Raw genomic sequence first — 72,089 nt, 5'->3', positions numbered from 1 at the left:
TACTGCTAGACTGTGTAATGATATAAATTCATTTGTCTTAATACATGAGCATAAAACTTTAGATGAGGCCATTAAGGTGGCTCAATTACGTGAGTAAAGAATAGCTGCTGAAAAAAGGTTGTCCTGACATGTTTTTCTTAAAACCCAACCTTTGTTGCCCACCACCACCTCATCACCGTCGGCTTTCTCTTCCACCTTAATTCTCGCTCCACCCTTTTGGCCCTCTCAACTCCAAAACCACATACAAACCCCAGTTATCTCCCTCTTAAACGCCTATCCCCGGCCGAAATTCAAAATCATTGTGCGAACAACCTTTGTTGTTATTGTAACGAGAAGTATTTTGCTTCTCATAAAGGCAAATATCTCCTTCAATTATTTTTTTGGTTGATGAGAACAAAGGGGAAACTTTAATAGTGGAACCCCATTGATGAAGCCTTGGTAGAGGATCTCCAATGTTTAGAGGTTCTGGAACATTTATTTATTTCTTATTATGTATTGGCTGGAGGGCGTGCTTCCCATACTATTCACTTCACTAGCCATGTCAATGGTTCTCCAGTTTAGGTTTTGCTTGATAGGGAAAGTACACATAATTTTATCTAGGTCCGTGTTGCTAAAATATTGCAGTTTCCAATTGAACCAACTCTGAATATCTCAGATGTTGAGCTGAGCACGTATTATATTTTGATGATTAACAAACCTGGCATATTTATGTTGAGAGAACCAAGTTTTATGAATAGGTTGCTATGCTTCTGGACTAATGTGTAGACGTGATGAGGGTAATGTAAGAATCGGGTCGTAGCAGACGAGTGTAGAGTGTTGATCAGACACAGAAATTCATAATACTTGTGCAAGTTGGATCCCTTAAATATATTTGTTCATGATCTACAAGGAAAGCATTAATTGGAGAAGTTTGCGTCAAAAAGGATTTTGTGAATAAGGAAAAACTTGAATAGAAATAAAATATTGAAAAGTTGGAAACAAATAATGGAACCAAATCAAAATAAGAGAGGTTTTCCTTAACCGAACTATTCTAGGTTTTGGAGCTTTAATTGAAGAAGATATTCAGCCAACTTTACAACTACAAAAAGAATCTTTTTGTTTCTATTCAAGACTAATTCTATTCGTACGAAAAGGCATGAAATTTATTAAAGGATAGCAATTATCAGTAGAAAGGTTCTCTTGGAGAATGAAGCTGCTCAACCTAAGAACATGTTCCTGAATTCGAAGTTGTTGAAGTTCTTTAGTTGTTTATGTTAAGTCAAGTATTCTAAATTGTAACTTATTTGCTTTTAATAAGTGTAATCATAGGTTAGTCCAAAAACTTTGATTTTTTGTTAGCTTCCTAGACTAGGGTTAGTTTAGGAAGGGGTAGCTATAATTGAGTTCATTGTCGGGGTTAGGGTACTAAAGTTAGTCCCCTTGATTATAGAGTTATAACATAAAATTGCTCATTGAAGTTAAGAGAAGTTTGAGGCAAATACGATTGGGATAGGTCCGTGTTTTTACTCCCTTAAGCAAGGAGGTTTTCTACATAAAACTTTTTGTGTTGTTTAATTTATGCACTTTATTTCTGTTTGTGTCCATCTGTTTAGTTCAAAGAACCAGGTTCTTTGATATCATGAAAATTGGGTAAGACACAATTCAACCCTCCCTTTTTATGTCTAATTCAACTCTTAAATAACAATTGGTATCGGTACAGGTTCTTTCATAAGGGGCTAACACCTTAAAAGAATCTACAATAGTTGTACCATTAGACGCTCAAAAAGGACAATCAACTGTTAGGTCACCCTTGTTTAACGAAAAATACTATAGTTGGTTAAAGGAAAGGATGCAAGACTTCCTGGGAAGAGAAGACCTGGAACTTTGGCATATTGTTGAAAAAGGATCAAAGATCCCATGTTGGTTGATGACTAAAGTATCACAAGACCAAAACCAAGAGAAAATCATTCTAAAGAAAATGTCCAATGAGTTCAAAAGAATGTTAAAGCCAAAAATATTTTAATTTGTGGTATTGGTCCAGTTGAATATAATATAATCTTAGTGTTTAGAGATGCAAAATCCATATGGGATGTCTTGCCATGTGCACATGAAGGTACGTCTCAAGTTAAACAGTTAATGATCGACATATTGACTAGGCAATATGAACTATTTAATATGAAAGTGGGGAAATAATTCTGGAGATGCATACAAGGCTTACATCAATAATCAAGATGGAGAAATTATCCCATGAAACAAAATTGTAAGAAAAATACTGAGCGTACTGCCACCTCATAAGATAGCAAGGTTAATGCAATCACTGAAGCAAGAAATCTGAATGCAATGACTCTTTATGATCTTATTGGTAACCTAGAGACATATGAGTTAAAGCTAAATCAAGATCATCTAGATCGAAGGTCTGTTGAACCCTGCAAGCCCAATAACTTGTTTCTTAAGACTACTCAGAAGCAGGATTGAAGAAAATAATATGGCACTGCTTACTAGACATTTTCACTGAGTAATCAGGAAGGGCAATTTTCTAAAAAAGGTAGTTCATCCATACCTAAGGTTACAAAGAAAAATAATATTGATGGATGTTATAAGTGTGAAAAAAAGATCACTTTATCAAGGATTTCCGATTATGAAAAACTGGGTAAAATAGGAACAAAAAAGAGACCTGGTTCCTAGACATAGGATGACAATAAGGATATAGACAAAATTATAAAAAGGGTTATGGCTACTACGTAATCTCAACTGATGAGTCTGATGATGATGAAGAAAGTGATAAAGATGGTCAGTCATTGATGGCCAAAGAAGACAGTGATTTAGAACCTGAAGATCTCCTGGCATTAATGGTAAACTTAGACTCTGATGTTGATGATGAAAAAGAACCTAAGGTAAGCTTTCTTGACATCAAAGACAAAATTCATACTTACTCTAAAGAGAAATTGATTTTTTTGTCTAGTTGATTGATACATATTGTTTACCGTGAAAATGGTAACAATAATTAAATTTGTAAATGGGATTCTAAAAATACGTGATCTATTCCCGAGCTAGTTGTTAGAGCAGTTGATGCTAATAATATGGAGTTTAAAGATTAAATACAAGCTAAAACGGGATGATAATTGAACCGCAGGGCCTGCTGCCCGGACGTAGGTCTGATCGATGAAGGACCTCGGGGTCGAGCTCGAGCTATTGGTGATAGTCGGGGATGGTATAACAGTTGAAGATATAATTAAACAAGGCTCTTTATGGCCAATACTAAGTTATATGACAAAGAACAAGTAAGAAAGCGATGAATCTCGAGGTGGCTTCAGGTCAATATCACGTGACAAACAAAGAATAGACAAGAAGATAGCAAATCTAAATGACTTCGAGCCAGTGAGGACAAGCGAATTAGAGAGAAGAAGGAGAGAGAGAAGATATTATTGCACTTTTGTAGAATAGTTGGAGCTCTGCCTTTACAGGGTGTTAGTAACTCCATTTTTATAGAAAAAAGGGGTAGTCCAATCTTAGTACAAGATACATTGCGTGATGCAGGAAATAGGATGGGACAATCGACTAACTCTGTGATATGTGTGTGGGCTGATACCGAGCTGCTTGAATAATCCTGATTGACCCCGGGTGCATTCTTTGAGAGATACCTACATTCTTTGAGGCTTTGGCAAACATTATCCTTGGCGAAGTGTCGCTCGATCTTGTAGTAAGTGACCGGCCCGAGATCCCGGGCTCCCAGGATCACCCTTCGAAGTGTTCAGCCGAGGAGAAATTAGTCTCCCAGATTTCACAGTGTATAGATAGTCTTCGCGTTTCTTAGAGGGAAGTGATAAGAAATGATTTTGACACCCCATTTTTCAATCCCGATAACGACATCGCAATGACGGTGCATCCTTCCCTCTTCTTATAGTGTCGAGGCATTCTGCCTTCCCGCTTCTCTAGGATTACCCAAAATGTTGTGATTCTTTGATCTTTTGTTGATATCGGTTTAGCTTCTATGGACGCATTAATTGCGCCTTTCGAGGGCGGTAATAGCGTCGTCGGTTACTTTTCTCTCCCTATAAATGGGGCTTTTCATGGTTGGCCTTTTATCCAAATTTCCTTTGGTATCCATCTTTCCTTCCTTTCCCGCTATCTTGAATTTCTGCCATCTTGTCGTATCTGGAGCCTGTGGCCTCAAGATATTGTGCTATGTATATCGTGGCCCAACCCTCAGTTCTCTTTCGATAGGGCAAAGTTGTGCCGATGCGATGCCGTTGTTTTTATTGTTGTTGTTGTTGTGATTGGCCCGGGGTGATGAGGTAGAGGGTCTATTTCCTCTACCCCTGGGGGTACTTTGGATTATGCACTGCTGCTTAAGAGGGGACTCGAATTATACACCGTTGCTCACCCTCCTCCCCTGGCTTGGCGTGTTACACCCCTTTTGGATTCCGGGAGGGTGTCGGCAGTCTCTGCCAGCTGTTGCCTTCCGAGCCAAGGCAACGTCTCAGGAAGTGGCTTCAAAACGACAGTACTGGCGGAGCTCGTACTAGCCAAACTTTTCACCCAGCCACTTCTCGCATTCTTCCGGCTTTTCCTTCGTCATTTTGCTCTTCTCCGCTGCCTTCCTTTTAAAGATGCCATTCCGGGAGGCTTGGGATGTGGTCCTCGAGGGGGTCGGCCTTTTGGAAGATATTGTCTTTGAGTTCATATGCCTAAGAGGATGACGACGGAGATGCAGCATGAATAGGCTAGATCCTTAGGCTCCTGCTATATGTGTATCATTTGTACTTCTTCACTTTTTCTTAAGGATTTTCTGCGAGCTTTTGTAATCATATGTAATGTAACTATATGTAAGGACCCCTCGAGGGTCGTTGTAAGCAAATACTTGTATAAATACAAAGATATTTTCTTGATTTCTTCCTTCGATACTTGTTGTATTTCTTTATATTTTTGGCGGCTTTGAGTGCATGATCATGTTTCGTCGTCTGTGACATTGGCTTTGAGTATTTTCTCCAGTCTTTGATGAAATGGCTTCTTATAGGGTCTTTTGTGATTTCTCGAACTGAACCTGAATTAGGCCAATAACCTTGGGCCGCCGGACCTTTTCCCTTCGTGAAGGCGTGGATAACATCTTCGGGCCCCATAATGGCCTTTGAGGAGAGGCTTTCCTAAGGATTCACGATCTTGGGACGCTGGTGACTTTCTGGAAGTAATCTCTGAATGGAGGCCTGGCCGTGTCTCGGGCCGCCCTGGTCATTACCCAAAATCTGTTTTGCCCGAGTGTTTGTTAGGGACACCCATCTCTTCGTAAACTGGCCTTCTTTAGCAGAGGCTTCTTGAGGCTGAACGCCAATTTGGTAAAGGCATTTTTGGTCTGCTAGGGTGCTGCTTTGCTATGGCGGAGGTCTTCGGGGTTGAGCATTACCTCAAAACCGGAGGCGGTGCTGATGACCGGTGTCTTTGATTGGCGTTGACTCATTCCGGCCTTTTCCGTATGCAGTCGCAAGGTTGCTTCTGCTTCCCAAGGGTCCTCGGGGTTCGCTGATGTTGTGATGTTGGCAGGTCATGCCCTTAGCAGCCGCTTATTTGGGGGATGGCAAAGATCGGGCATAGCGGTAGATGAGAAGTGTGCTTCGCAATCATGAAGGAGCTTTTATCAGGGCGAGACGGGCCCGAGCTTCTGAGGAGAGTGCATCATTCGAGCCTGGTGTTTCTGAAGTCTTTAGTTCCAGAGCGGCAGTTCCTTTGGCCAACAAGGGTTGGGCTATCAGGAGGATGTTCGATCATCGAGTAGGTTTGCCGGCCGGCTTCACTTTGTGGTAGGTTTCAGCATGATCCCTCCGTACCTCGGGTCTTTAAGCTGCTCCGTCAAGGGGCTATACTTTGGGAGGCCCTGAAGTACCAAAATGCAGGCTTCGAGCTTTGATCTGAATGGATATAATTGTGAAGTTGTAGCTTGATTTCTCAAAAGTCTGGATTGGGAATAACCGACGCCTGGACTGGCATAGTACTGAACTTGGACATAGGATGATGAAGGAGTGGCGACTTATTGCCGATGATTGAGTTGGGTCGAAGCGGACTTTCGAGGAATACGTTCGTCGTAGATCTTTGGGACAGGCATTTGGAGAGACCCATGCACAGGGTTCCGTACTTCTAGAAGGATTTGGTTGAGTGAAGGTAGTCGGGCGCGATACCAAGTTTTATTGTCGATGCCACGAAGAACGAGGCTGGGGTTGGTAGGCTGTAACCCTTTTGGGGTGGAGCATAGATTTTGCCACTTTGTATTTTGCTGTTTATAGAGCATGCTTGTAGATGGAGAGCGCACCTTTCATGCATATATAAAATGAGAGAAATCTTGAAGTTTTACCTCCTTTGTATCTCTTCTAGTATCTCTTCCAGTCTTGCCTTTGATCCGGCAGGCTGGCTTCCGCGTTTTGGCCGGATCTTTGTGGGTTCGGAATCGATCAGGCAGGCCCAGGGGCATCCAAGCGCGATCCTTACTATGAGCAGGTGTTGAGAATTCTACATGTTTCCCAGCTATTTTAGGCTCGGTCTCTGAGTCAGGCCTTTATCTCAGCTTGCCTGCACTTTATTCTTTTGTGCCCATGTGGGCGGATGGTGATTGTCTTCACTTTTTTCCCTCGGGTATTTCATTGTTTCAGCTGAAAGACAAGGTGGATGAGCTGGAACAACTCTGAGGCAATTTTGGCAAAACCAAACGTGAATTTATCAAGCCGCAGGCGTATGTGATGCCCATTCTGAGGCAAAAGAGGGGGCTCAGGCCAGGGCTTCTACTCTTGGGCGCAAATTTAGGCTGCCCGTACGAATGATTCTGCTCGGGCGAAGATGAAAATTTAGGCTGCCCGTACGAATGATTCTGCTCGGGCAAAGATGATTGGGATACTCTCATCCGAGCTTTCAAGGGCAAAAACCGCGGTAGTGATTGTTCGGGCCGAGGTGGTGATTAATAATACCAGGGCGGAGACAGAAAATGGTGGTTTATTCGAGAAGTGCTGACATTGCTAAAGCTGAATTGCAGAAGACCCTCGATCATGTCAATAACGGCAAGGAGTATGTGTGTAGATCCCAGAGGAAAATCCTTGAGAAGATTCACGCTAGGGACTTTGATCTCTCGGGGGAGATCGAGCGAGCTAGAGGAGAAGGGTACAATTCCAAGTTCCTACTTTACGATGTGGAGGACGATGCGGAGGAGACCGCCCGATTATAACTGCCGAAAAAAAGCGAAATGATCATTCCCTGCCTTCTTTGTTGTGTATATACATAGCTTTCATTATATGACGCAGGCTGAGGTTGCGCTTCGTCGTTATTATGTATCAATAAGAGGGTAAACCCCGCAACTTGTATCTTCTGTATTTCTGCTCGTTGGAGTTTCAAATTGGGTCGATTTGATCCCGGATTTGCTCTTAGGCTTGCGTGCTATAACCGTCTTAGGGTTCAGTCTCCGAGTCAGGACCCGACTCGAGCTTAATTTACCTTTGAGTTTTGTGTTTGTTTGAGCTGGCGATGGTGGCTGGCATTTATGTCGTGTCCTTAGGCATATTGTAGTTTAGCCATTTCGGGTCCAGTCTCCGAGTCGCATTGCGATTTGTGCTTCAATTGACCTTTAGCTCTTTCCTGCCTGCATGGGCGGATGGTGATGGCCTTTCGTGCTTCGGGTCGAAGCGAACTTCCAGGTGGGTGGCCCGGAGGCTCACTCGACTGGCGATAGTGGCATTTATGCCATGCCCTTAGGCATATTGTAATTGTAGCCATTTCGGGTACAGTCTCCGAGTCGCGTTGCGATTCGAGCTTTAATTGACCCTTAAGTTCTCTTCCACCTGCATGGGCGGATGGCGATGGCCTTTTGTGCCTTCTTTTTGGTCGTCGAGACCTTTCCATATGTGGCCCGGAGGCTCACTCGGTAGGTTGACAGTGGCATTTATGTCGTGCCTTTAGCCATTTTGGGTCCAGTCTCCGAGTTGCATTGTGATTCGAGCTTTAATTGACCCTTAAGTTGTCAATTTTTTAGCTGGCGACGATGGCTCTTACGTTGTTTGGTCATTGAGACCTTTTAATATGTGGCCCGTAGGCTTGCTTAGCTGGAGACAATGGATCTTACGCTGTTTTGGTTGTTGAGACCTTTTAATATGTGGCTCGGAAGCTTGCATAGTTAACTATTTTGGATCCTGTCTCTGAATCGGGTTATGATTCGAGATCACTTTAATCCTCAAGTTGTCAATATTTTAGGTGGCGGCGATGGCTCTTATGATGTTTGGTCATTGAGACCTTTTAATATGTGGCCCGTAGGCTTGCTTAGCTGGTGACAATGGCTCTTACGCTGTTTTTGCCCATGGGCTTTTTGTAGGCTTTGTTTTCCGCTCATTAAGGTCTTTTGAAAGATTTTTGCCTGACCCGTCGTCTGTTCCGGAGAACCTCGATTTCAAGTAGTTATCGGCGATATTTGAGTACCTAGGAAGGTTCATAGCTCGTAGGCTGAGTAGGTCGAAGCCTTTGTGATTTGGAGCTGACATGGTTGAAGCTCGTTTTTGTCAGTTGAGGGAAGCCTATTTTAATCGGTTTTTTCCGAAATATATTCCAAGTAGTGGCCTGCGGTTTTTGTTTAGCGACGGCCGGGCATCCCCGAGTCGCGTTAGTATGGTTGTATCAACCGCTTTGACCGTAGTCATATGTGTTTGGCCGGAGTCATTTTTGATCCCGAGTGACAGTTCAGACGTCTACACCGAGGGTATGCCCTTTCGGGATTCTTACAAATGTGACGTATAGCCTGAACTTCGGGATTTTTCATGCTTGTTGAGGTCTTATAGTTTGTCATGCCTATTGAGGTCTTACAGTTTGTTATGCCTATTGAGGTCTTACAATTTTTGTAATGTAGAATAGATCTGGTTACGCCGAGTCTGCCCTCTTGGGGTCTTACAGTTTCGGGTTTCCCAGCGCATGGCAATTGGCGATGAATGACAGTCTCCGAGTGATCGAATTTGTTTAAGCGTGAAGACCGCTTTTCGTGAGCTCGGAGTTGCCTTGTAGGGGCTTTGTAAGCGCGGAGTTCTGACCCTGGGGTCACGCGGGTGCTGACGCTAAGTCTCCGAGTATCTCAGGATGCGTTTGGTGGAGAGGCCCCTGTCGGGAATATACTTAAGATTTCCTTTTTCGGAGAATAAGGTGTTGAATAGATACCTTTTTATCGCTTGGTGTAGACATACATCGTCGTGATATAATTTGTTGTGATGAGTTGACCTATATCGGGTCAAAGCCGATCTCTTGGAGGTTTGTCGTACCTGAAATTTTTTGTGATTTCAGAGCCTTGAGCCGGAGGTCGTTAGGGGCGTTTGAACTGCTAGCATCCTTTCCCAAGTTCTTCAGGGCATTTCTGGCAAAAGGATTTGTTGCCCTGTTCGGAGAAGGATTTCCCTTCCCCTTTTCTTTTTTGATAAAAGGCATTTTTTGATTGCTCGATAGAATAGTACATGTTTTTGCCGATGGGGCCTGACTATATCGGTCGTCTGGTCCGACACATCATTTTCCCACAGGAAACCTCATTTGGCGGTTTTCAGAACTCCGTCAAGCCGGCAGTTTTTCGGGGGGAATGCCCCTCGCCTATTCAAAAGTCGGCCGCTGGGATAATCTTGAATATTTTTGCGGAGTTCCCCTGAAGCGGCTTGCAGACGTTGCCTCGTTAAAAACCTTGCCGGTAAAAATCCTTCTTCTGGGATAAAAATTCGATCGAAGGAAAAGAGTGCAACGGGTGAGCCTTTGGGGCCTCGAGGTCGTGCAATAGCACTATTATCTCGGTAGCTCTGATCGGGTGCCTGCACGAAGGTTAATTCTGAATAATAATAATAAAAAGAAGAATGGTTGTACCTTGAAATGAGGTATGTCGGCGATGCCTTGGGATCGATCTATTATAACTGCCTGGGGGCGGAGATGCGGCACGAATCTTTACTCTGTTTTGTCAAGTTCGACTAGGGGCGAGACCCGGTTTGCTTGTTGTTTCATTCGGGGGTGGAGGAATGAGCGTTGGTACTGCGTCGTGTATAGCGAACATTTCCCTTGCTGCGTGTTATTCCCCGTAGATGGTTTTGACCCCATCCTTTGTCGGGAATTTTATCGCCTGGTGGAGGGTGGATGGTACTGCTCTCATGCAGTGTATCCAAGATCATCCAAACAAGGTGTTATACCTCATATCCCCCTCAATGACATGGAATTTGGTGTCTTGGGTTGTGCCAGCCACGGTAACCGGAAGGACGATTTCACCTTTCGTCGTTTCGCTCGCCATGTTGAATCTATTGAGGACCCGGGTGGCGGGCACGATTTGTTCGAGCAGTTCGAGTTGTTATATCACCCTCGACCTGATGATATTGGCCGAGCTACCTGGATCCACGAGTACACGTTTTATCTGAAAAGAATTTACAAGAAAGGAGATTACCAGGGCGTCGTTGTGGGGTTGAGACAGGGCCTCGATGTCCTCTTCGCTGAACGTGAGGGCGTCTTTGAGGATATATCCCCGAGTCTATTTTTCTATGGTGATGGATATTTTTGTCCTTCTTATTACGGGTTCCTGCGGGGTATCGATGCCCCCCATGATCATGTGGATGACGTGTTGTGGCTTGTTTGCCTTGTTTTTCTTGGTTGCTTCCCTCTCGGAATTGATTTTTGGCCCGATCGCTGAGGAATTCTCAGAAGTGCCCTTTGTTGAGCAATTAAGCCACTTCCTCCCGTAGCTGATGGCAATCCTCGGTCATGTGACCGTGCGTGTTATGGAATTCGCATACTAAGTTGTAATTTCTCTGCGAAGGGTCTGACTATATTGGTTTGGGCCACTTGGCATCTCTGATCTTGCTGATGGCGAACACGATGTCTGAAACGTCGACACAGAAGTTGTATTCCGATAAGTGGGGCGCGTTTGTGCAATGAAACTAGCAAGAAGATAATCACTATTATTTTTAGCCCCACGGTGGGCGCCAAACTGTTTACCGTGAAAATGGTAACAACAATTAAATTTGTAAATGGGATTCTAAAAATATGTGATCTATTCCCGAGCTAGTTGTTAGAGCAGTTGATGCTAATAAAATGGAGTTTAAAGATTAAATACAAGCTAAAATGAGATGATAATCGAACCGCAGGGCCTGCTGCTTGGACGTAGGACTGATCGATGAAGGACCTCGGGGTCGACATCGGGGTCGAGCTCGAGCTATCGGGGATAGTCGGGGATGGGATAACAGTTGAAGATATAATTAAACAAGGCTCTTTATGGCCAATACTAAGTTATATGACGAAGAACAAGTAAGAATCGATGAATCTCGAGGTGGCTTCGGGTCAATATCATGTGACAAACAAAGAATAAACAAGAAGATAGCAAAGCTAAATGACTTCGAGCCAGTGAGGACAAGCGAATTAGAGAGGAGAAGGAGAGAGAAAATATTATTGCACTTTTGTAGAATAGTTGGAGCTCTGCCTTTACAGGGTGTTAGTGACTCCCCTTTTATAGAAAAAAAGGGGGGAGTCCAATCTTAGTACAAGATACGTTGCGTGATGCATGAAATAGTATGGGACAACTAACTAACTCCGCGATGTGTGCGTGGGCTGATACCGAGCTACTTAAATAATCCTTATCGACCCCGGGTGCATTCTTTGAGAGATACCTGCATTCGCTGAGGCTTTGGCCGACATTATGCTTGGCAGAGTGCCACTCGATCTTGCAGAAAGTGACCGGCCCAAGATCCCTGGCTCCCAGGATCACCCTTCGAAGTGTTCAGTCGAGGAGAAATCAGTCTCCCAGATTTCACCGTGTACACATATCAAAAGATTTCTGCTGAAAAGGAATGACTAATGAATGATTATGCATCATTTAGGTTTGATAATAATGACCTAGAACTAAGTAAGGAGAACCTGAAAATTTTCGTTACTGGTCTAAAGAACCAGGTTGTTATACTTGAAGATGAGAAAGCAGCCGTAGAAATTGAGAATAAAAAATTATTTGATGCGCCCACCAAGGATAAGGACATAGCCACAAATATTCAGGAAAAACTAGAAAGTGAACTAACGAGAGTTAACACCAATTTTCAAGCTGAATCTAAAAAGGCTAGAGTGTTTCAAGAGAATTTGGATAAGACTAAGTTTGAATTAGAAAGAAATTACAAATAGACCAGGTCTTCACATATAATATTTAAGTTGCATGAAAACCACAATAGCAATATCTGGATCAACTCATTGGCGTCCAACACCGGTAGAAGTACCTGGATCTGCACAAAAATATGTAGAAACGTAACATGAGTACACCACAACAGTACTCAGTAAGTATCAAGCCTAACCTCAGTGGTGTAGTGACGAGGCCAGGTCATAACACCTACTAGACATAGAAACCTGTGCAAAATATTAATATAGTCTAATAACAAGAAGCAAAGAAATAAATGACAACCAAACAGTACGATGATATAAAGCTAACAACGGAAATTAAGGCAATAAAAGCAACAAAGAGTGAACATATGATAAGAACAACAAGTGATCAAATACAATAAGAATATAAGTAAAACAAATAAAGGAAAAACAATAACCTTTCAAATCAACGAGCCTTTTCAACATAAAATGTACAACAAAAATCACAACTGAGGTACCACACTTCATATTCACATGTCACAAGTCACAAACATAATCTTTCTTATGTCTCCACGTGAGCCTTGCATTTATTTTAAAAATATTTTTTTCGAAATAGCTACACGCGCTTTAGCTCCCTTATCTCACCACATGACTTCAAATAACTCCCTTACTAGCAATACGCGTATAAATCCCACCTTATCTCTCCGCATGCGCATCAACTCCTACCCTTATACCACCGCATGTGCATCAATATCACAATACAATAAGCAACTTGTACTGCACGTGCCCATATGCCATAATATTTCCAAAATCAACAATAGCAATATTACTACAACACATATCATGCGGATCAACCACAATGTGTGCAAAGATCTCAATAACAAAAAATGAACGAGAAATAATTCAACAAGGAAAGGTATCCCAATAACCAACAATTTCACCCACAACCGTGTTAATAGCTTTCAACAACTACAATTTCTAAAACTCAACAATGAAAGTATTTCCATGAAATAGCATCTTCTAGTTCTAATGCATAACATAAGCTTAACAATAAAAGAGATAGAATGAAAGAGAAACTACGACTAAATACATGAGTATAACACACCAATGAAAAGAATAGCATGTAACAACAACTACTAATAAATGGATATAAGGAAAACCTTGACAATAGAAAGTAGAAAATGTAATAAAAACTTCAATTAAAGCATGTAAGAATAAAATTGACAACGAAATATAGAAAAATGAATAACAACTTCAATTAAATACTTATAAGTAACCTAAGAATCTAAACCGGTAAATTTATACATATAAGCCGGTGTACATACTCGTCACCTCATATACACGTCTTTTACATAGTTCAAAAAGCACAATCAACTCAAATCCTAAGGGGAAGTTCCCCCACACAAAGTTAGACAAGACACTTATCTTAAACATGCCAAGTCAATCCACTAATAAGCCCTTCCCGTGTAAATCCAACTCCAGACGGCTCGAATCTAGCAAAAATAACTTAATATCATAAATAAAATCTATAGGAAGCAATTATGGATAATAAAGATTCGATTTTTAATAAAATTCAAAAAGTCAACCCCGAGCTCGCACCTCGGAACCTGACCAAACTCACAAATCCCGAACCTTCATTCCGATATGAGTCCAACCATACCGAAATTATACAATTCCGACCTCAAATCGACCTTCAAATCCTCAAATCATGGTTTAGAAATGTTTTTGCAAAAATCCTCAATTTCTCCAATTCAAATCACCAATTAAATGATAAAAACAAGGATGAAATCATGAATAATGGACAAATCCGAGTTAAAACACTTACCTCGATCCAAATCTTTAAAATCCCCTGTAAAATCACCCAAACCAAGTTCTCTAACTCAAAATGTCATAAATGAAATAAAACCCTCGTGCGAGATATAATCTACCCAGGCTTTTCGCTTCTGCGGTCCAGCAGTCGCATCTGTGAAAAATGTATCGTAGATGTGGCCTCCACTCAAGACCCAGCAATTCCACTTTTGCAGAACTAAAAGCGCACCTATGCTTCCGCTTCTGCGAAAAAAGAACTGCACCTGTGGTCCCTCGCCAACCAGCCCAAAATTTGCTTCTGCGGAGTATTTCCGCTTCTGCAGTTGCGCACCTATGCATCCTTGTCTGAACCTATGGACCCGACTCCCCTATCCCAAACTGGCATCTATGGCCAATCAGCCGCTTTTTCTGCACAGCACCTTCGGCCTAAACATCGCAGGTATGAAAGCACCATATCTCTGCAGATGAATTCCTCTAAGTCTCCAAACATGCCAAAGCCAATCCGAAACACACCCAAGGCCCCAATGACCCCGTCCAAGCATACCATCAAGTCCCAAAACATAACACGAACCTACTCAAGGCCTTAAATCACACCAAAAAACATCAAAACTACGAATCGCACTCCAATACAAGTTTAATGAACATTTCCAAATTCAAAACTTGCACCGAACAAGCCTAATCAGCTCAGAATGACCTCAAATTTTGCATGCAATTCCATGATCCACGAACATATACCAACTCCCAAGGTCAAAATCAGAGCCTGATATCAATAAGTCAACCCTCAGTCAAATCTATCAATATTCTAAAACTTCAGCTTTTCAACTTTCGCCAAAATGCGCTACGGACCTCCAAATTCACATCCGGACATACTCCTAATTTAAAATCCATCATACGAAGATACTGGATACATAAAAATACCATTCTGGAGTCATCTACATAAAAGTCAAACTCCGGTAAACTCTTACAACTAAGACTTTCAATCACGGGACTTAGTGTCCCAAATCTCACCCGAAAACAAACCAATCACCCCGACAAGTCGCGTAACCACAAATACACATATGCAAAATATCAAATAGGGGAATCAGGGATAAAATACTCAAAACGATCGATCAAGTCGTCACAGCATAGCCTACGTTACAATGGCCTAGTGCGTCAGGTTTCTCTTAGTGTTCAAAGATGTGAGCTTTGCCTTGATTTTTATGTCCTCGCACTACACTGAGCTAATATGGTTCTAGGAGCTTCTTGGATTGCTACATTAGGTCCAATGGTCAAAGATTATTCTACTCGCATATTTTAGTTTTCTTTCCAAAGAACAAGTTATTGTTGGCAACAAGAATCACCTACGAGGGTCCAACTAGTTCAACTACACATTTTACGCCGTCTAACAGCTCTTGATGCCATATCGTCCTTTTTTTGGAGTTGGTGCAAGAGGACACAGTGACCTTTGAAACACACTGGTTGACCTTAAGGAAATACTCAATTCATTTGATGATGTCTTTCAGAAACCTCAAGTTCTGCCTCCATAATGATCCCAAGATTATGCTATTCACTTACAACCACATATAGGTCCTGTTAATGTCAAACTATATCTGTATTTTTATTTTTAAAAGCAGGTAATGGAGCAGCTAGCCAGTGCTACTAGTTCACAAGAAGGATGGAACATGGCAATTCTGCGTAGATTATCATGCCCTCAATGCCCTGATTGTGCTTGATCGCTTCTTAATTCCTACGATAGATGAGTTTTTGATGAATTACATGGGGCTCTTTACTTCTCTAAGCTGGAATTACTTTATGAGTACCATAAGATACGTGTTCGAACAGAAGATATTGAGAAAACAACATTTAGGACTCATGATGGCTATTGTGATTTTTCGGCTATGCAATTTGGGTTATCCAATTCTCCCTCAACATTTCAATCCACCATCAATAACATCTTTCGACATTATTTAAGATGTTTCATGTTGGTTTTATTTGATGATATACTCGTCTATAGTCCTGACTGGATTGCTCATTTAGACCACTTCAATTGGTTCTACAGCTACTCTGACATCACCACTTAGTGGCCAAAATGAGAAAATGTTTATTCGACCAACAAACCATCGATTATCTTGGTTACATACTCTCTCATCAATGTTTGGCAGTCGATCTGACTAAAATTATTGCCATCGAACAATGGCCACCTCCTACTATTGTGAAGGATTTTTGTACTTTTTGGGGCTTGCTGGACATTATCGGAGATTCATCTATCATTATACTTCTATTGCAGCTCCTTTGACCACCCTACTGCGTAAAGATGCCTTTCAATGGAAAGAGCAACCATATGAAGCATTCGAAACTTGAGAAGTGTCTAAGTTCGACTCATGTTCTTGCACTTCCTAATCTCAGTCAGGAATTTCAGCTAGAAATTAATGCGTCTGGTGTATGGATAGGCATAATCCTATATCAGAGGGGCCATCATGTGGCTTTTTTAGCCAAAAGTTAAACTCCTGTATGCATTAAGCTTCTACTTACCACCGAGAGATGTTTGCTATCAGCTAGGCAGTTGATTAATGGAGGCAATATTTACTTGGACGCAAATTTACAAGACTTATTGACCAACATGAACAAGACTCAGAATTTCATGCTTCTACAGTTAGTGGACATGCTGGGGTTGCTAGGACCTATCATCGTGTGGCCTCTAATTTTTACTAGAGAAACATGAAGAAAGATGTGCAGTCTTTTGTGTCCATTTGTTAGATCTTCCAGCAAAATGAAAGACATTCATCATCACCCCGCATGTCTCTTACAACTTCTACCAATCCCGGATATGGTATTTGAGGATATAACGATGGACTTTGTTACTTTCTTACTTAGTTCCAAGGAAAATAACCACCATAATGACAGTGGTTTGATCGACCCATAAAGTTTAATCATATTATACCCTTACCATCCCTTTTTTCTGCTCGTACAGTTCCTAGGGATTTTGTAGTTGGTGTTATCATATTACATGGTCCTCCGAGAACTATAGTGATTGATCTTGATCCTCAATTCATCCATTATTTTTGGAAAGAGGCTAGCAAAATACAAGGTACCACTATTGTTATGAGTACAGCTTATCACCTGCAAACTGATGGACAATCGATGTGTTGTGGAAGATAATCCTTCAGAATGGGTGTCCATGTTGCCATGGGCTGAGAACTGGTACAATACGTCACTTCAAAAATCAGCTGTCAAGACCCATTTTCGAGCTCTTTATGGAAGAGAACCACCAATAATTGCTAGATATTTTTTGGGCAGAAATTGTAGTGATCTTGTGGAACAATTTTTGCTCCAAAAGGATGAGGTGTTTGGATATATAAACAAAATGTGGCTAAAGCTCAGCGAATAATGAAGGACCTAGTAGATAAACAAAGAACTTGTGAGAAAGCACCGGAGAAAAATATATTATTGCTATGATCAATTATAAAACAATGAGCCTTATTTATACAACACATATTCTACTCTTATTTTATGTGGGACTAGAACCAATTCATATTATTTACATAACTATCTAAGACTCCCCCTCAAACCGATGCATACAAATCATATGTACCGAGCTTGTTATATATGTAAATGATATGAGGATTAGTAAGGGACTAGTTAAAAATATTTGCAAGCTGATCATTCGACTTCACAAACTTTGTAGCAATATCTCCTAAGAGTATCTTTTCTATGATGAAGTGACAATCAATATCAATGTGTTTAGCTCTCTCATGGAACACAGGATTTGATGCAATATGAAGGGCAGCTTGATTATCACACACAAGTTCTATCTTGCTAACCTCACCAAATTTCATCTCCTTGAGCAACTGTTTGATCCAAACTAGCTCACATGTTGATATAGCAATTGCTCGATATTCTGCTTCTGCACTAGACCGAGCAACCACATTCTGTTTCTTGCACTTCTAAGATATCAAATTACCTCCTACTAAAATACAATATCCAGACATAGAACATCTATCAGAAGATGATCCTTCCTAATCAGCATCTGAGTATCCAACGATCTGCTAATGGCCTCGATTCTTAAACAATAATCATTTGCCTGGAGCTAATCTTACATACCAAACAATGCGGACAACTACATCCTGATAACTATCACAAGGAGAATCCATATACTGACTGACAATACTCGTAGGAAAGAAACTATCAGCTCTAGTCACTGTAAGGTACTCCCTACGTTTCATATTAAATGAGGTACTTTCCTTTTTAGTATGTTCCAAAACAAATGACACATTTCTAAATTTGGAAATAATTCAACTTTAAACTATTCATTTTACCCATTTACCCTTAATGAGAAGCTTTTATAGCCACACAAATATCATGACCCCACAAACCTTTTACACATTAAGCTTTTAAGACCATAAGTTTCAAAAGTATTCTTCTTTTTTCTTAAACTCCATGTCGAGTCAAATTACCTCATTTAATATGAAACGAAGGGAGTAATTTTATTCACCAATCAGCTGCCTATATCTTGCAGGATGATAAGCGGCTCCCCGATCCTGGAAGAAGTTTAGGAGTTGATTCCATAGGAGTGTCAACAAGTCTACAACCTATCATTCCTGTCTCCTCAAGAATGTCCAAGGCATACTTTCGTTGTGAGATCTCAGTTCCTAAGCTAGACTGAACAACCTCAATACCTAGAAAAATATTTTAATATGCTTAGATCCTTAGTCTGAAAGTGCTAAAAGAGATGTTGCTTCAACTTAGTAATACTATTATGATAATTGTCGGTAGTAATGATATTGTCAACATAAACCACCAGATAAATACAGAGATTTAACACAGAATGCTGATAAAATATAGAGTGATCATCTTCACTATGAGTCATACCAAACTCTTGAATAATTGTGTTGAACTTACCAAATCAGGATCGAGGAGACTACTTTAGACCATAGAGGGACCAACGCAACTGACATACAAGGCCACTAAGCTTTTCTTGAGCAATAAAATCAGGTGATTGCTCTATATAAACTTCATCCTCAAGGTCACCAGGAATAAAAGTATTCTTATTGTCCACCTAATAGAGAGGCCAATGGCGAACATCAGCCATGGTGCTATTTTATCCACAGGAGAGAAAGTGTCACTGTAGTCGAGCCCAAATATCTGAATATATCCTTTGGCAACAAGATGAGCCTTAAGTTGATCAATCTGGCTATCTATATCAACTTTGATTGCATGTACCCAACGACAATCAACAGTAGATTTACCTAAAGGAAGAGCAACAAGATCCCAAGTACCACTCATATGTAAAGCAGACATCTCGTCAATCATAACATGTTGCCATATTGGATGAGACAATGTTTCACCTGTAGACTTAGGGATGGAAACAAATTACAAAGATGATAGAAACGCATAATGAAGTGACGAAAAATGATGACAACCTAAACCTACATAATGAGGATTATGATTAAGTGTCGACCGTATACCTTTCCAAAGTTCAATCAAAAGACTAGGATGAGACAAGTCCGAAGTAGAAGCAGGGTCAAGTGCAGGACATGAATCATCTGAGCCTAATAATGGGCGTTTACGACGATGATACGTGAAGAGTGGTATTCCTATTGCTGGGAATCTAATAGGAGCATTCCTCAACGGTTAAAACTTATGTGATTGAGGTTGTAGGAGGAGCTATAGGTGGTAAAGCTGGAGCTAGGGTTGGGGTTGTAGGTAATGGAGCAGCGGAGGAAGGTGAAAGGGAAATATTGACTGAATCTCCAAAAGATAGAACTGGTAGCACCTCAAAAATCTTTAAGTGACCACCTAGGCCTGTGAAGTATGGTTGAGTTTCAAAGAAGATAACATCAGCAGAAATAAGGCATTGCTGGAGGTTAAGTGAGTATCATCGATACCCCTTTTGTGTTGTCGAGTAACCTAAAAATACACACTTAAGAGCACGGGGAGCTAACTTATCTTATCTTTTTATGAAGTAAGGTTATGAACAAAGCATGTGCTCCCAAAGACATGAGGTGTAAGATAGAAAAAGGGTGAGTGAGGAAACAACACGGAGAATACAACATGATTCTGAATAGCTAAGGATGGCATACAACTAATAATATATCAAGATGTGACAACTGCATCTCCCCAAAAACGTAACGGAACATGAGATTATATGAGTAGGGTAAAAGAAATCTCAATGAGATTGACCCATCCTAGCCCGACCTAGATCCATCTACACAGGATTCTCCTGCTAGCCAATCTGAGGAGCTATGCCTTTGTTACACCTCACAATATTATGTCGATGTTACACCCCGTAGTATTGTACGTTGGATTTGTCATAAGATAATTGACATCATTTCAAGGACAAGATTATTTTGAGGTTATAAATATTATGCTATTTATAGTAAGTGATAAGTTAAGCCATGAAGGTCAGAGGGTAAACGAGTTGAAGAAAATGAGTTTCGTCAAAATTTGACATTTTGAGATAAAATACGGCGGACTATAATACTCGTATTTATGGACTAGTACTGTACTACATGACCATGATAGTAAGGTGAATAAAGTAGGTTAAAGTGATTAGTATTTTAATTAAATTAGGATATTACCTAATTATGTTGGTAATGGGTTAATTATTGATTTAAGTGGGAAGTGAACAAATCAATAGAAATTGGTGGATAATTATTTGGTAGAAACATCACCCTCAACGTGGAAGCAAGGGGTACTATTTGTCAAGACCAAACAATGACTCTTTGGTTTATGTACTAGGTGGCATATTTAGGGAATTTGTTGGCTAAGTCATCACCCAAAGTAGGGCCCACTCACTATGATAAAAATTACCTCTATACATCATTAAAGGGAAATATATATATGCTTGCTAGTAACATATGGGAATTCTCAAAAGGAATTCATATGAACCCCTATAATGTTATTGTAGCGTGAATTGCAAATTCTAAGGGAGTACGGTACAATCTTTCTCAAGAATATCATACGGATTTTCCCCTACTTCAATCTCACAATTACATGTTTTGTCTCGATTGATGTGTGTTAGAGTGATTGTCAAGAGAATCGGCTCAGGTATATTAAGGCTATCCCGTCTTTCCTTTTGGCATGATCCATATGATACACACGAAACAAGCAAACACACAACTTTCACAGATAACTTTATTCTTAAAAGTACTAGGGGTTCCTATGTTCTTGATTACCCATGTGTCTTATTATTCTATCATCTGTTCATGGGTCTCAAAAAATATGTAAGTTGATAAAGTTTATTTCATGATATTAATCAAAGGCATAATGACCTTATGACATTCCAAGCTAAGAGATCTTATTTATGTGCATTCATTTATACATGTACATTGACCCATAACTATATGGCTTTTATATACGCGTATATTATATGTATATGGGGTATGGGGAAAGGTTATGGCGTTATATATGCATCACCACCTGATCAGCTGGTAGACGTTGATGATTTTGCCCACAGTAGCCGAGATGATATGATGGATGCCCTCAGGGGATTGATGATGTTATGTACGCATATACCTATGCATGGTATGACATTTATACACATATGCATGACATTATAAATGTTTCATAATTCACAGAGCTATTCAGACTTACAGGTTGAGTCCTTTAATCCATGTTTCTTTTATTTCTTTTATGTACTAATTTTCATGTCTTACATACTCGATACATTATTCGTATTGATGACCTTATTTTCCAGAGCCTGCATTTCATGCACGTGGGTGCTGGTAGATAGGCTGACGGTACCCCTTTTTAGGATCCTTGATCAGTGAGAGTTGGTGTGCTCCACTTGATTCGGAGTTGTTATTAGTTTTGGTGTCACGCCCTGAGCCCGAGGGCGAGACCAGCACCTAGTGCCTCATCTATCCTTGTGTACCACTTGCGACTAAGAGACTCTGAACATGTAATGACATACTTTGGCTATGGGCCACATTACAAGATAATGTGAGATACAAAATATAAAACTAAATATAGACTAACGCTGACTAATGTCAACATAAAGCTGGGCCGGGAAGGCCGTCATAATTACTACAACTTACAAGCCAACAAAATATACGTACAGGGCCTACAAACCCAACATACTGCACTAACCGACAGGATATGTCTACAAGCCTATACTGATAGATGTACTGTGATCGGAACAGGGCCCCGATCTACCCATAACCTATCTACATATATACACAAGATATACACCACACTGCTAGACTCGGCAACTCCGAAAGAAGGGGAGCTTACCGATAAAGCTGAACTCGGACAACACCTACTGAGGAGGTCTACCCGTCTGTCTGTCTGAACCTGCACACATGAAATGCAGCACCCCAAGAAAGGGACGTCAGTACGAAATAATGTACCGAGTATGTAAGGCAATATACTGAAGTTGAAACTGAACTGATAATATAATAACTGAAACAACTGGGAGTCAAAGAAAATCTGAAGATATGCTCATCTGCTGATACTAACTCAATTCTCTCAATATAGTAAGTAAAATAGTTGTCCGGCCCTATAAGGCTCGGTATATATATATATATATATATATATATATATATATATATATATAACTGCTCTGTCATAGTAGGCTCGCTCATAGGCGCTCGGCCATACTAGACTCTATATCTCGACCAGCTGGGCTCGGTCATAGGTGCTCGGCCACAGCAGGCTCGGCATATAACTTACCATCTGATCAGAGGTTGCCCTATAGAGGCCTGCCCATCGAATATAGCTCGATGGTAATGAAAATACTTTTAATATATATATATATAAAAATACTTTTAATACTGTATATATATAAACTCTCTGCTCTTTTGACCAGAAGAAGGAAATACTCAACTGAATATGCAGTCCCGATAAGAAGAATATGGTTACTTACAAAACTAGGAAAATATATGTAATTTGCGAGACTAGCAAAATATACGTAAATTTTGGAATACGAATTTCTCTTTATGCCTCGTTATCAAACTTGTGTAATTACGATATCATGCTAAAATGAAGGAAAAGCTTAGCCTTAACATACCTGTTTCTGCGAAATATGAACGAAATTACACTTGAATTCCTTGAAATCTTGGGCGAATTTGTTATGCTTTGAACGTTCTTGAACTGAAGAATGGATTTAAACATAAAACTTGTTCCAACGTTTCTTGGTTTGAAATTTTAAGAAGAAAAACTTTCCTGATTCTTGAAGAATCATTTGGGTTTGAAATTGGAATTGTCTACTTGAAGTTTCTTTAAATCTCATAAATGAAATTGCTTGCTTTTGTATAACTTTGAAATGTTAGTTTCCAAGTTCTTGATTTCAAGATATGACTTGAAGCTAGGAACAGATTGTCTAATTAGATAAGATCCTGCAAGTCTTAGTCACTTTAAGCATAAGCCATATTTGGTTATTAGATAGACACCTACACTTATGTGTAGTGAGTCACCTTCCTCAATTAGTGGCCTTATGCCACGTTTTTGGGGTGAGGGGGGTTAATTTTATTAATTTTTTTATCCACTTATTAGTTAACTGGGTAATGTTATGTTACCTGGTAATTAATCAATTACCCGCATAATTTAAAAATTATCACAAATTACTTAAAATTCTACTTATTTTTAATATACTTTATATATACTTTATACATTATACTACCATGGTCATATGGTACCTCGCATGGTACTAGTTTATAAGTATCGGGTATTATTACTTGATCCATATTTTATCCCAAATTAGCCATTTTCAACGAAAGTCGTTTTCTCTAATTCGTGCATCCTTTATCTTTCATGATACTTATTTATCGCTTGATATAAATAACATAAATATGCTAACCTCCAAATAATATCATCCCGAGTTTACGTCAATTTACTAAAGACGAAACTTTAACGTACGAAAAAAAATGCGAGATGTAACATTTTGTACGCTATTTTTGTATGTAGATATGGGTACGACGGGGCCCAGTCCCATCCTTTATATAGTTGTACACTCTGTTAGAGGCTATAGATAGTCATGTAAAGTTGGATAGTATGTGTCCTTGTCGGCTTTCAGTTTTGGATATATAGTTGTTTATAGCAGCCTTGTCGGCTCGCTCTACCATTTTCCACATGTATATGTATACATGTCTTTTGGACATGTTTTCCTCATATATGTTATTCACGTGATTCAGCAGTTTATTGATAGATGTTATTCATGAACTACCCTTAATTCATATTTATATCTTAGACGTATGCTTAGGGGTGTTCGACAGATAGGACTCGGACACTCGTCATGGCCCAAGGGTTTGGGTTGTGACAAATGTGGTATCAGAGTAGTTCTGTCCTAGGGAGTCTACAAGTCGTGTCTAGTAGATTGTTGTTTATGGGTGTGTTGTGTACCCCACTTATATGCAGGAAGCTATAGGGCATTTAGGATTATCACATTTTCTTCTTACTCTAGATCGTGTGGTAGAGCTTAGTTGTAGAAATTCAAATTCCTAAATTCTATTCTATTTGTAATATAACAATACCTACATCCAAAAAGACAGTTGGTAAGAGATTGAATGTGGTTGTGGAAGAGTTGAGTCAGAGGAACTCAATTTTGCATCATGCTTATGATGAGTAAATGTGAGGTCTTCAGCAGATCATGTGTGTACTAAGACGTGTAAGCTTCTTGATAAGGATCCTTAAGGCAAGAATATCTATCTACCCATATGGTGAAAAGAAATGAGAGATTCAGAAGGTAGATACAAGTTTCAACAAGTAAGAGAAGCAAGGTGAAGAAGGGTACGAGACACCCAGTTAATGAAGATTATCAGTATTTATAATTCAGGCAGAGAAATATAAGCATTTTGAGTTACCTTCAACAGTAACAGATGCATGTACAATCGGCCACACCCGTCTTAGTTATGCCCTAAGGGGGCTAACAGGTGTAGTTTAAGAGAAGGACGGGATATCAGGATCCTGTTGGAGTTAGAGTAACCCAAAATGGTGAATGGATTGTTTGCGTTAGTTGATATTTTCAAAAGATATTAAAAAGTGTTAATAGATCTCATTGTGAGATACCCAGATGGTGCACTCTAGAATAGTACAGCTAGATATAAATACTAGAATGTTCAAAAAATATTTACAAAGATAGGAACTAGAATCCTGGAAAGGATAAATATTACCTTAGTATGGCTCACGTCCCTAGTAGAGAGAGAATGTTAGGCAACCTGAAGAGCCAGTAGATGGAGCAAGGGGAGCTAAAAGCAAAAGAATCTCTTGTTGAAGTTTTCATAATAACGTGATAGATAGAAATATTAGCAGGGAAATAAGAAGAGAGTTAATGAAGTATTTTGAAAAAGATGTGATATATGGATGACAATGGTAGATAGAAACAAATGATAGTATTACAGAGTCTATAGTCAAGTGAAGGAAAAGATGAGAGGTGACAGGACTTGAGACAACAAAAAAGTATAGGCCATAAAATCATATCCTCATTTCAAGAAATAAGTTTGTGACTCCAACGTGATTACCGAAAAGAAAAAGTTAGACCCCAGAGTAATAGAAATTAGTATGGACTGGTGAACAAGATAAATTAAACATGAATTAAGGACTTAGTGATCTGATAGTATTGGGCATCGTGAGAATTTCGGAGATCACATTTTGGCAATAAAAGGATGGACAATGGAAGAATAACCTTTAAAGGTCATTCAGAAAGATGTTTCCCTAAAGCAAGCAATGTGAGCAAAGTTAAGCTTAAAGGACTATGTGTGCCAGTTACAATAGGTGTCACCCTCGTGAGTAAGGAATTTTGTTAGACTTGGTGCAAAAGATTACCGCAAGGCGAGTAAGGGTCATCAACAATGTGAAAAGATGCCAAAGATGAAGAGGTAAAATACCTATAGGTAGATCGTCGTAGCACTAAATCCTAGTACTCCCCTAAATGGGGAAATATGGTGTGATGTGGCATTAAGTCAGAGTTAAGTGGTTCTAGTAACTATGGAATGGTAAAGGAAGAATGCGATAAAAATGAGAAAGGGATGATATTGCACTTATTCAAATCCTACAGATATGTTACGACTCTAGAACACTATGCAAGCACAACGTCAGGGAGATGAAGTAAGGGTTTTCCCCAGATTGTTATTGATAAATAAGTGTGAATGAACACTTGATACATAAGGAGCTAGTGAGAGAGGTAAGTTAAGACAAAGGAAATAACCCAAGAGAAATTACTTGGAATATAGATATGAGAATGGACCAACGAGCAGTTAGTAGTTGATTCAGGAAGAGACTAGTTATGGCTAGACAAGAGGTTACAGATAAATCAATAGATCATGCAAGATAAACGTAATGAACCCCAACATGGGGAATTTAGTCTCGCAGATATGACATCGTGATCCTTAAGAAATTTTCAGATAAGAGTGGGGTAGTTAAAGGTGCCTTATAAGTGTTAGGGAAATAAAAGAGAGTGTCACTGGGAAACAGTCAAAAATTTTAGTTCAGAAGCAACCCTACAAGCACAAGGGCGCGGAGGTAAGTAACTAGGGATAATTATAGACGAGCACGAACATTACAAAAATCTGTCAAGTATATGATGTAATTAACTTGAAACTTTACTAGATCTAGAAGGTATCCCTAAGTACTACAACAAAAGACTAGCTGAGGAAATAAGGAAGAAGGCTTTAACCTAAGCATAGTAACTTGAAGAAGAAATGGTCTTATAATAGCAATCTCACTACAACACTGTATGCACTCCATAAGAAAGTGGAACCTATCGTGGCTAATGAGCGAGAAGTGAAGCCAAAAGCAATATTCGAGATCATATGAGTTGCAAAAAATTCCAGCATGCTTGAGAACTAAGATAAAGCCAGTTAGAAGATAACCTGCCTCATAAGAAGTCAGTATGGAGCTCCCACCAGATTGTGTATGCACTAGAGGTGCAAGTATTATAAGAGAGATTCAAGTTGTGGATGTGAATTATACATCTGTGGAAGGGGGGTTATGAAAGATATAGAAGATACGATGTGCGATTTTAAGGTAAGTAAGGTAAAGGTGAACAATGTACATGATACTCAGGTGCAAAAGGTTGTGAATAATCCATACTTTGGATAGAGATCTAGAAGCACTAGGATTCAGTATCCAGGAATGATAGCGGTGTTATTAGTGGCATATCTTCCGGTCTATAGTTTCTAGGTACGGAAAGGTCTAGTTAAGAGAGTAAAGAAAAGTTAGAGACAATGTAATGTCTCGCTTGATGTTTCAGAATATTATAAGGAAATCTATGGTGCAAGAAAGTTGAAGGAAGGTTGCGAGTAGTATAAATAGATATGTGTAGGTCGCAAGATAAAGTATGGTAGAGCGACAAGGTTTTAGGAAGACATGAGTAAGGATAAGAAAAGGCAAGTGAGAAGGTGATGAGAATGGATAAGTCCTCGGGATTAAGCCCATGAAAATAAGAGAGTTGATTGTTTCTCTAAGTTATAGATAGATATCCTGAATGAACTCAAAGCAGTCTAAGACTAGCAGCATTTAGAAAAGACGGAATGCTGCCCTAGTAATAGAATGAGGGTGTAATTGTGATAGATAAAGGATGATGTTTGAGCCTTCGATTGAGTAATTATTTGAAGAGAAAAAGGGATTTCATGAAGTGTACAGGATTAAAATACCCACATAAGGTGAATCACATTGGGATGCTATGAAATATGGTTATAGAAGTATAGTATCGCCCCTAGGTGGATCAATCTAATCACTTCAGATGTTTCCCGATGAGACGTGAGCCCTAGCGGCAGTGTTACATAAGAGGTCAAGTTATGGTAGATGATAGATCAACATTAAGGTGAATCAACAATAGATGGATAAAAGTTCAATAGTATGAGATGAGATCAGGCTGTCATTCTTAAGATGAACAGTAATGAGGAAGCATTAAAGGACTTAGATTTATAGATATATGATAAGCAGCGAGAGAATAACCTGGAGTTGGGTAGTAGACCTCGGTAATAATAAATCGAAGTAAGAGTTAGGATATAGTATGACCTACCTAAATGTAGTAAATCCATAAGGATATATAACCAAGGCTATGAAACAAGATATAGCAATAGTCATAAGTTCGACAAAGTAAAGAGTGAAGAACTTCAGTATACCTATAGATGCCCAGAGGGAAATCTTGTCAAGTTATGTATATGTTCCCAAAGTAAGGCCTAGAGATTGTCTAAAAGCTAGAGCGAAGAGTCGCATAGGCGCATATACAAGGAAAAAGTCGTACAGGATGCATGACAAAAGGTAGCAAGAGTTACGAGATTGGAAGAATTCTGACCACATGTCGTGGTGTGAGAAAAAGCCTAAAGGTGGGAATGCCCTGGACTTTGGATTTATTCACAGAACAGTTGATGGCAAGGATAGTATTAAAACCATTTGTAAGAGATATCCGGTTATGAGACCAATAAGTTCATCAGTCAACATTCGAGGACGAATGTTCCAAAGGGGGGATGATGTTACACTGCAGTTTTACGTCAGTGTTACACTCTGCAGTATTACGACGATGTTACACCCCATAGTATTGTATGTTGGATTAGTCGTAAGATAATTGACATCATTTTAAGGACAAGATTATTTGAGGTTATAAGTAGTATGCTATTTGAAACAAGTGATAAATAAATTCTTGAAGGTGAGAGGGTAAGCGAATCGAAGAAAAATGAGTTTTGTCGAAATTTAACATTTTGAGATAAAATACGGTCCAAGCTATAATAACACATATTTATGGACTAGTACTGTACTACATGACCATGATAGTAAGGTGAATAAAGTAGGTTAAAGTGATTAGTATTTTAATTAAATTAGGATATTACCTAATTATGTTGGTAATGGGTTAATTATTGATTTAAGTGGGAAGTGAACAAATCAATAGAAATGGGTGGATAATTATTTGGTGGAAACATCACCCCCAACGTGGCAGCAAAGGATAATATTTGCCAAGATCAAACAATGACTCTTTGGTTTATGTACTAGGTGGTATATTTAGGGAATTTGTTGGCTAAGTCATCACCTAAAGTGGGGCCCACTCACTATGATAAAAATAACCTCTCTACATCATTAAATGGAAATATATATGCTTGTAGTAACGTATGGAAATTCTCAAAAGGAATTCCTATGAACCCCTATAATGCTATAGCAGCATGAATTACAAATTCTAAGGGAGTACGGTACAATCTTTCTCAAGAATATCATACGGATTTTCCCCTACTTTGATATCGTCATTACATGTTTTGTTGCGATTGATGTGTATTAGAGTGATTGTCAAGAGAATCGGCTCAGGTATATTAAGGTTATCCCTTCTTTCCTTTTGGCATGATCCATATCATACACACAAAACGAGCAAACATGCAACTTTCACAAATAACTCTATTCTTAAAAGTACTAGGGGTTCCTATGTTCTTGATTACCCATGTGTCCTATTATTCTATCGTCTGTTCATGGGTCTCAGAAAATACATAAGTTGATAAAGTTTATTTCATGATATTAATCAAAGGCATAATGACCTTATGACATTCCGAGAGATCTTATTGATGTACTTCCCATGCATTGCATTCATTTATACATGTACATTGATCCATGACCAGATGGATATATATATATATATATATATATGGGGTATGGGGAAAGGTTATGGCGTTATATACGCATCACCACCTGATTAGCTGGTAGATGTTGATGATTTTGCCCACAGTGGCCGAGATGATATGATGGATGCCCTCAGAGGCTTGATGATGTTATGTACGCATATACCTATGTATGGTATGACATTCATACACATATGCATGACATTATAAATGTTTCATGATTCACAGAGCTATTCATACTTATAGGTTATTCCTTTACTCCATGTTTTTTTTATGTCTTTTATGTACTGATTTTCATGCCTTACATACTCGATACACTATTCATATTGACGCCCCTATTTTTTGGGGCCTGCGTTTCATGCCCGCGGGTGCAGGTAGACAGACTGATGGTCCCCCTTTTTAGGATCCTTGATCAGCAAGAGTTGGTGTGCTCCACTTGATCCGGAGTTGTTATTAGCTTTGGTACGCTATTTTTGTATATAGATATGGATACAACGGGGCCTAGTCCCGTCCTTTATATAGTTGTACACTCTATTAGAGGTTGTAGATGTAAAGTTGGATAGTATGTGGCGTTATCGTCTTCCAGTTTTGGATATATAGTTGTCTATAGCAGCCTTGTCGGCTCGCCCTACCATTTTCCGCATGTATATGTATATATATGTCTTTTGGACATGTTTTCCTCATGTATGTTATTCACGTGATTCAGCAGTTTATTGACAGATGTTATTCATGACCTACCTTTAATTCATGTTTATATCTTAGACGCATGCTTAAGGGTGTTCGACAGATAGGACTCGGACACTCGTCATGGCCCATTGGTTTGGGCCGTGACAATAAGAGGTTTGATGAATGATCCCATGAGAGTTCATAAACGGGTGAAATGGAGAAGACAAATACTATGGACATTATCAATACAAAATGTGCAGACAAAAACCCCCAAATTGATTTTGGATTCAGCGTAGAAGGTTTGAAAAATAAAAAACAATTCACATTGATTTTTCATCTATAATATCCAAGTGTGTCTGGAATATTCATCAATGAAACTGACAAAGTAGCAGAATTCCAAGGTAGAACCAACCCGACTAGGGCCTCATACATCTGAATGGACTAAAGTGAAAGGTAACTCTGCTCGATTATCATGACGCCGAGGGAAATGGCGACGAGTATGCTTATCGAGCTGATATGACTCACACTCTATAGTGGGCAAGTGAGACAAACTAGGTACCATTTTTCGAAATTTTGATAAAGTGGGATGTCCCAACCATTTATGTAATAAATTTGGTGAATAAGTAACAGAACAAGTTGTAGATGTGGGTTCATGTGATTTGGCAAGGATAAGGTAATAAAGTCCATTTAATTCAGTCCCAGTACCAATAATCTTCCATGTACTGCGTTCTTGATAAAATTAGGTCATCAAGAAATAAAATAGAACATTTAAGTAATTTGGCTAAGCGACTAACGGCTATAAGATTAAAAGGATTACCATGAACATAAAGAACTGAATTCAAAGGTAAAGAAGGAAGTGGACTTGCTTGACCTATTTCAGTTGCCACGTTTGAGACCCATTGTCCATTATGACCATTGGAAGAGATTGAGAATAGGAAATAATAGTGAAGGTAGATTTATTACCAGAAATATGGTCAGATGCTCCTGAATCGATCGCCCAGTTGTTGGGAGAAGAAGATTGAGAGACACAAGTAACGTTATTACTTGTTTGAACAACAGTAGAAATCTCATAAGATGTCTATTTACATGCTTTGTTAGGGGTGTACATAGGCCGGGTTGGTTCGGAATTTACAATTACTAAATCAAACTAATTGTGTCGGGTTATTAAATCTAAAGACCAAACCAAACCAATAAAACTTGGGTTTTCATGTTATTCGGGTTTTTTCGGATTTTTTTCCATTAAAATCTTCGTAGAACAAAACATATAACGTATGCTCAAAATATTTCTTTAATCCTAGTAAGATACAATTATATAAAGTATTTTCCAAGAAAATAATACAAAATATGAGACGTGTCATGGCATTATCCTAAATTATTCAACAATATAGACAATAAAATTATGTAATATAAATATTGCTAATTAGAAAGACATAATAAAAATAAACACAATCTAAAAGTACTAAGTCATGCTAAAATAAATAGACTAATAAGGGAGTATTAATTACATGACTAAACGCTAAAGAAAAATAAAAATAGGTTATGCATTTTTATCTAAATTATTGCAAAGAAAAAATAGATATTTAATACATTCCCGTTCGTAATATTGAATTTAATGTCTTTTGTTAGTATTAGTATTGATTTGATTTTGGTTTGGACTTTTGTTAGCATTATTTAATTTACTAATATTAGTGGCTATAAAACTTATTGGAGCATCCAAAATTTCTAAGTCCAACCTTGAAATAATACCTTAAAAGCTAAAATTATGAAATTTTTTAAGAAATATTTATAAATTACATCACAATAAGTATATTTATATATTAAATATATCTAAATTTCTATATATGTAATGTCGGGTTGGTTTAGTTTCGGTTTGACTTTCTTTAGTTAAAACCAAACCAATTATGGTCGGGTTTTTTTTCCAACACCAAACCAGACCATACTCGGTTTTTTTTTCGATTTGACTCGGATTATCGGGTTGGTGTGGTTTGTCGGTTTCCTTTGTATACTCCTACTTTGTACTGAAGGAACTCTATATATTCCTATAAAGAAACCATATCGATTGAATTTAATGTAGTGGATCCAATGGATTATGTCAAAGGCTTCTAATACGAATGACATTATAATGATTTAAGGCAGTTTTCAGTGACCAACTCAAGAATTTACTGTAAAAGTGTTGCTGCTAAACAGAAGTTGACCGAAAAGCCGCTGGAGAAATTTAAAAATAGTGAAACTAGTTGTAAAAGCTTCAGCCGAGTTCCACACTAAAAAATAGGTTCTAAAAATACCACCAGAAACTTTTATGAAAATTATCGTTCACGCCGGGAAATCACAGTTCATGCCGAAAAAATATTGTTCACGCTGGAAAAATATAAAAGTAGTCGAAACTTGGTTTAAATTAGATGGGTAGCCTCAGAATTGAAGGGAGAACAAGCTGTCATGAAGAAACTTTGCGGGAAAAAATGGTCGAAAAGTGGCTCACGCGCTGGCGCGTCGGAAAATTTTCTTCCAGTGGTGCATGAGGGCTCAGAGGATGTTCTACCGAAGATTGTTCTAAGGGTTGGTCGCTGGAGGCTGATCTACTTCATAGTGGTATTGATTTTTACACAACACTGATGAATAATGATTTTTTTCTTGTGGCAGACCTGTGTTTGCCAGAAAAAGACTTCTGATTGACTAATTTCTCTTTCCGGAGTCGCTGGAATTTTTGCACAACGATAAATCTCATGATTATTTTGATACCATGTGAGAAAGCACGAGAGAAAAATATATTATTGCTATGATCAATTATAATACAATGAGTCATATTTATACAACATATATTCTACTCCTATTCTATGTGGGACTTGAACTAACTCATATTATTTACATAATCTATCTAAGAGAACTGAACTTCACTTTGAGGTAGGAGATTGGGTTTGTGAAGCTCAAGTCATACAGTCAAGCGTCAATTCGACTTCAAAGACAACACAAATGGGGAAGAAAGTACTTTGGTCATTTCGTGTTCTTAAAAGAATTGGAGAAGTGGCATACAAATTAGAATTGCCAATAGCTGCAAAAATTCACCCAGTCTTTCATATATCACTGTTTAGAAAATGTTCAGGGCAATCAGATAATCAGATTACACCACTTCACTTGACTGATTTTGTTCATGATGAACGACGTACCGGACTAAAACTTGAGGACATGGTTCCCATTGGAGATGGGGTAATGTTATGAATCCAGAATCACAAAATGAACCTGTTGATGGGGCTGACTAGTTGGGTGTTTGTGGAGTCCACAGAAGATGTTATTAAGGACAATATGGTCAGGGGCAAACGAGTGAGACAAATGCCTTCAAAGCTACGTGATTATGTAGTGTAAACTGGTGATGTAGTTATAGGAGTTGGTTATATAAGGGTGGGTAGTGGATCAGGAAAAGTTAGGTAAAAGATATTGAGAATATTCTCAAATCATCTATATCTCTGTAATTCTAATTCTCATCTCCTTTCAGTCGTTATCTCCTGCACTCTATGTTAATTTCATCATTGTAGTTCCCTTTGCATATCAAGTTGTTTCTGGTGTGGTTAAGAAGTATTAGTAGCAATTGCTATAGTATGTACTCTTTGAATATTGCAGTCAATAACAGTATTTCAACTCGAGCATTAGTTAGTTTGTGTCCACCAGATGCCCCTTTTTTCCAGGCTTGGACCAATCTAAACTTTGTTGGACCAATTAGAATAAAGCCTCTCACTACTCATGGTGAGAGATCTGCAGTGTTGTATTAATTCATTCAACAGTTGCATATTCGTATTCCTGTAAGCTCTCACATTATGCTATAAAAGGATCCTAGGCACTGAAAAACAAAAAATTCTGAAGAAAATATACTAACCTAATAATGATACATTTGACCAAAATTATAGCACAACCATCGAGAATTGCTGAATTGATATCATTGATTTATTCAACAAATTCAATCAACCACTAATTCTGATTTCTGATAAATACAACAAAGGACACAAAATCGACAAGTCACGCCAAAGGGAAAAAAAGGACAATCTAATACAATGATACAACACATGGTGCAATCGTAAGCACCGAATAAAGTTACAAATTCACAACAACAAAATTTAGACAGACGAGGGAGGGGGGGGGGGGGGGGGGAGACTATCTTTCTTCCTAGTTGTTCAAAACTGTTTATCAAAAGCCTGCTGCTTATTGTTAACTTTTTTATTTTTATTGGTTCATATAAAGAATGACAATGGCCATGAATAATGCACCTATACAGAAAGTAAAGGTTTAAATTCTCCCCTTCCTCTTCTCATCCAATGCCTGCACAAAAAAAGAGAGGTATAACTTAGGCAGCATTTTAATGAATCTATAGCACCAAAAAAAACTCCCTATGAAAGTGTAATGACTCAACCCATGTTTTGAGTTCTAGCATCTCATTCTTGATTTGAGACTTGGTACGTTCGTATAATGTTTATGACAAGCGAGCATGGATAGTTTGGACCCCAAGGGCTCGGGGAAGATTTAGAATTTTATCATTCTATTTGGAAGTTTAAAGAGTTTAAGTAGCAACCTTACCCCTGGATTCTAGTAATATACTTTTGGTTCATGTTTTGAAGCTTCTAATAAGTTTACATGATGTATTCGGACTTGTATGAATGTTCGGTTTAGGACTTGAGGGATTTGGGGGACGTTTCTGCACTATTGCATAAAAGTTGGAACCTTAAAGATTCTTTAAGTTGAATCGAGGTGTTGTTTTTGTTTGTAGCGCTTCGCTTCGTGTTTCGAGCCTTTGGATAAGTCCGTCCAGGATATTTGGACTTGTCAAGATGATTTGAAGGCGTCCCACGAGGCTCAAGTGAGTTTCGCGGTATTTGGAGGAAGATTAGGTGAAAGACCAGCCAAATCCGCAAAGAATGCAAACATGGCGCGCTAGTGCAATTTACCTGAAGTTTTGTGTAAATAGCCGCATTTCGTACTTTGAGTTCATTTCACCATTTTTGGAGCTAGGGAGCTCGAATTGAGGTAATTCTTTGAAGGATTTTTTATGTACGACGTTGGGGTAAGTTATTTTAACTCGAATATATGATTGTATCATGCATCTGCGTCAATTTTGTCTTAAAATCAAGGAATCAAAGAGGTGAAAAGGGGATTTTAGTCCAAACCTTAAGAAAAGTGATGAAGATTAAAAAACTGATTATTTGGATTGAGAATCTAATAACATATTTGAACTCGGGAGATTATGGATCACCGAGATTTGACCTTCGTTTTGAGATTTGACCATGTGAACCCGGGGTTGACTTTGACCTAAGCTTATCTTTTGCTTCGGGAATCGAGTCCTAGGCTTTATTTGACATCAGGAGCATTATTTGGGCTAGATCAGGCTCGTTTGATGGAATTGGAGCAAGGAAAAATTATTTTCGACAAATAGAGCTAGTCCAAAACCAAGGTCCTCACTGAGGGAATTTTTCCCAAAATTGTCTTGTTTTTTATGTGCTATGTATTTGGGGGTAATGTATATACGAAGTGACGAGCGTATACGTGGACATCATGTTATTTCCATGCTTGGGTAAAGGATAAGCTTTGTATGCTATACTTCTTTTAATTGTTGCATGATTACTTGAGCATCATATTCATGCTAGTATCATCTTATTAGCATTCCTGCACATGATAGTGTTATGTATGTTGGATTACATGAGTTACTCATTAGTTATACAGTGATCATGTCTAATCTTTGACTCATGACTATTTATGCATCTTTATATGCTAGTATTATGTTATAGGCATCTTTCACATGCTAGTTTACATAATAGGTTACATAAATGTCGAGTTACATGTTTTTTACACAGTCATGCACTGAACATATGCATCTTCATCTGCATAGGAGGTTCATACATAGATGTGATTTTGGCATGTTGAGTCATCCCTATGGTTTATATTGTGCATGTTGATTTGGCAATACAATCAGGGTGTGTGGATCCACGTTCATGTTTGTGTATGGATAGAACTCATCCCTTATGAGTCACCCTCTCATATTTCTCTCTCAGTCGCATACACGCAGGTTTGTGAGAAACTCACGAGTTTATGGTTTGTTGGACACTTTGAGGATATTGGTTGATGTAAAGTTCGAGTTTATATCATACATATGCAATCATAGACTCTTGTTGCATTTTATATAAATGTTGACCGGTGCATATCATTAGATATATGTTCTTCCATGCATTTCACACATGCATTGGGTTGTTTGTTGAGAAAGCATACATCATATTGCATGCTTAGACTGTGCATATCATTATATATGTTATTTTGAAGCATTGATACATGTATTGGACTTGCTTAGTTGAGATAGAGTGCATCGGTTCATATGCTCTATCTGTGCATATCTTTATATGCTTTGACCATGAGCATGATTAGCTTGTTCTTCAGTGCAATTTTTCTATTGTTGCTATGTATATGAATTACAGGGGAGAGTATTTTGACAAAACCCTTGCACTAGTTTGTTAGGGGAATAGTCATGGATACTTACAGAGTATGGTGCCGCTATACGCATACTACATTTTTGCACCTTGTGCGATGATACTGGAGCTGAGCGTTTATGGAGTTCTTGAGCGAGTATTGAAGATATATCATCGTTCTAGTTATGAGTAGTCATTTTGTTCATAGGAGTGTGTAGGACCTTGTATCTATGTTTTGTATATTTCAAATGGATGTTGCATTTGTTTTTCATGTCAGCGTATTCATATTCTTAGTAGCTCTGACTTATGACACCAATTCTTGGGATAGTTTGTAGTGAATTCTACATTTTAACCTTGTTATTTATATGAAGATTTTCCACTTAAGTTATATTTGTATTGATTGGTTCACCTAACTGGTTGTGTTAGGTGTCATTACGATTTACTGATAGAGTGGGATTTGGGTCGTAACAGAAAGTTAGGTTCACGTCAAGACAAAGTTGCCGAAAATAGAAATCTTTTCTATGCCGATGTAAAGAGTAAACAAGATTCTAATCCTTCAAGTTGAATTATAAGAGTAAAGCACGATTCCCACACTAAAATATTCAAATCTTGGCTGGCAAGTACTCAAATTGCTTTATGTCATAAAGAACTGATGTCAATGCCTATGATAACATTATTTTCCCCTTCATTTTCGTCCAACTCTAGACTTAGGGACTAAATATAAAAGATAAGAATGAAGCCAAAGCAGCACTATCATATTAACTAACACCGTGTTGAATTTGGACAAGGACAAATAGATGAAAACATGAAAACAAAGAATTCATATTCTGAAAAATAGAGGGCACGACACGAATAGGACAAGAAATTTGTGTGTTTATATGCAAGAGTACAATATAACAAAAAGAGAACACTGAAAAACATGCAACACATGCTTCAGACATAATTTATCAAACGTTGTTAAATTGTTTAACTATCTGATCTAAAAGCTTAAACTGTTGGAAAGAGAACACTTATATTTACATAAGTCTTCAACCCGCCCCTCACGTGTAGGCCTAATTCTTCTTCATGGGTCAAACACATGAAACTTTTTCCCGATAACGGCTGGCGGTGAGGCTAAAACTCTAAAAATTTGCCTGCTCTTATACCATGTTCAAGTGTGCGACTACCTCATTTAAAAGCTTAAGCAGTTAAAGAGAAAGAGAATACACTTTCATTTACTTATTTATGTCTTCAACAAACTTCATGAAATCTTAAAAAGGTATTAAGTGGCCCATATTGGTTGAGGAAATGGATTGTTGTCTCCATAAAAGCAAGAAATCCTCACCTCATGACATGAGTTAACTTTTGGGTTAAGTTAGGTCCAAAATTCATTTTTTAAACATGGTATTAGAGTCAAACCAGCCGTAATTCCGTTGCCAATGTTGAGACCCCTGTTATGTTTTCCATGCTTTAGCTGTCTAAATATGGTCTTGTTGGAGGGGGAGGAAGAAGGGGTATTAAGATCCCAAATTGATCGAGGAAATACGTTGTTGTCTCCTTAAATGATGTTGCGCAATCCTTGTCTGATGAACTAACTTTTGGAGTCAGAATAAGGTCCAAGGTCTCTTTATTTAACACAAGAATAGATAAAGATATTCAATATTCCAGAAAAGTTAGAAGATAAAGAGAGAGAATGTAAAAGTAGTTCCACGGCTTAAAAAAACACATGCTTGTTGTGAATTTAAAATCATTCGCAAATTTTCAGGATGTAGCTTTCTAACTTCTGAGTTAGAGCTTGATAAAAACAGGAATTTTGGAGATTCCATTTTCTGACAAGCTTCCTTCACTAAAAAGGATAGCCCATTTATTCCTTTAAAATATATTATTAGTCAGCATAAGATGGGTGAAGCCTGAAGGTGAGATTAGACGGGATTATGGTGCCTAAATGCAAGCAATTCAGATATCTAAGCTCATTTCAGGCGAGTGGAATGGGAGATAAAAATGTTACATATGGAATCAATATGAGATGGTTGAAACGGAGTAGTAGCACCTGGGTTTTATGTGCTAGAAGGATGCCTAGAAAAATGTAAGATAAGTTCTATTAAACATTTATAAGACCAGTAAAGTTATATGGGAGTGAATGTTGGGAAGTCCAACACAATCCACAGGATGTGTTTCATATAGATGCAGATGCTAAGACAGATGTGCGGTCATAGAAGATTAGATAAGATTAAAAATGACAATATTGGCCAGAAGGTGCAAATAGCAAATATTGAGGATAAAGTGAGAGAAGGTCGCTTGAGATGGTTTGGTCATGTCATGTGTCGCCACTGGTCTATAAGTGTAATAGCATGGTGAGTGGAGGTGTTAAAAGTGAACAAGGTAGACCTAAAATCACATGGAAAGAAGTTATCTTGAAAGACCAACAATTTCTTGGAATACATACAGACTTAGCGAAAAATAGGATATATATATATATATGGGTTTTGTTAACCTACTACATAGTTGTAGTAGGTTAGCATTGTATACATCTTTTATTTTCCTTTTATGTCCCTAAAAGTTAATTGACAAACATTAATAAGAGAGGTCTTTTTTGTCTTTTTGACAAAAATTAAAATCCATCACAATTTTGCACCGCTATCCCCTGTCCCTATCTCCCCAATTTCTCAACATCTCTCTCTCTTCTCTTCAGAAACTCTCCTTCTCCCTCCTCTCCGCAACGCCATAGCCATTCATGAAATTGAACTTATTAAGTTTTCTCCCTTTCTCCTTCTGTCATTATTCAAGGTGCCAAGTGGAATTTAAGAATGTGTGCCACCAATGTCAGTAAGAGAATCCAAAATACAATCTTCACCTTTCTATCCCCATTTTCTCTAAATCAGTGATACAAGAATGCCAACTGCAATTTTTAGATCTGAAGTTAGTGCCGTTCGAATTTGATTATATATTAATCTGATTGCTGAAGCTTCTTCTGAAAGAACTCCAAGGGAATGGTAATAATCAAGGAGAAAGTAATGACTTTGCCCAAATGATATTATAACTTCTGTTTCGTCTTTAGGTTGCAGCCATTTTATCAGTTTAATATTTTTTCTTGTTATGGTAACACCATTGACGTGAGAAGAAAAGAGGGGGAAGAGGAATTGGGTAGGCTTTAGTTTTTGGATAAAAAGACAATAAAACCCCTCCTATTAACGTGTTGTTAGGGTGCTTCTAGGGACATAAAAGGAAAATAAAAGATGTATACAATGCTAACCTACTACAACTATGTAGTAGGTTAGCAGACCTAGCGAAAGACAGAGCACAATAGAAGAAAAAAATATATAGGCGATATTAATTAGTTGGGAATATGTTTTGGTAATGTCAATACATTTAGCCCTATGCTTCTAAGATAGCCTTATCTCAGATTTTATGCCGATACAAAGTGCAAAGAACTTCTAATACTTCTATTCTTGTTATATTCTGTATCATGTTGGTCTGAGATGAATTGAAATGAAGAAACATGGTCATCGAGGACTCATATAGTCAACTCCAACTTGTTTGGAATTGAGGTATGGCTATTCTTGTATGCATTAGAGAAAAAACTTTAGCAAATAATAAAAGTAGTAGTTTAGTGCAGTCTAGTAAATCAACACAAGTGCCCATAGTTGACAACTGCGTTTATATTTTCAAGATTTCGGACATGATAGGTTTGGTGCTAAAAACTGTCCCACTGGTGTTAGTGTCGGACTACTGTACGACTCAAATATGTAACCCAACATTTGATGCCCACACTTTCAAGAATTTTAGCTAAGCATCAATATACAGGAAAGTTTCAATTGTACTAAAACAACATATATGTGCAAACTGATTAGTAAACGGAGAAATAGTAGCAAATCATATGAGATGGTTAACTAAAAAGGAAAAAGTTAAATTTCGAACCCATATATTTCAGAATATCGTAAAGGAAACACACCTTGCTTTGGAAGATTCTTATCGTCAGCACAAGAGTATCGCGCATTCTAGAAAGAAATAAGAAAGCAGCAACTTAGATTTCAATGATTCAAAGAACGAAGAGAATCAAAATCTGATTTAATAACAATATAGTAACTAAGGAAACAATATATTCCCCATACCAAATTCTTTGGTAACAAACAAACCCAAGAATACAAGCAACAAAAGAGATAACAGATTAGTTCCTCTCTTTTTTTTTAAATGATACACGAAAGTTGCCTCCCTAAAAGAAGTCACAACTTAATACCTTATCTTAAAATTAAAAAAGAAAAAGAAGTACACAACTTAATCTCATGAAATCACTAAAATTTAAGCTGAAAAAGGTAAAATACAGTGGGAATATACATATATATAGCTGTTGACAAGCAACTTATGACAGGAAATATCAATGCATGCTACAATCTGAAATAAATCCATATGCATCAAAGAACCATGTCTAGAATAGTACTGCAGAAATAATTAATAAATACTTCTAAACGATGAATATGTGGATGCTTTTCATTCATTTACGTGATAAAGAACACATAGAGGGTGCCTTTTTATCTACTACATATTACTCTTAAGACATGTGACACTAATGCGCTTTTAGAAAAGTAACTTTAAAGATAGATGAAGTGACAAAATCCTAATCTCTTCAACACAATCTATCACTGTTTGCCTCGGTTGATGCGGGTACCCCTAAGTTAGATATTCTCCTAAAGCAAGAATTTACGATTCAATACCACTTCAATTGTTTGCTTACAGCTTTACTTTTGTGTGACTAAGTAGAACCTACTAAGCAAAAAAATTGATAAGTTATATGCCTTGTGCATGATTATGTTATAGGACAACTAACATTTTTTCAATGTCATGTGATTTTAACCCAAAAAAGATGCTGAGTTAAAAGTTACCTTATATCATTGTTTGTACTGAAGGGATGTGAAGACCCATCGGAACATGTGATAACAAACTGTGTTGACAACCCACTTGGTATTTTGATCTGAACATAGAAGAGTCAGAATTACACTCAAATATTTGACAATAAATTAGGAGATAATACAAATTTCTGTTCGGTATATTCAAGAACTTTACCACCATACAGTTAAGCCTATTTTCTGTTTATTTGCTCCAATTATGAGTATCAATCACCCTCACACCCACCCACCCTTAAGTACAAGTAACTTGCCCATCCATTGACCGATAATGGTGTCTCCAGCATTTTAAAATTACTAAATTTTGCTTCCTGTGATTATCATTAGGTTTTTCAAGAACAATGTGACGAAACCACGATAAAATGGGCTTCTTTTGCTTGCTATTGTTATTTTTACTATAGTTTCTTTTTCTTCTTTTCTTAAGTATAAGCCATATGAACCTATCAACGGTTAGGCGGCGTGGCCACCAAACACAGTTAAGTAGGATACATCCTTTTCCTCCCTACAACAAGAAAACATAAAACTAATGTATTATCTCCTCCAACTAATAGCCTGTTATGACAATCAGCATCACTGAACCTCAGTTTATATGATGATTCGAACCTATGTAAGTATGTATAATTGTATCATTACATTTTTTATAAGTAATGAAATTCAGGATGCAACCAACAGCTCCTTTCCATTTGTAAAATTCAGAGAGCTAACTGCAAATCAAAGGTCAAGACAACAGTCTACCAAGTCTAGAGCTCCACATCTAGTGCTAGTTCCTTTTTTTCTATTAACGGAGTTAAAACTGAAAAAAAAAGGAGAGAGAGAGAGAGAGAGAATTGTAAGAAATATTCAGTCATATCCTCAAACCACTGAGGTGTAAATAGTGTACACACATGTGACATGCTTTAAATAACATACAATTATAGGAATTGAATCAGCCTAATGATTCTAATTAATCCAGATAATATTGCTTTATATCCATAACATTACCAAATATAAGTCCTTAATTACATAATATATACTTCTTAATTATAGAAGGAAGAATATATAGATGGTTTTCTAAACTTGGCAACAATTTTCACTTAGCTACCTCCACTATGGCTTGTAATTAGATACTTCAACCTCACTCAAAGTGTTCCTGTTGAGCACAACATGCTGACATGGCAAAAAAAGTGTATACTCGGCAACAATTTTCACTTGGCTACCTCAAATGAGGCTTGTACCTGCTAGATACTTCAACCTCACTCAATGTGTACTTATTAAGCACAACATCTGACAAGGCAAAAAAAAGTGTATCTCATCCCTCTTAGGAGCGTGGAAATTCCAAAATTACATATTTTTTTCAAAAGTAAATCCATTTTCAGAAAACCACTGGGCCTCAAACATATAGTACAGTCCAAACAGCGGCATACCAGAGTCAAAGACACCCGAAAAAAATTGGAGCGAACGATTACTGCAAACAGATACTCCACCCTCTGAAGGATTCAGAGAGCTCGAGATGACTTTTCTTGAAACCATGGATGAGGAAAGCATTGAAATGGAGAGAGGGGTTAGGAAGCGGAGAGCATTTTTCGGTAGTGGTTCACTGGTGGGTTTCTGCTAACAAGAAAGGAGGGCTCGAGAAGAGCGAAAGGTGGCCGACGGCGATTTCAGAGGTTGAGACTGGTGGACCGGCAGTGGCGAGATGATGAAAAGAGGAACGGGAGGGGGTAGAAGAAGGTGGTGGCGGCTATTTTGAGGGTGTTGCATTAGTGGTGGGTTAATGACGTTTCGAAGGTTTTCGACCATGTCGGTGGTGAAGGTCCTTTCTGGTGGTTTCTTTTGGGAATCTGATGGGTAGTCAGGTGATGGGGTCGCAGGTGGTTTCAACAGGTGATGGACAGGAAGGTTCGCTTCAGAAAGAGGGTGGAGTAGGTGGTGGTTCTGACCTGCAATGGAGAGGGGGAACTTGCCGGCGACGGGTGAGGGGGGTTTGCAGCACTGGGGGAGGGGTTTCTTTTATTAGAACAGATTTTTCTTTTTCTTTCTTCTGAAAAGTTATCTTTTTGGATTATCTAAACTCAAAAGCCACATGGCCTTGTCCCATTTGTTAATTCTTGCCAAGTCATCGCATGTGAGATTCACACATTACATTTTTTTTGCTGATTAGACAATTGTGCCCCATAGGCACTCAGTAAGTGAGGTTGAAGTATCTAATAGTTACAAGCCTCAGTTAAGTTAGCTAAGTGAATATTGCCAAGTTTAGGGAGCCGTGTATGTATTCCGCCATTATAGAATGTTCTTATCAAGAACTTTTCCAGACGTGATTATAAATAATGCTGGAATGTATACATACATAAGAAATTTTATGGTAACTATGGCTGCAGGTCTTCACATTATCATATATTTGCAGGAAAACATGAACTCAGCTTCTCAAGACCCATACTAGATGAGTACCGAGTAGTAAATTCTATTGATTCACTTTAAGTATTAATCCATCACATGCAAGCACATACCGACAACTCTTTGGAAAAATTTTCTGCTATTACAACAGCTTGTGTTCTATGAACCTTGACTTGGAAGCTTGATCGCCGCAAAAATATAGTCGCTGGTTCCCAGTTCTCAGAAGACTCGACCTGTTGGGCAGAACCAAAAAAGATTGTTCTGAGAGATCTCACAGGGTATTGACATCCATGATATCTAAGAAAATGATAACAACAGTTGACTCCCAAAAAAAAATAAAACATCGAACAACCAACCATGAATTTCATTCTAACAAAACATTTTATGAATTCAACTATATGAAAAGGCCTAAACTTATTGAATGATTTAAACTCAACAAGCTTAAATCCTAGCCAATGAATTCCTCATCGCTTTACTCATTTCTCTAATTTTTCTGCTAAATAGGGCTTATTATCCAGGTAGCTTAAAAAGAATGTTTCCTATAAATGTTTCTACAACACTACCTTTGACAGAAAGGATACCTGGTGCCTAAGGGTGTCCAAGAAGAAGAATTGAATGCCAGTAACTGTGAGGAGAGGCTACAGGTGCAAGAACGGGAGAAATAGAACATCTCTTGAGCCTATCCAGGAAAAAGTAATGTCATCAATACAATATTTTGTGTAACCCGTCTGGATATAACTCGCAAGGAGCAATAAAAGACGAGGAGCCTAATTTTGCTGCCTGCTGAATCTGGCTAAAGGGACTTGTTAAGCCTGAGAAGAAGTTAATAAGTTTTCACAATGCACATCCGGAACCTAATATAATACAGGTTTTCAGTACATATCATCTATTTGGGCAATTGGTTTTAAATGAAAGCAGTGCTTTCCCTTCACATCATAAACTTGTATATCCTGGATCACACTGCCATCCTCTACACCAGCTGAGCTACATTGAGCCCAAATGAGTTTATAATGAAAGCTAAAACTAGCAAAAGATGATTCAATACCAAGATGAAGTTGAACGGAAGACATTGATTACAAAAGGAACTGACAAGAGACCTACTCCAGCTAGACATGCCCTCGTTTATAAAACCATTTAATCCAGATGTAACTTCTTATTAATTTTCCAGCTGAAGTTAAAATTTTATTGATACTTTAGCTCTACTAACTAAGTGCACCATTATCAGTGTAGTTACCATCTTGCTGAATGATTAGGACAAAACCTTTTCCAGCATATGCATGTAAATTTGAAAAGGTACTTGTTTGAGAACGTCACATAGAGGTTCTTGAATAGGGAAAGAGTTTCCTCTCACATACTTCCTCAAGCAGCGGAACACTCAATGCCCAAGCAGTTACATGCTGTTGATTTCAGACTCCTCCGGTAGAGAAATCAATGCTCTCTAACCGGGATATGTCACGTGTTCGCTAACGATAGCTTAGCTATGGCCTCAGGTCATCTTTCTGCTCAAACAAACTAAGGCCTTTTAGTTTCGTTTCATCTAGTCTGTATGCAAGGAAATTTAGCAGTCTAATAGAAAACTCATTCATAGATGAAAATTGTCCAAATTTCGAACAGTTCAATAACTGGTGGCTTGATGTAGAGAGGCACTAGCTGGAATATCACTAGACATTCGTCAATAACTGGTGGGTGTATGTTCCTAATTCTTTTCAGCTTTAAGTGGGTAATACCAGAGAACTTAATAATAAAACATCCTGCAGCTGGAAAGGAGCAACGGTACAGAAAAGCAGAAGGAACTTATGGTATGCCATTCACTATGCATACTGATAAATGGACCTTGGGCCTAACTCAACCCCAAAAGCTAGCTTATGAGGTGAGGATTGCGGTTGGTGGTATAAATTTATCCCGGGATAAATTTATACCACCAACCAAACATAGTATAAACTTTGTCCCAAACTTGATCCTAGATATCTCATCTTATCCCACCTTATCCCATCAAACCTGGTATTATTTTATCCCACCTCTAGGGATTATAATCCCAGGACTATAATCCCGGGATAATTTTGTCAGCGTACCAAACGACCCCTGAGTGTTATGGAGAGAAGAATAGCAGATTGATGGCGAAAGAAGACCAGTGCACCAGCTAAAGTATTTTTGCCCTTAGTCTTTGTTCTCATGGTTAGCAAGTGGCTATAAGTGATATGGATCAGATACAAGACCTTATCAATTCCCTATATATCCAGTAATCACAAAGAGGCAATTTGTAATTTTCACGTGCATTCTCATGACCACTTTCTTGGTGCCGATGATTAATGAAGTACCTTATTCTACTAATTTAATTTGATGTTAAACTTGATTTTAAAAAACTAATTTAGTATGCTGTTCTCTATCAAAAACCATTTTAAAGCACAGCAATCCCACAAAGTTAATTCCTGAGCATCATTCTGCAACAATTTGTAAAGGAAAATTTGGAATAAATAAAACAAAGCATGTATTTGGATAAAATCAACCTACAAGCATTAGAACATTAAACGTGGCCTGGCCTTCAGAAATATGGGTATCTATCTCTGATTGCATGTCTGGGTCTGCAAATATCAAACCACTCATCAAAAGGAGTTGCAGCAAGCAACAAGAGAAAGCTGCTTTTGCTCAAAGTGGACAACTGAATCACAATTTTTGACAGTGAAAGCTAATTACCACATGTTATTTTGTTTTGATCATTGGCAAAAAGCCTGACAAGTTCCCCCTGACAATACCAAATATTAGCACAAAAAATCTACAAGATAATATGCAATAAAAATTTATTGTACAAACACACAAAACTAAGAACAATAGATAGAAAACGATTAAGATCCATAACAAGATCATCTTTGAATTAGCAATGACCAAATAGACAGGATGCTCAACAAAAGACACAAAATCAAATTAACGGCTTAATAATTTGAAGTATGGTTAAATTTCTATTAGATTATGTTATTGTAGAATCTTTGGTCATGTCAATTTTAGGTCTTAAAAGACAAAGATGTACTGTAAAACAAAATAATCAACTCTGCTAGCATGTTCATTCAGGTAATACTAATGAAAAGAGTAGATCAATTCTTTGGTACTTGACAAAGAATTCACAGTAGCACAATGTTGGGAAGACAATAGCTGGAATATAAAATTCAGAGGAGACATAAATGACTAGGAGCTAAATGAGATAAATGAATTCTTCAGTATACTACCTACGACTGCATGCCTAACCACTAATGAAGACCGTTTGATATGTAGAGGCCACAACAAAGGGATTTATACTGTCAAGACATGTTACAACATATTCATGAAAGAAGTAAATCAGTTTCTTATTGGTCCCCGGAAGCAAATCTGGAAGTCGAAAGCTCCTATGAAACAAAGGGATTTATACTGTCAAGACATGTTACAACATATTCATGAAAGAACAAAATCAGTTTCTTATTGGTCCCCGGAAGCAAATCTGGAAGTCAAAAGCTCCTATGAAAGTTAGTTGTTTAAAGTGGTTGGTGGCTAAAAAGCTTGTTTGACTCAGGACAATTTACAAAGAAGGGGATTCCAGATAGTTAACAGGGCTATATGTGTAAAGAGGAGGCAGAAACTATCAATCATCTATTCCTACAATGCACAGTTGTGGCAATTATTCTTGAACATTTTGGGAAATAAAACGGTGAAGCCAAGATCTACCACTGAGTTACTGTCATGCTGAAATAAAAAGGGACTATCGAACCAAATGAAGAAGGATGGGAATACAATACCGACAGCTATTAGGTGGTGCATATGGAAAGAGAGAAATAGGAGATGCTTTGAGGGACAGGACAATCCATTCTTGAAGATCAAATCAGACTGCATTTTGTTGATATCTTAGGGTGTGAACAGGATTGGATAGATGATAGTGAAACCCTACTAGAATTCATGGATTCTTTTGCATAGACACACAGGGCGTTCTTTTTTACTCTTCTTTGGTAAGGTTGATTATTTTATACAACACAAAAGCATAGAAACATAATCGTTGGAAAAGGAACCTATTAAGGGAAAAGTTCAATTATGCCCTCAAAAGAAACATTCTAATTGTTTCAAATTTATATTTACGATACAAATATTTTCCAAATCCATAGTACTTCGACCAGCATAATTAAAAGAGTGGCGTCCTTTCTGCAAAAGCATCCCGCATTGGAGTCACTGCTCTAACTATTACAAGTATACCAGCATATCATAGATCAGATACTACTGTCAACTAAATACAGAGAACTCGAAATGATTGCAATAAATGGGCCATAATTCCATCCAATCCAATCACATAAAAGCGTGCTAGAACGGACACATAAGATGCAGCCCAAGATTTTGGGTGAATGGCTGAGTGAAAAGTAACTAATTTGAAATTCAAAGCGACTTGAAATCTGCGGACCAAGCAGTTTCAAAAGTCAAATATTTCCTAAAGATACATATGTTTTATAGCAAGGAGGTTGCATTATTTCCCACTTTAATTGGTAGCACACAATTTCTTGTTAGTATAAATCAAAATAGAATAAAATTTAAGGACAGGGAGAGCAAGATCAACTACCTGATGTCCCTGGTCATCCATCGGTATGCATTCAACAGCTATAAGTTTATCAATGTCATCAGCAGTAACTACATATTCAGGATTTGTGGCACCTGAAGATTATGAAAGATGACAGTCAAAAAGTAGATGTTAAAGCAAAACAGTGGTGGTGTTTAAGGCAATCTCTTTATTGTTGTACACTAAGACATATAAAATAAATAATGACAAAGAGCCATGAGAACCTCTGCATAAAGGTTAGACTTACCTTCAATATACTGCCTTGTACCATCAGGATAATGACGGACCCACTGACATTTGGAAACAAAAGATTGGGAAAAAATACTTTAGATATCAGCGTGTAAAGCTCCCATAAGGATTAAAATTGACTACCATACAGTAATTAGACATATATTACCTGGAACATACAAAGAGAAGTTCCACGTACAGGAAACCCACAACCCAAAATTCTGCATCCTGGTTTAGCTTCTCCGATTATTTGAAAATTTTCTATTCCAGGACTTTCCCCTGTGATAGAACTTCCCATTAGGAGCCATACAAGTTTATGCACCAACCTTAAAGACAAACAAATGTGTTACCTTCTGAACTAATAGAACCACCCATCTCATTTCCCATAGGAGGATTATGACGGTTTTCATTGGTGCTCTCCTCAAATCTCTCATTCACCCCATTTCTATCAAACAAGTTATCTTTACTGGGAAAGGGAACATCCCTGCAGTCTCAAACTGTCAGAGCCAAAAAAAAAAATTGCAAACTCTAGTAATAGAAAAAACTCAGTCACAAACTCATCAACACTAGCTTAATCATTGGTCAACTAAACTTCATCCCAGCTTGTTCATTTCAATCATAGACCTTCTTTAAAGTGAGGCTGACTGGGTAGTATCTAATAGGTGGGGATGGGGAAACTGGTACCTGGACACCTCTAGATTCACATGCCAGTTATTCTGGGGCAAACAGTTATCAAGGAATAGCAGCACAGGGTCATCACTTGCAAGTATGGGGTATATAAGGAAATTCAATAGGCAATAAGAAAGCAGACCCTCTATATGGAGATTGTTAGGAAGGGATAGAATTCATTTAAAATTATCTTCCTCTTAGATGAAAGCAGAAGAATGAAATTTAGGGAACACCAATGGTCCCATGATGCTACGCTTATACCAATGCCCACCACTTAAATAACTGCTCCAAGAGCATAAGGATCAGCCGTTGGTGACCAAGACGGATAGTGGTCAGATGTGCAGGCCACCAGGTTTCACAAAGCCTGTGTCAAGATTGAATAATAGACCATGTGACTTAATTCTTTCAGATACTTTAGAACTGAAGGGAGACTAATTATGATTTTGCAGAGAAGTTGGCTCTTTTCATGTGAACACTAAGAAGTTGTTTGCCTAAGATTATAAGCTGGTCAAATTAGTTTATAATCATTTATTGGCTTATCTATGCATTTTGTAAACATCAAAAGTGCTTTTAAACCAAAATTAGCCAAAAGTCATAAGTTGGTCACCCCCAATTTGGGTTTTCCAGCTTATAAGCACTTTTGGTTTGACCAAGCCTTTTCACGATTTTGTCCCTCAAGAATGCTAAATGAAAATGTTGGTTTATGTTTAGTTAACAATGGCATGCTGAAAATGTTGGTTTATGTTTAGTCAACAATGGCATGCCAATTGGAAGAGTTGGTGGAAAGAGTTGGTGTGGATGCTAGGAGGAAGCTTCCTCCTTTGATGTCACCCATGACATCAAGAGGAGGTAGTTTGATGTCACCAATGACATCAAGAGGAGGTCTTTACCTCTATAAATAGATGCACTCCTTCACTTGTAGAAATCATCCCAAAATAATACAATACATTGTAGTGAGTAGAGAGTTAAAGAGAGAAATTCTCTTAAGTGTAATTGGGAAATCTCCCCTTCCTTTGTTAATATTAAAAGGGCAATTGTTCTCTGGTGGACGTAGGATTATTTTGATCCGAACCACGTTAAATCTTGTGTTCTTTCTTTTACGTTTCCGCTAACAATTGGTATCAGAGCGACAGGATTCTTTAACGATCCAAGGAGAAAGAACAAGCAAATATGAGTTCCATGAAGTTTGAAATTGATAGATTCAATGGACGCAACAACTTCAATATCTGGAAGATCCAGATGATGGCGTTACTGCGGAGGGAAGGTTCAATCCATGCTATTGACGGAAAGTATCCTACGGATATATCAGCTCCCGACAAGGAGAAGATTGAAGGGGATGCATTGAGTGCAATCCAACTATCCCTTGCACCTAACGTGCTTTGTGAAGTGAGTACGGGTACCGAAGAGACGGCCAAACAGTTGTGGGAAAAGCTAGAAGGGCTATACCAAGACCGATCAGTGACAACAAGAATGTTGTTACAACGGCGTCTTCACACATTTAAGATGGGGTCAGGTACTTCGTTACAAGATCATTTAGATGCGTTTAATAAACTTGTCATGGACTTACAGATTGCAGGAATTAAAAGGGAGGAGGAGACGCTTGCATGTGCTTTGCTATTTTCATTGACTTCAGGATATCGTGATATTGAGAATTCAATGATGTATAGCAAGGAGCCTATCAAGCTTGAGCAAGTGCGGCAGGCACTTAACTCTAGTGATGTGCGGAGGCACATTGAAGGAGATAGAGATGACCAGGCAAGTGACCTCTTTGTAAGAGGCCGGACTAGCCAACAGGGAAAGACCAAATCAAAGCACAGATTAAAGTCTCGTGTGAACAAGAAGAATATAGAGTGTTGGGGTTGTGGCAAGAAGGGGCACTTTGAACGAGATTGCCCAATGTCAAAGTCCAAGGAAAAGGCGAGTGCATCTACAGTTGAACAGGTACATAATTTTGATAATGATTATGTACTAACAACATCGTGTAATAATAATAGTAGTTATGAAAACAAATGGGTGTTAGACTCTGCTTGTACTCTGCATATGACGTTCCGAAAAGACTGGTTTAGCAGCTACGAGAAAAGTGGAGGAACCGTAGTAATGGGCAATAATGCAACTTGTGCAATAGTTGGCATTGGCTCAGTTCGGGTTCGCTGCCATGATGGAATCGTGAGGACTATTACACAAGTCCGTCATGTTCCTGATCTGAAGAAGAATTTGATCTCCTTGGGTACTCTGGATGAACAAGGCTACAGGTACATGAGCGAAGCAGGAACTATGAAAGTGACTAAAGGTTCTTTAGTCATGCTGAAAGGCAAGCTGGAGAACGGCCTTTACACATTGGCCGGAAGCACCATTGTTGGCTCTGCAAATGCATCTACAGTGCAGTTATCTAATGATGACAAGGCAAGACTATGGCACATGAGACTGGGTCATATGAGCACACGTGGACTGGAGATGTTGAGCAATCGTAAACTTTTGGAAGGCGAGAAGATCAGCACGCTTGACTTCTGTGAGCACTGCGTTCTAGGGAAGCAGAAGAAGGTCAGCTTCAGCACTGGCAAACACAAGACAAGAGGAGTGCTAGACTACATCCATTCAGATTTATGGGGTCCTTCTAAACTTCCATCGAAGGGCGGAAAGAGGTATCTTCTCATTTTTATTGATGATTTCTCACGAAAGGTTTGGGTGTATTTTTTGAAGGCAAAAAGTGATGCTTTTGAAGCATTTAAAGAGTGGAAGATTTTGGTTGAAAATCAAATGGAGCGGAAAATCAAGTATCTTCGCACAAGATAATGGCTTGGAGTTTTGCAATGAAGAGTTTAATGAATTCTGCAAGGTTCATGGGATCTCAAGACATAGGACTGTCAGGCATACCCCACAGCAGAATGGAGTTGCCGAGAGAATGAACAGAACTCTTCTTGAAAAGGCTCGTTGTATGCTCCTACAAGCCAAAATGTCCAAAGTATTTTGGGCTGAAGCAGTTCACACTGCTGCTCATATTGTCAATCGATCTCCAGCATCGGCAATTGACTTTAAGACTCCGAATGAGGTATGGTCAGGTGAACCCTCTAACTATTCATACTTACGAGTATTTGGGTGTCCAGCTTATTATCACGTTAATGAAGGAAAGCTTGAACCAAGGGCTAAGAAGGCCATATTCGTAGGGTATGTGGATGGAGTAAAAGGGTACAAACTTTGGTGTTTGTCTTTACTCAAATTTATAGTTAGTAGAGATGTCACCTTCGATGAATCCTCTATACTTGATCCCCGTAAAGTTTCCGTGGAGTTTTCAGGAAACAAGAACAACGAGCAGGTGGAGCTTCCGGTGGAGCTTGCCAAGGAAAAGGATCAAGAGACTCAGGTTAAAGATGAGTCAGAAGATGTAGGCGTTGAAGAACTTGTTGTCAATGAACCATACACAATTGCGAAGGGGAGGGAGAAGAGGCAGACACGAGAACCGGAACGCCTTATAAATCAAGCAAACTTGATTGCATATGCGTTCGTAGCTGCACAAGAAGAGATTAAAGATCTGGAGCCCTCCTCGTATATTGAAGCAACTTCTTGCAAGGATGCCGCACAATGGCGGTTAGCCATGACTGAAGAGATGGAGTCTCTTCACAAGAATCAGACATGGGTCTTAGTGAAAAGACAAAAGGGGAAGAGGACAGTTGGATGCAAGTGGGTCTACCGAAAGAAAGAGGGAATTCCTGAAGTGGAAGATGCTAGGTTCAAGGCGAGATTGGTTGCAAAAGGTTTCAGCCAAAAGGAGGGAATTGACTACAATGAGATTTTCTCTCCGGTCGTGAAGCATAGCTCAATTCGCGTGCTACTAGCATTGGTTGCACAATTTGACTTGGAGCTTCAACAGCTTGATGTCAAAACTGCTTTCTTACACGGTGATCTAGAAGAGACAATCTATATGGATCAACCTGAAGGTTTCCTAGCTGAGGGAAAAGAAGATCACGTATGCCAACTAAAGAAGTCTTTGTATGGTTTGAAGCAATCCCCTAGACAGTGGTACAAGAGGTTTGATGCATTCATGACTACACATGAATTCTCAAGGAGTGCATTTGATAGTTGTGTGTATCACAAGAAGATGTCTGGTAACTCAATGATTTATTTATTGTTGTATGTTGATGATATGCTTATTGCTGCTAACAACATTACAGAGATAAATGCTTTGAAGAAACTATTGAGTAAGGAATTTGACATGAAGGATTTAGGAGATGCAAAGAAAATCCTTGGTATGGAGATTTCAAGAGAAGACGATGTTGTACATCTTTCTCAGAAGAGGTATATTGAAAGGGTTCTCGAGAGATTTAATATGCAAACGTGCAAGCCTGTAAGTACACCATTAGCTCCTCATTTTAAACTTTCAGAGTCACAAATGCCTCAGTCCGAGGATGAGGTGGAGCATATGTCAAAGATTCCTTATGCCAGTGCAGTTGGTAGTATTATGTATGCTATGGTATGCACACGTCCAGATATTGCTCAATCTGTAAGTGTGGTAAGTAGATACATGTCCAACCCAGGAAAGAGGCATTGGGAAGCTGTCAAGTGGATATTGAGATATCTCAAAGGAGCTTCTGGTGTTGGTCTTACCTTTCGAAAAAGTGGTACAGGTATTTCAATTCTCGGTTATGTGGATTCTGACTATGCAGGAGATCTTGACAGAAGAAGGTCCACAACTGGATACATTTTTACCCTCGTTGGCAGTGCCGTCAGTTGGAAGTCGACTTTGCAGTCGATTGTCGCTTTGTCTACGACAGAAGCAGAATACATGGCAGCAGCGGAGGCGGTAAAGGAAGCTATCTGGTTGAAAAGTTTAGTAGCGGAATTGAGTTTGGTTCAGCTGGAATCAACTCTTAGATGTGATAGTCAGAGTGCTATTCATCTAATGAAAAATCAGAGATTTCATGAGCGCACTAAACACATTGATGTCAGATTTCATTTTATTCGAGATGTTATTGATGAGGGAACTATCAAGGTCGTGAAGGTTATCACAGACGATAATGCTGCAGACATGTTGACCAAGATAGTCCCGCTCGCTAAGTTTGCACACTGCAAGGACTTGGCGGGGGTGTGCATCAACTGATGCAACTCCGAAGAGAACAGTTGCTAGGTGGAGGTGGTATGTTCAACAATGGTTTGATTCTTTTTGTTTCTTACAACGGGGTTGCCCAGTAAGCTTAGAAGTTTTGGCCAGAGTTGTTCACACGCTCGAAACGCAAACCAAGGTGGAGATTGAAAATGTTGGTTTATGTTTAGTTAACAATGGCATGCTGAAAATGTTGGTTTATGTTTAGTCAACAATGGCATGCCAATTGGAAGAGTTGGTGGAAATAGTTGGTGTGGATGCTAGGAGGAAGCTTCCTCCTTTGATGTCACCCATGACATCAAGAGGAGGTAGTTTGATGTCACCAATGACATCAAGAGGAGGTCTTTACCTCTATAAATAGATGCACTCCTTCACTTGTAGAAATCATCCCAAAATAATACAATACATTGTAGTGAGTAGAGAGTTAAGAGAGAAATTCTCTTAAGTGTAATTGGGAAATCTCCCCTTCCTTTGTTAATATTAAAAGGGCAATTGTTCTCTGGTGGACGTAGGATTATTTTGATCCGAACCGCGTTAAATCTTGTGTTCTTTCTTTTACGTTTCCGCTAACACTTTATGATCTCTGAAATATTTCCTAAAATTTAACTTTTAATTATCTCTTTATTCTATTACCATCATTCGCTCTTTTTATGTAAAAATACTTTTAAATTTATATTATTTGTAAATAGCTTTAAGAACATCTCAGACGTTTTAACAAAAAAAAGTGCTTATTAGCAGCTTTTTTACTTGGAACAATAGGGAGGTTTTCCTTGTTGGAGATGATCTGAGGATGAGCGGGAAAACTAACTAAGATAGCTCTTTAATGCACTCATATGCAGATAAAACTTTTAACCATCTCATGCAGCCATGTGGCAGAAAAAGAGTTGTTGCACCCTAGTCGCTTTGCTATGAGCGATATTAATTAGATATGCATAGAACAGTTAAAAGTTATTGTTAAGCTGGTCCCTTTTGGTAGAGAAGAAGATATAGAGTTTTTGGAAATTTGAATTTAATGTTTGTCCCAAACGGAAGTAGAGGAGGACCTACATGGAGACATATACAAATCATAACTAATATCTAAGTTGCTCAGACGTAGGTGCGGATATCTGATACGAGGACGGATCTGAGAGTCGGATTTGGCAAAATCTAAATTTTAAGATTCGGGGGTGCAGATCCAGGTATGGATACGGATGCTAGGATTCGGCTAGGAAAATTCAAAATTATAAAAAGTAGAGCTATAAAGATATTCTAAATTTTGAGAGAGCTTTTGTGACAAACTTACATGTATATTGTAGAATTCAATCTTTCATTCTCCATGTCTTAAATTGCAAAACTTAACATTATATTGTAGAAAAACTTATTATGTATATTGAAGGTATGCCATTTCCCATGTCCTAAATCTGTATTATCTATTATTTCGAGAAATCAAAATCTCAATTATTCCTCCAAATTTGTCCATGGACTCCGGTCAAAGTATTCAAGTTGGTTGACCCAAACGTATTGACTTGTCGAGACGGGTTCGACATAAAAAATGAAGAGTCCGCTCAACTTAGGCTAATATATCCTCCTTATGGCAGAACCTCTCTTTTGGTCTTCAAGATGGTATCTTGAAAGACAGGTCTATGATACTGCAGAGGTATTGCGCATTAGAAGGACCATTTACTCAAGTAAAAGCAGATACCCTTGTCCTTGTAAATGAATGTAGACCATGATTACCAAAGATGATGGACTTTTGTGGCTTCATTTTTGTGTAGTCCTTGTTTATCTATTAGTTTTCAGCTCTTATCTTTGGCGCAGAGTAGACAGTTTGGTACTGCGCAAGGCTCATAAACTTGAGGCCATGAATTCAAATCCTCTGCAACATCTTATTTTTCTAATTAGCCCATGATTTTTATAGTACACGCTAAGACAGAGACTGAAGTATCTCAAAAGGATACAAAGTATAGAGACAGAGACTGAAGTATCTCGAACGGAATACAAATTTTAGAGTTTAGCTTCTCCAAGTATGAAGACCCATCCTTCCAGATTGGAAGACAGCTAAATGAATAAACCAGATAACAAGCTGTTACCGCCTAGTTCAGTTGCAAGTCTACATCTACTAGTCCTGCATCCCCAGGCCTTATCATGGATCTCACTCAGGGCATGACATTCTGTCCTCTTACCTTTTGACACTGAGAATGTAAGCAGGACTATCACCTCAAACCGGTACAACAAATACATCTCCCTAAAGGTAAACAAGTTAAAGCATAATTATGACTGCAGCTGATATATATTTTCCTTCGTATTAAAAAAGCATCCATCTTTAACTTAAGGATGTTGAAAAGAAGTAAATTAGCAGATTCAGATATCTTATGATACGTTATTGAAATATGTCACCTTTGAGTAATTTACAGAAATTCCAGAAATAAGTTGGAAAGACCATTGTTTCTGTGTTTCTTAATTTATATGATTTTAGTTCATACATAGCAAAAAGAATTTCCACATAAATTGGGACATGGAAGGCAACACTAAGCCAACATAAAAAGTTCGTCAATTTTGCAGCCTGACCTATCAATATTGGATGAGATTTCGAAATGACTTCCAATATTTGCTTGCTGATGCATCTCATGATTGAGCTGCAAGCTTTCAGCTCGTAAATGTAGACTGGCTTGCACATCTCTTGATCTGGCATCAACTGCTTCATCATGTTTTCCATCAATGTACTGTTTAAAGGATGGATATTCAGCCATACCCTGAGAGAAAGAAAATGAGACAACTCTTTTCTCTTCTCTTTTTTTGATAAGGTAAGGAAAATGAGACAACTCTTTTCTCTTCTCTTTTTTTGATAAGGTAAGGAAAATGAGACAACTCTTTTATCAAGAGGATAGAACAAAATGATTGCTTATTGTTGGAATAAGAAGTTAATCCGAGCATCTAAAAACTAAACTGATAGTCAACAATACCATAGAACCACTTGGAAGTTGATTGTTTATAGAACTAGAATGAGGTGATTCCGTATCAAAAGATCCACCTCTAGCATGATGTGTCACCATGGAATTTAATTGTGCAATTTTTGCCTGTTAAAAAACAGTTGACTCCTTGTCACTGTACTTGAAATTAGAATTTACAACATGGAAGCTTTTGAACTTCTTAGCAGAAAGGCAAACTCAATAACCAAAGCCTCTCAGGAAGTACTACAGCAGTATGGAATCCTGCCCAGGACTTAACCAAAAGAAGCTCTCCCCCTCCCCCCCCCCCCAAGAGTTTAAGCTTTTAAAAGAGTTGGATCCAAAATTGATGGTATTAACCAGATGGTGGTCTTGGATTTCAAAATCTCACTGTTGCTTCACATCCTTGAGCTAATAAACAAAAAAGAATTTGCCACATACGACGCCGGAGGGGGGGGGGGGAGGTTGGATGTTGAAGACCTAATTGATTTAACAAATACTTCCTCCGTTTCAATTTAGATGATGTAGTTTGACTTGGCCCAAAGTTTAAGAAAAAAGAAGAAGACTTGAAATATGTGGTCCTAAAAACTTAAGGGGCAAAAGCTTTGTGCAGACATAATATTTGTGTGGCTATAAAAGCTTCTCAGTAAGGGTAAAGTTTGTAAAATGAAGAGTTTTAAGTTAAATTATTTCTAAATATAGAAATGTGTTATTCTTTTTGGAACGGATGAATAAGGAAAGTGTGTCATTTAAATTGAAACGGAGGGAGTAATTATCATTTGAAAACAGGAAGGACAACACATCAATACACCAAACCATCTGCCATAGATAGGGAAACACAAAAGATCACTCACTTTACAGGGAAGGGACAACATTTAAATGCAACAAACCATCTCTGATTGTCAATGGAAGGGAAACGCAAAGGTGATCCCAGCTTTCTTCTTTTGCCAAAGTAGAATGCACTACGCAGCACATAGACAATGATGCTGAAATTCAATGTATGTACCTCCAACAGTTCACTGATTAGAGGATTAAATTCTGAACGGTTTTCCATGTATTCAGTAGATTATTCCATTGTTTTCCAAGAAAAGGTTAGTACATAAAGGCTTAAACTTTTCATGACCTTTTCCCTTTTTGAAGACCTAATTGATTTAACAAATACTCCCTCCGTTTCAATTTAGATGATGTAGTTTGACTTGGCCCAAAGTTTAAGAAAAAAGAAGAAGACTTGAAATATGTGGTCCTAAAAACTTAAGGGGCAAAAGCTTTGTGCAGACATAATATTTGTGTGGCTATAAAAGCTTCTCAGTAGGGGTAAAGTTTGTAAAATGAAGAGTTTTAAGTTAAATTATTTCTAAATATAGAAATGTGTCATTCTTTTTGGAACGGATGAATAAGGAAAGTGTGTCAGTTAAATTGAAACGGAGGGAGTAATTATCATTTGTTTACTCTTCCAGCTTGTCAAAAGACAAGATACTGAAAGCTTTTGCATGCGAAAATTTAGGCCTATTCAAATATTTGACTTGAAACATGTTCAGTAAAAGAATTATTATTTATGGAAAAAGTCAAGCCATTGCAATAAATCATAAATCCACCAAATGTTACATTTATGTCTGGTCAACTATTTTTGGCGAGCGGTGAATTTATTGCAGTCAAGAGGTGCAACAAGTGCACCACACTGTTAAAATCAAATTCAGACACATTTAGAGATTTTCAGAAGAGTATTTAACATCTATAAATAGGTGCAGTTTGTATTTCAAAATCAAGTCATCAGTAGAAAACATTGTTTGCATATTTACTGGTATTATCAAAGCACTTGCAAGAAATAAATCTTAGTTCTGTCATTGCATTTTTCAGAGACTTGTTGAATTTATGGCTCCAACTTTTGTTTCTTTTTTTTTTGTGCATTAACTGTCAGTGTTTTTATCAACAGTTTTGTTTCTGGTAACAGTTGGATTTTCTTCACAGCAACTTTGTGACTGTCAAATTTTTGTCACCATTTTGCTTGGTGAGTACCCGACTTCAACTTTCTCTACTACATTCTTTCTTCACTTCTCTGAGGTGACTATTCACTGTAGCATGTACTAACCTGACCACCATTTTAATGATGTTTTTTCCTACGCGTACCTTAATTTTCTTGTTTAGAATGATAATGTTAGAAAATTGTAGATATGGTAAGAATCCATTACTTGAGAATATGGAAAGATTTAGATAATTGTGTAATGAGGTATAGGAATTACTTTTGAGAAAGATGAGGAATAGGAATTAGTTTATTTTCCTTTTTCTGAATACTAGCAAACACTAAACACTACTCAAAATCCAACAAAAATCAAGCAAATTTTTTTCAATCTCTTTTTTTTTTTTTCAAATCATTCTTCTCATGGTATCAGGGCTAGGGTGTTAGCTCCTCCTCTGAATTGCTTACAGTTCCCCTTTTTGATTCCTTCTATATACGTCCTAAAAAAAATCAAAATCAAAATTAGGGCAAAACCACATAGGCCAGAACCTAGGGTTTCAATTTGCCACTCCCAACTCCCGCACCACTAAAAACCTACTCCAAACGATCTGGACCAAATCATCCGCCTCTTAACATTCTGGACCAAGTCCACCTAGTGACTTATTGCTTACTCCAACAACATTCCTACTTTGGTCGAGCAATCAACAATGTACTTGATCTTCCTATAGCTCCTCGAGAGGCACTCAGACTGCTTGCAACCTTCATCCAGTTTATAATTTCTTAAGTTATCACCATTTTTCACCCTCATAGCATGCCTTTGTTACAAGTTCATCCAATGTCAAAATACCTAAGACTGGCAGATACAATGGCTCATCCAGGTTAGCATCACACTGTAATTCATGATTATTGTACTTGGGAGATAAGTAATTTTACAAAATGGCAAAACAAGTATAGGATGTCGCTGGGTATTTATTGTAAGTGTAGGTATTGATGGGAAGGTTGATCGCCTAAAAGTTAGATTGGTGGTCAAGGGATATATCCAGATTTTGTAAATCCCCCACACTTTATATTTCCGTTCAAATGTATGTTCTTAGATATCTTAGCTCTGGAACTGAGTACATAAAAAGGTTCCTCAAACCTGAAATCATGATGCTGCTCATTCTTTGCGTTTATGTCTAGCCAACTATCTTAAAAATATGGCTAATGGTGCAATTACCGTAATCAAGTGGTGCAATAAATGCACCACTTTTTATTTTTAAAATTTTTTAATAACTGAGAAATTCCCGAGGTTAGTGGGCGTAGTTCGAAACTCGGTAGATGATGCTTCTCCCCTTCTCCACTTAAATACTAGGTTTTTTTCCGCGGCAGAGTTCGAACCCGTGACGTCCATCTAATCCACAAATCACTTGTTGGGCTCTTACCATGCATAAATGCACCACTTTTTAAAGATCACATTCACACTCATGTAGGGATTTCCATCCGTGTGTTTCACACCTAAAAATAGGTGTACTTTATTCCAAAATGAAATCATCAATAGAGAACATTTTCTTCTTTTATTATCTCAAGGCCCCCGCCTCCTACTAGGATAATATGACATTCGTAGTTCATTGGATCTAGGTGTAAAGATCACTTCCTTAAATGCAATTTTAAAATCTCGTCTCTCACACCAAAATTCTAAAAAGGTTCGAACATATGAAGCTCTCCCCCCCCCCCCAAAACCCCCAATTGCTTTTTATTTCCTTTCTAATGTATGTTCTTAGATATCTCAGTTCTGGAACTGAGTACATAAAAGGTTCCTCAAACCTGAATTAGTGATGCTGGTCACCTGCATTTACAGTAATCTGATAGTCTGCTGAAATAAACATAGCGCAATTTCCAAAAGAAACAGTATAATGCTTTCTTTGCATTTATAGTATTCTGATAGCGTACTGAGGTAAACATCCCGCAATTTGCCAAAAGAAAAAAAAAGTATAAAGCTTAGTGGAAAAGGCTGTGCTCCCTATCTTGTTCGTAAATACAAAATCATAACTGATAAGATTGTAAACGAGTCATACAATGTCAAAACCTTACATGTGAAGTTCTGATCTTCATCTCCAGTTGATCGTGTAAGTGCTGCAAAAGATTAAGGAGAGCAAAGCTGGATCAGATGTGGTACCCTGGAAGGAAGACTACAATGCACCAAGTACAATATTCATTAATGCTATAGCCAATAAGACTAGATTCAAAGTGAAAGGAAAAGGAGAAGTTTGTCTAATTTAGTCAAACAATAAAATAATGATCCTTTAATATTGACTAGAAAGGAATGGATACAAAGGATTCATAAAGCTTTCCTCAACATCTAATTATGATGATCCTCTTAATATTGATAATAGCATACTGGATACAAAAGGATTTATAAAGCTTTTCTCAACTAGTTGGGATTAAGGCATAGTTGAATGATTTATTCTTTTGTAGATTTTGTATTTCTTTTTTCTTTTTATATGGCGATGGTGCCCGAGCCAGCTTGTGCGCACCTCTATAGTATAACAAGCTCATTTAGGCAGGAAAAAGTTTTATTTAAATTAAACTCTGAATCAGGCAGAATTTAACAGCACAGAAGCAAAAAGATTTCCGATCATACAAGTCTAGTTTTCCTCACAACACCGAAAAGCAAAACTTGAGAATAACGGCATTCATTCAGGCCTTCAGATTAGTCTGGCATAAGAACTCCAGTAATGATACCATCAACATCCACATGGCAGTATTATTAGCATGCCAAGCATGATATACAACAAAAGAATGATGATGGAAGTTTTAAGGAATGGTTTTGGAATTAGATATGTAGTAGCGTTTATTGCCACTATGACTGTTAAATGAATTTCTCCGGATTAGAAAAATGACAACACTTTTGTGGGCAGTACTCTTGCCAAAGCAATTTTTGACCGGCCAGAGCAATATGTCCGATACAAGTATTGTACCATGTGCCTTACGTTTCTACTTTAGTCAGGCCAGATGAAAATTGTTCCAGCATCATCAAATAACCAGCTTTGCCAAACTAGCAATTTAATATATTTTGTCTGTCACGATAAGAGCAATTAAATTGACATTGTTAAAACTTGTCACAGAGAAATAATGTGTAGCAATTAGATATCTTTTCTTCAACATATAGTCTTCAATTTAATGTCTGGTGGCTGGTCAAGATGCTCAATGTGAATATAATCCATGTTACAATAACAGAGAATACACTAAGCAAGGGGCCATATTAAAGATTTGAACAAGCTTTTTAACGAACAAAGAAAAGAATAAGAAGAAACTCATAAGAAACTACAGATCCACATAATCTGCATGTCAATGATGAGTTTGAAGCACTAATACATGAAAAGCATGCTGGATCTTTTAACTCCTCAGAGATTATTAAATACCTCAAGGACTGTAAACAATTAGATCGAGAGACACAGATAAATTACTTTCTTATTAAAAAACTACTCTAGTCCTATGTGATCAGTACCTTCACATTGTTGGTCAGACTAGAGGCATTAGCCACACGAGGAAAGATGCCATATTCAGCCAATAATCCAAGCATGGATGACATAAAAATATATCTGTCATTCTCTGTATCCTGAAAAAAAAAAGAGTAAGCCTTTCAATAAACAAAATCCTAGAGAGAGATGCAGATAGAGGATAAAACAACAAACAACTACTATGCCTCAATCCCAAGCTAGTTGATTTAGCAGTATATACAGTTCTTCCAAGAAATATCTTTCTCAAAGAAGAAACCATATTCTGCAGTTAAATCAAGAACAACAAGTACAAAAATATTTTAAAAGACTGAGGCTTATACACCCAAAAAAGTGCCAGATATTCACAGTCAACTCTAGTGCTTACCTTTAACTCGTTCACCAGTCTTAAATTTTCTTCAAGATCACCTTTCCTGCGGGCCAGTTCGTTTGAGGCAGACATTATAGCTTCACTTTGCTTCTCATCTAGCGCCTACAAGTGCAAAAATAACAATACAAGAATGTATAGAACAAAAAGATTAAACAAGTAAATTCAGTCAGACAAGAAAGACAAACCATGCGTAGTTCAGAAAATTTCTTCTCAAGTCCATACTTCTCATTCAAGAGCTGCGATTCCTAATAACGTGGTAACAATGCGATGTGCTTAAGGTACAAGTTGAACAATAGAGTGTATTATCTCTTAAGCGAAAAGAAAATGAGAAAAGGCCAAAAAAATGGCACACCCGAACACTAGCAAGAGCAATCTGTTCCCGAAGATATAGAATTTCTTCCTGTTTTGCTTTAGCACGTGAATATAGCTCCTGATCACAGATTTATTCAGCATTAGCATAACATAGTCTCCCTTCATACTGTAAGTTATATTCTGTAAAAAAAGTGAAAAGCTACCATAGCTTCATGATCCTGAGAGTCGTTGATGGTGTCATTTCCCATCAAATTTTTTGGTAGAGAAGTCATCCCAAAATCATGCCTGCAACTGAGATGAATTAACAGACATACACACTCGACCTAAAATTTCCAACATAATCTAGCTCAATGATTACCTGCTTGACAAATTAGAGCTTTGTCCCTGAACTCTTACATCTTTCTGCCCATTACTAGAGCTATTAGTGGGAAACATGTTAGCCAACTCCTCTCACGAGAGGAAGTCAAATGAAAAGTAGTCAATTAGGTCCAACATCATCGACCAGTTCCTTGCATATTACAAGCTGTTCTGATTCACAAAATGCTGCCGCTCTTCCTCTTCCAAAAAGGAATAAGCAAGCTATAAAAGTCAGCAACCAAGCTAAAGAATACATAACTGAGAAATCTGATAGGTTGAAAAGAAATAAGGCAAAAGTAGCAATCACTTTATCAATAGCAACTAGGACACGAATAATAAACAGATCAAGCAATCAGCAAGGCTTCGTCAAAGGGGACTAAAAACAGTAACAGCCCGAGGAAGATTTTAAAGACAGCAATATATTTGTCAAAGTAAAGATTGAGCACAGTTGATCCACAGATGTTCCCAAGGATAAAAATGCAATCCTATTTTCCGAAAGAGAAAAAGAGAAAGATTAATAGAACAGTGTTCATTTTTATTTGCTTTCTGGAACACTAGTGACAGCTCTTTCATACATGTTTTTTGTGACATTTATATATTTAACATGAATTAATTTCTCCTCCAACACCCACCAAAAGACCTTTCTTGGTACTCTATAATATGCTTTCTCCAAGTCAATGAACACCATTTGCATATCCTTTTTCCTCTCGCGATAAATTTTCATCACTCTTCTTAGCAAAAATATAGCTCTCATTGTAGATCTACCGGGTATAAAACAAAACTGATTCTTATTCACTCTTGTAGTGTCGCTAAATGTACGCTCTACCACTCTTTCCCAAAGTTTCATCGTATGACTCATGTTTGATTCCACGACAGATGGCAAAACTTTGAATATCTCCTTTGTTCTTATAAATTGAGATCAACGTACTCCTTCTGCACTCGTCGAGCATCATACCACTCCTTAGTATAGCATTAAACAGCTTGGTAAACCATCCTATTCCAAGATATTTCCTACCTCTATGAAGTACCATCTGGACTACAAGTTTTTGTAATCTTCATATTTTCATGGCATCCTTTACCTCAGCTGACCTAATTCTATGGGTGTAACTACAGTTTCTATCATGTACAGATGTTTGTATTGAACAATTGATCAAAATAACCTCTCCATATCTCATTGGTCTCACGATCTCCGGCCAGTACTTGTTTAGACAACAACAACAACAACAACAACCCAGTATAATCCCACTTAGTGGGGTCTGGGGAGGGTAGTGTGTACGCAGACCTTACCCTAACCCTAGGGTAGAGAGGCTGTTTCCAAATAGACCCCCGGCATCCTTCCCTCCAAGAACTTCCCACCTTGCTCTTGGGGAGACTCGAACTCACAACCTCTTGGTTGGAAGTGGAGGTTGCTTACCATCCTTCCCTCCAGTACTTGTTTAGAATCGTCTTTAATACAATTCACCTGGTTTAAGTCCAAAGTCCTCTTCTATCTCAATCATACTAGTTTTGCTACTTCTTTCTCTCCTCGTGTCCCTAACTTTTGTTACAAGTCATTGAGGGTTTCTCCTCGAGTTTTATTGATCGTTTTCTTAACGCCCTCTTAGCTCTCTTATACTCTTCAAAGACTTCTCCATCTCTGTATCTGGTAATTTCCTATAGCAGTCTCTTTTAGTTTTAATAAACTCATAGCACCTCCTCATCCCACCACCAGGATTCTTGTGGTCGAGGTCCTAAACCTTTAGACACACCTCTATCACTTCACTTGCTACTTTATTAACTGCAAACTAATATTTCCTTCCACAGGATATCTAACCCCCCCCCCCCCCCAATCTAAATCTCATGCTCCTTCCTCTCATAATTTTTCTTAAAACGCTAACTGGTTAGCACCCTTTAATGCCCAGTTGCTGCCCAGTTGCCTACCACCAAATTAGTTATACTTACCAAATTCATGCAAATTGTTAGGAAAAAACTGAAGCTTTGATTATCACATCTTAGTAGTAACTTTTCTCACATACCTTTTTGCAGCTTTAAATCAGAAAGAAAGAAAAAAAATTTAAACTAAAGCAGAGAAAAAAAAAACTCACTGAAGATATAAGAAACTGGCACAAACTTATTAGCAAAAACATTGAAATGGGTATATACAAGTAAGGTCGACCAAAAATTCACGCAGAATTAATAACAAATAACAATCAAACTCCTTACATATGCATTTATAAATCACAACAAATTGAAAATAGCAATTGGGTAAGCTTACATATTTTTATGTAGAAGAATAAGTCGTCAAGAATAGAAAGGCTTTGAATCTCAGATCAATCACTTTAGGAAAAAATATGAAGAAAACTTGGGAATGAAAGAGAAAAGAAGGTGCAAAACGTTTTAATTCTCACAAAAGTCAAAATGTGGGTCGTTGGAAAAAAGTTTCTCTATTGCAACCTGAAAGAATAATTCGATTTAACTAATCCAAAATCACATGAAGAAATAGAGACCCTGTGAACATGAGATCCCCTTTTTCTTTATTTTCTCTTTTTCTTTTTGGGGATTTTGATGAGACCCACTTTTCATTTCTCTTGTTTGACAAAAACAGAGTCTTGAAAATGGAACAATTAATACTAGAATAATTAATGAAAAACAAAAATCCTAAGATTAATAAAGGAAAATAATTATTTATTTTAAATTGGGATAGAAATATTTATAAAAGATTACTTACTTTCTGGAATATATTTTATGGTGCTTGGTTGGAGAGTAGAAAATAATTCTTTAAAAAGCTATTTTATTGAAGATTGATAAAAATATTAACAAGTTGAATAGGGTTCTTAAAGAAATAATTGAGTATTTGATACTGATAATAATGTTAGTGTTGATTTGAGTAATAATATGAAGGGAAAATTGAGAATTGAGATAACATGGAGAAAAAATTAAATTCAATAATAATAAGTTAAGAATTAAAAATAGTAATTGTAAAGAAAATTGACTTATGCCCAAATATGAAGGAAGTCATCTTTTCCCATTTTGGTGAAAATAAATTCTTTAAAACAGAATTTTCTCACAATGAAATGCAAAAGCCTTATTTTTGTAAAAATATATATTTGAGAATATATTTTCCAGCCCGCCAAAACACAAAAGAACAAAGTGATGGGGCTATAAATCAATGTTTATTTTGTTTTTAAAAAACGGTTTTTCATACGGGGTGTGATATTCACGTTGAGGTTTGACTAAACTCATATTCATTCGGGAAGTTTCACATTAAAGAGTAAAGCGTTTCCTAACAAAGGCGATTTCAGTTTTAGTTATACATTCTTTTCTTCGCCGGTTGTTCGATATTTATATTAGAATTCGATTAAATTAAATTCGTCCCCAAAAGCCCCACATTAAAGGGTGAAGTGCTTCCTTAAAAAGTTTATTTCTATCCAAAGTAGAATGAGAAACCTCTACTTAATGAAGAAAGACTACTTATCACTCTACCACTTATTCTTGTGTTAATATAATACTAGTATTAGTACCCGCGCGATGCGCGGACAAAAATCATGTCAAATTGTGGTGTAGGTTGTTTGAATCATGTGCGAATAACCTTAAAATATAAACCTCTGAGATAAAAATTATATAACATTAGATATTAATTATGAAGAAGAATATGAAATTATTGTTTAAATCTCGTAGTGGACAACCTATTTTTTTAATATATATTTGTAGTAGCATAATCCTTATTTTTAGTACTTACATTTCGTTTCGCTATCAATATTAAAGAATACTAAACATGTCATGTTATGATCTGTCTTGTTTGAGCACATTAGATAATATTATTTTAATAAAATTCTTACTACCACTTTGTTTTTATCTGAAAGTCAAATATATCTTATTTATCACGTCATTTTTATGCAAAAAATTTTTTTTTGGTTATTTTCTTATAGTTATTGTATTATTTATTATTTAATATTATTATACTATTACATAATTTTTTATTAGCTTAATAATTAAATTAATGTATTGCTTATTATCCTTTAATAGTCTTTAATAAATATAAATATTTTATTCTTGAAATTTGATATATTTTTACGCTTGTAACCTCTTATTCGGATTAATCATTTAAATTTAATGTAATATTTTAAAGTATAATTTAATTATTTAGTTTTTAAATTAATTTAAAGTATAAGTATCCTCACACTGCCTCTAATTTTTATGCATTCTCTTCCCTACTACAATATTTTAATTAGTTTTTATATTAATGTTTCGCCTATAACAAAAATAATATCATATTTTGTTTTAAATTATAACTTTGAATTAGTTATTTGATTATTATATTCCAAGTTAAATTATAACTTTGAATTAATTTATCAGCGTTAAGATGCAAATTTAATTTTTAATTTTATTAGTAAAATTACCTATATTAAAATTTTATTTTGTATTTTTAAAATTTTATTTTAATCATAAAATATGTTTCTTAATTATTTTGAACCTATTATATCTGAATGTTGTAGAAATATTTCCACAGTCATATTATTTCTTTATGTTAATTTTCTTTCTTTATTAGTTTTAAGATACAAAGTTAATTTTTAATTTTTATTAGTAAAATTACCTATATATAAATTTATTTTTTATTTTTTAATTTTATTTTTCATAAATAAGACTTCAATTTTGTGGTGTTATCTATAGTTTGAGCATTCTCATCATAGTTTTAAGAACTTTCTAATCTCAAATAGTCTTTCCCTTTCATTTCGATTAGTAAATTTTTAATAATTTAACGTAATTTTGCTATTTTTTAATATGATATATAGTCTTATTACATTTTTGTGTGGCTTTCTATTAACTTGTAACTTTATTTAATATTATTATCAACTATTATTCTTTAATATAATATAGATAAATAATATATTTTTTTAATCATAAAATAAACATTTATTTTGATTTAAAAATATTGCTTGAAAATTTTAAATTATTTAAATTTTAATAATATTTTTAAGTATTGTATATTTATTTTATCTATATTATACTAAAAGGAGAGTAGTTTCCATTGTGGTTAAGCCAAGTGGCAAGCTAAAATGAACCGCATTTTATACAGTAAATATACAATACTGGGTTCAAACAGTAAATATACAATACCGGACCGCATTTTTAGATATTTTATACGTAAATATTACTATATTATTGGACCGCATTTTAAAAATTTATGTTATGCTTTCAAACTTAAACTAACTGAACTCAATTCAAATATTAATCATATAAAAATATTTTCTTAATTGTTTGAACCCATTATATCTAAATAATATAGTAATATTTACGTATAAAATATTTGTTTGCCCGATTTATCAATATTAATATGACTTTATTAATCTTGTTATTAAAATATTTTTTTACTGATTCTTTAACTTTTTTTCTTACCTTATAAATAATTTGTATACTTTATATAAGATCTTATTTTGCTGCTTGAATTTTTTAAATTTTAAACTCAATAAATCTTTAATATCTTAAGTAAATTTTAGTTTTATTTTATATTTTAACTTACTCCAAAATATAAATAATCATAAGTTATCTCAATTTACGTATCTCTATATTTTTTATTTTTTCTATTATATTTATTTAATTAATTTTTTACCTCTTTATTTCTAGCTAATATAGAAGAAAAATCTATGAGTGGATCAATATATAAATACAAATATACATATAAATATAAATATAAATATATAGATTAGATTTGTCTGAGATCTATTTAGATTATTATAGGATTCATTAAACTACTTTCATTAATTATGTTTCTATTTATAATTTCTAATTATTAATGTTGTTTTAAAATTGTCAAGTGCCTTCATTTTAGCTGGTCATTTAACTTAACCACAATGCATATTACTTTCCTTCTAATATGATATAGATATAGAAGATATAGATATAGATATAGATATACATATCTTACATACGTGTGAAAGGTTTGTTTTGTTTCCTAATGGAAGTGGACTTACCATTTGAGTTAGTAAAAGATAAGAAAATGGTATATAATGTGTTTTTTGGCTCTAGTGCTGCCACGCAGCCCCAAATGGTCAACTTGTTCTCTTTAGTCTCTCTCTTTCTTTTTTCTTTCAATGATTACTTTACAATTTGACTTTTCTGTCCGCAAATTAGATGAACTTTTAAATTCAGAACAGAGCAGGAAAATTCTTCAATGCGTGTCCAAACAAAGGAGCACATGAAACATATATAAAACATTATGCGGTCGTTTGGTTCAAAATTAGATTATTCATTGATTACGATAATTATGAGATAATAATCGAGAAAGATAATTTCACCTTTTATATGAGATAAATAATTTCACATTTTTAATATAAATTTTATTTTGATTTGAGCTAATACCTATCATTAATTACTATTCCCTCCGGTTCATAATAAGTGACATGTTTACTTTTTCATTTTAGTTCAAAATAAGTGTCCAGTTAGGTAATCAAGAAAAAATTCAATTTGTTTTTACTCTTTTACCCTTATGTGCATATCCCTAAAAAGTTTCTCACTCCTCGCTATAACTATGTGACCAATATTTAATAAGGGTAGTTTAGTCATACTAGATATTTTTGTATAGGATTTAACATTTTTTTAATGGGCGTGCTAAAAGAAAACTGGTTACTTATTGTGAACCGGAGGGAGTAAACAAATTTAGTTTCGAATTTCATATGGAGATAACCCCTAATCCATATAACCAAATGACCCATCACAAGAAGAAGAATGTTTGATCTCAAAAGATAATGTCACTTTTGGACTCCGTTGATAAAATTGTTTGCCCTTAAAACGGTGCAGTTGAATTTATACGTGGTTTATAGACAAGTGAATTGATTTGACCCTAAAATGACAAATAAATTAAATAAAAATGTAAGATTTAGCCTTGAAATCGAAATAAAATAGCAGAAATCTTGGTCTCGGGAGCGGATCTTCCGGAGGCAGTAAGAACAATATTAATGAGTAAGAGGATAAAATAGTATTAAACTTTTGAGCAAAGTCACAAATCCTAGGTAATCACAACTCCTGAGACCACACCCCGGTACTCGACAAAACTCATAAATCATGAACACCTATTTCGATATGAGACCAACCATGTGTATTTCGTCCAAAACCAACCTCAAATCAACCCTCAAGTATCAATTTTCACTCTGCAAAATATAGTTAAAAACCTCCAAATTCCACATTTAATTAAAATAAATTAGGTTTAATAATCTATGGGTAATCAATATCTATGATCAAAATCAAGTAAACTCTACTTACCCCTTCAATTGTGGTAGAATTCTCCCCAAAAATCGCCCTTAACCGAGCTCTACAACTTTAAATAATGAGAAAATGACCAGACCCTTCGAATTAATATTCTGCCCAGCTAATCCGCATATGCAGACACATTTATGCATATGCGACTCCACTTCTGTAGAGAAAACTCCCGCACTTGCGATCCCACTTAACGACCCGACCAACCACATTCGTGGTCACCTCACCATTCCTGCGCACCCGCTTCTACGGTCTCCTTATCACAGATGTGGCCCCGCTTCTGCACCAAACCATCCACATTCGCGGTCCCTGACTCCTCCATCCCAACTTTGCTTCTGCGACCTCATGTCCGCATTTGCGGACTCGCACCTGCGGCCCATCCTTCGCAGGTGCGAAAGCACCAGAACTCAGAAATTCTTCAGCAATGCAACATAGTCCAAAATGGTTCGAAACCAATCTGAAACACACTGGAGCACCCCAGGACCCCATCCAATCATACCAACCATTCCCAAAATATAATACAGACCTACTCGAGGCCTCAAATCAAACCAAACAATATTGAAACCACGAATCACACCTCAATTCAAGCCTAAGGAACTAATCCAAATTTCCAAATTCAAAACATACACCGAACAAGCCTAAACAACTGGAAATGGCCTCAAATTTTGCATGAAAGTCCCATATGACACAACAGACCTATTCCATCACCCGGAATCACAATCTGAATATGATATCATCAAAATCAACTCTCGGTCAAACCTATCAACCTTCTAAACCTTCAACTTTCCAACTTTCGCCAAATAGAACCAAATCAACCTAAGAACCTCCAAATCCAAATTCAGACATATACCTAAGTCCAAAATCACCATATGAATCTATTGGAACCATCAAAATACCATTTTGGGGTCGTCTGCACAAAAATTAAACTCTATTCAACTCTAACAACTTAAGCCTCCAACCAAGAAACTAATTGTCCCCATTCAATCCAAAACTCCCCGAAACCAAAGCAAACACCCACGCAAGTTACGTAACCACAAATACACATATGTAAAGAATCAAATAGGAAAAACGAGGCTAAAATACCCAAAATGACCGGGTGGCTCGTTACATTCTTCCCCT

The 72,089-nt window shown here is 37.3% G+C and overlaps 1 protein-coding gene across 15 annotated transcripts; it reads right to left on the bottom strand.

Moving 5' to 3' along the window:
- Positions 1-33,976: 33,976 nt before the first annotated feature.
- LOC107807433 (uncharacterized) lies at positions 33,977-66,313 on the bottom strand. Of its 15 annotated transcripts, XR_012710549.1 has the most exons (21): positions 65,992-66,226; positions 63,739-63,937; positions 63,584-63,671; positions 63,421-63,498; positions 63,254-63,313; positions 63,066-63,170; positions 62,689-62,799; positions 61,272-61,313; positions 57,260-57,373; positions 56,865-57,049; positions 48,901-49,034; positions 48,720-48,829; positions 48,570-48,612; positions 48,326-48,417; positions 46,450-46,498; positions 46,267-46,337; positions 44,337-44,434; positions 43,869-43,988; positions 41,362-41,450; positions 40,434-40,479; positions 33,977-34,370 (listed from the first exon to the last, which is right to left on the bottom strand). XR_012710549.1 is itself a non-coding variant. In XM_075255044.1 (20 exons), exons 2-20 carry the CDS (start codon positions 63,813-63,815, stop codon positions 34,338-34,340), a joined length of 1,641 nt encoding a protein of 546 aa, XP_075111145.1. In that variant the 5' UTR covers positions 63,816-63,937; positions 65,992-66,283; the 3' UTR covers positions 33,977-34,337. The 15 variants fall into 15 exon arrangements, 11 of the variants coding, with proteins under 11 accessions (XP_075111145.1, XP_075111129.1, XP_075111150.1 ...); XR_012710570.1 differs by lacking the exon at positions 57,260-57,373 and having other exon boundaries at positions 63,584-63,665; positions 65,992-66,283; XM_075255044.1 differs by lacking the exon at positions 44,337-44,434 and having other exon boundaries at positions 63,584-63,665; positions 65,992-66,283.
- Between the last annotated feature and the right edge of the window lie 5,776 nt (positions 66,314-72,089).

Source organism: Nicotiana tabacum, chromosome 1 (genome assembly GCF_000715075.1).
Source record: "Nicotiana tabacum cultivar K326 chromosome 1, ASM71507v2, whole genome shotgun sequence".
Classification (NCBI taxonomy): domain Eukaryota; kingdom Viridiplantae; phylum Streptophyta; class Magnoliopsida; order Solanales; family Solanaceae; genus Nicotiana; species Nicotiana tabacum.
The sequence above is the reverse complement of the archived record's forward strand: the minus strand, read 5'-3'. Positions and strand labels throughout refer to the sequence as shown.

Coding starts and splice junctions, on each gene's coding strand:
- LOC107807433 (XM_075255028.1), bottom strand. CDS start 63,815: ATGTTTCCCACTAATAGCTCTAGTAATGGGCAGAAAGATGTAAGAGTT. Junction 62,800..63,065: donor GACTGGTGAACGAGTTAAAG/GTAAGCACTAGA, acceptor TTTTTTTTTCAG/GATACAGAGAATGACAGATA. Junction 48,830..48,900: donor TGGTTCTATTAGTTCAGAAG/GTAACACATTTG, acceptor GTTCTATCACAG/GGGAAAGTCCTGGAATAGAA.